The following is a 72,089-nucleotide window of genomic DNA, read 5'->3' as shown; positions in this document are numbered from 1 at the left end:
ACTCCGAGAAAAACAAACATTGAGCTTTACCACGGAGTTCATTTAGTATTTGACCCAGCTTTCCTAATGCTTCAGGGTCCTGTAGCACTAATCAGATTTGATAACAATATCATTCAGTACAAGAAAGCTAATATGGTTGGGGTTTCCCCAGATTTACATTAGGATCTTAATTCATTACTTATATTATCTTTGACTAGATCCAATGCTACTAGAGAAATTTCAACAACACTTTGACAACTATGTGCCAATTTAATTTCCGTGTGAATATACTTGATATGATATATGTATGTAGTTTTAGTGTGAATTTCATATTCCTAGAGGTAGAGATCTCCACACATGGGGTGGTATCATTCATGTAATGAATTGCAGAACCATTTGTTAAATTGCATTTTTCATGCATCTTTCATTGAGTCACATGCGCTGACCACTTATCTTTTTCTGTCAGGATTATTTCTAATACTGCAAACCTCAGAGCTCACTCATATGTTGTTTTTTTTTAAACACAAAAATATTTCCCCCCCCTCCAAATGTAATACCCCCAAATTGGGTCCACATTGGATGTTTGGACCTGGACTAACAACAGATTTAAGATCAGATATCTGGCCATCCATTATGGTAAAACGGTTGCTTTATGTGAGCAAAAAGCTGGGAATCTGTCCCTTCCATTGCCATAGATCCCATATTTCTAGATCTTCTATGTAAATAACAAGATAGTGAACCTTACAAATGCAACATCTGGTGTAGAAAAGCCACTTTCGATCATTTGTAGAGGTTTCTAAATTGTATTGCTTATAATTTCTCTCCCTTAGAATCTGCACATTTGGACTCATGGTATCAAAGGGGATGGGGCTAAAGACACTATAATTTATAACTCTCTAAAATAGTTTTTATGTAAATTATAATGAGGTGTTGCTCTAACTCTGATCTATGTGTGAATATCTCATTTACCTCCTTGGTAAATCCACAATGGGTGAATTACGTAGTCCTCAGGCAGACTGAACAAGATTAAAATTGGGCCTGTGACACTGGCAAACGAGGTGCCACCTCATACCAAGGTTCCCATGTCTCAGCTGAACACTGACAGGTACATAGCTGGATCAGTCTTGTTCACTCTGTTAATATTGTTAAAATAGGTATTAGAATTATAAGAATGTGTTTAGACTTTATGGAATGCTTGTGAGTTGCTGCATGCATTAATCTCACTTATAATATCTGTATCCCACGTCATAAGGTAATATTTGAGTGTTTGCGTTGTAACTGTGTAAAGCATTAGACAGGAGAGAGAAACTGAGTATTGCAAAATGCTGACCTCCAACAGAAGGGGCTATGTGGTATTATGGTCTACAGCTGACAGACTAGAGTGGAACGTTAAAAAGGACAAAAGACTTTGTTGTTTACTCTTCCCCTGCACCATGAAGATAAGTCTTGCAAGTGAATTCCTCCCATCAGCTGAGTTTGAAGCTCAAAACAGATGGGGATAAGGGAATAAAAACCCCTATCAAGGAAGAACTATACAGTAGAACCTTGCAGTTATGAACACCAGGGCTACAAACTGACCGGTCAACCACACACCTCAGTTGGAACCAGAAATATGCTATCAAGCAGCCACAGAGACAAAACGAAAAGCAAATACAGTACAGTACTGTGTTAAACATAAACTATTAAAAAAATAAAGGGAAAGTTTATAAAAAGATTTAACGAGGTAAGGAAATGTTTCTGTATTAGTTTCATTTCAACTGAGATGGTTACTAGGCAGAAGAAAAATGCTGCTTTTAAAGTTTCAAAGCTGTATAAGGCCTGGTCTACACTAGGCGTTTAAATCGGTTTTAGGAGCGTAAAACCGATTTAACGCCAAAACCGTCCACACTAGGAGGCACCTTATATCGATTTTAATGGCTCTTTAAACCGGTTTCTGTACTCCTCCCTAACGAGAGGAGTAACGCTAGTATCGGTATTAACATATCGGATTAGGGTTAGTGTGGACGCTGATCGACGGTATTGGCCTCCGGGAGCTATCCCACAGTGCACCAGTGACCGCTCTGGACCGCAATCTGAACTCGGATGCAGTGGTCAGGTAAACAGGAAAAGCCCCGCGAACTTTTGAATATTTCCTGTTTGCCCAGCGTGGAGCTCCGATCAGCACGGGTGGCGATGCAGTCCGAAATCAAAATAAAAAAAAGAGCTCCCGCATGGACCCATGCGGATGTGATCGCTGTAAGGGCAGGCAAATCGTTCTATCCGTTCTATCAGCGCTCCGTTACAGAAGATGAAATTCAGAATCCTTTTTTAAAAATCTCCAGACAGACGCCATAGCAGGGGACTCAGCGCACTGCAGCGTGACAAGCGTAACGGAAAGCCAAAGAATCAAATGGATGCGCATGGACTGGAGGACTGAAGCTATCCCACAGTTCCTGCAGCCTCCTAAAATTATTTGCATTCTTGGCTGAGCTCCAAATTGCTTCTAGGGTCAAACACAGTGCCCGCGGGTCAGGGCATAGCTTGGCAATCTACTCACCCACCCCCCACCCACCCCCAGAAGCGAAAGGTAAAACAATCCTCTGACTCTTTTACATGTCACCCTATCTTTACTGAATGCTGCAGATAGATGCGATAGTGCAGCACTCAACACCAACATCCTTGCTCCCCCCCCCGCCATGGGCGGCTGATGGTACAAAAGGATGGAAATCCATCTTCATCATCAGCATAAGCTGATCGTACAAAATGATGGAAATCCATCCTCATCATCAGCCTCAGCTGATGGTACAAAAGGACTGGTAACCGTCCTCTCGTCATCAGCCTATTGGCCCTAATTTTTTCTGGTGGATGGATGGTGCAATATGGCTGGTAACCATCCTCATCATAGCAACAGGGGCTGAGCTCCATCAGCCCCCACCCTTCATGTGTAAAGAAAAAGATTCAGTTGCCCCTGGACTAGCAGTGGGATGCTGGGCTTCTCTCCTACACACTGCTTAATGTCCTGTCTGGACTATCATAGCAGCTGGAGGCTGCCTTCCACTCATTTCTCACTAACAAGTCAGTGTGTCTTTATTCCTGCATTCTTTATTAATTCATCACACAAGTGGGGGGACAATGCTACGGTAGCCAAGAAAGGCTGGGGGAAGAACGGAATCAACAGGTGGGGTTGTTACAGGAGCACCCCCTGTGAATAGCATACAGATAATAATTTCTGCGGGCTCTGACACAGAGCAGGTGGTTCTCTAGCACACTTGCCTATATTAGGCAGCACTGATTCTATTTTTAGATACCAAAAAGGAGGGATTGACTCAGGGAGTCATTCCCAATTTTTGCTTTTGCGCCCCTGGCTGATCGGCCAGGGGCACTTATGACAGCAGCCAATGGTACAAAACGATGGAAGGTGCAATATGGCTTAGTAACCACTCTTGGCTTTTGCGCCCCTGGCTGATTGACCAGGGGCACTAGCAGCAAATGGTACAAAAGGACTGGTAGCCATGATCATCCTCAGTTCCAATTTATGGAAGGGTTTGGATGGTGCAATATGGCTAGTAACCATCTCTGCTGTCATGCAAAAGCAAAAGCATGCTTCTGTGTAGCGCTGCTGAATCGCCTCTGTGAGCGGCATCTAGTACACATACGGTGAGAGTCACAAACGGCAAAAAAAGCTCCATGATTGCCATGCTATGGCATCTGCCAGGGCAATCCAGGGGGAAAAAAGGCGCGAAATGCTTGTCTGCCGTTGCTTTCCCAGACGAAGGAGTGACTGACGACATTTACCCAGAACCACCCGCGACAATGATTTTTGCCCCATCAGGCACTGGGATCTCAACCCGGAAGTTCCAAGGGGCGGGGGAGGCTGCGGGAACTATGGGATAGCTAGGGAATAGCTACCCACAGTGCAACGCTCCAGAAATCGACGCTAGCCACGGACCATGGACGCACACCACCGATTTAATGTGCTTAGTATGGCCGCGCTCCACCCGATTTTATAAATTCTGTTTTACAAAACCGGTTTATGCAAATTCAGAATAATCCCGTAGTGTAGACGTACCCTAAGTCAATGTTCAGTTGTAAACTTTTGAAAGAACAACCATAACATTTTGTTCAGAGTTACGAACATGGCAGAGTTATGAACAACCTCCATTCCCAAGGTGTTTGTAACGCTGAGGTTCCACTGTATCTTTATGCTACTTGGACTCTAGGGAGCAAGGATTCCGAGGCATAAGCAAAAGATTCCAAATTCTTAGCCTGGGTTAGCCCTAAAGGACATATAGAGTTTGCATATTATAGAAGCTTCTGTTACTTTTTGAAATTTAAGATTGGAACTCATTTTCGTGTATATATGTTTACCTGCTTTAACCTTGTAAATAACTCTCATTGCCTTTTCCTAGTTAATAAATCTTTAGATAATTAATTATAGGATTGGCTACAAGACTTGTCTCTTGTGTGGGGTCTGAAGTGCAATTGACCCATGATAAATGACTGGTACCTTGGGATTGTGAGTAACCTAAATATTGCTGTGATCCTTGATGTCAGGGGCTATCTATCACAAAGGTAGGCTTACCTAGATGGCAAGACAGATTGGAGTATCCAAAGGGACTGTCTGTGACTGCATGTTAAGGCTGTTATAGTGCTGAGAAGTTTCTATTTGATAACTGATTAGTGAAATCTAAGGGCAAGTCTACACCATGAAATTAAGTCAGTCTAAGTTATGTCGACGTAGAGCCACCACAGGACTGGCACTGGCCCTAAGGTCAATTGAGTTTGAGACCCCTGCTCTTGAGTCACTGCAGGACAGCTTGACATAGTCCTCTTTAAAAATTAGACTGAACTCCCTGATTTAATTAAATGAAGGAGAGTATGAATTTGTACTAAATTAACAAGTCTCTTCTGTTTCAATACTTTAGTGGAAGAAGCCAATGTAGCCATACACTTACAGGCCAAAAAATTCATAGGTTCGTCACTATCTGTTATAATGTCTTTTCTCTGCTCTAAAATCATTCAGAAGTTGATGGGGAAAAGACAACAGCATCTAAGCCAGTGGCTCTCCAACTTTTTTACTGGTGACCCCTTTCACTTAGCAAACCTCTGAGTGTGACTCCCTTTATAAATTAAAAAACACTTTTTAATATGTTAAGGCTAAACATTAATCTTCAGACTATGGAGCCATGTTGAAAATCTCCTTTAGTCCCAGAATGCAGTGAAAGTTCTGTGGCAGTGCTCTGACCTTGCTCCCATGGGTCCTGCGCTTCTAGGCGGTTGATGCTAGCCTCAGTGGCTAGCTGTGACCCTCCACGTAGCCCTTCTCTCTTTAGGGCCAGGGTTACAGTCTACTGAGCCCTTTTCATCATAGGCTGCAAGGAGGTTGGTGAGAGAACTCCCACAGTCTCTGTTCAGCCTCCTGTCCTGACAGGGACCTGACTTCCCCTTCCAGGAGATGTTCCTGTAGTGGTGGGTTGGGGAGAACCCAGGCCCTCTACTCCGGGTTCCGGCCCAGGGACCCTAATGGTAGCAGTTGTTGGCAGCCAACCTTTCACTGCCAGAGTTGCTACATTTCCCTGGGCCTCTTCCCCACAGCTCTCCTGCTTCTCCCTTCTTCACCCTTACCTTCGGGCTCCCTTAACGTTGGTTTGAGGGTGTCTTCAGTAACCAGCTCTTCAGCTGCACTTCCTCTCCTCTGGCTCCCTGGCTCTCCTGCCTGACTGGAGTGAGCCCTTTTTATAGTATCAGCAGGGCCTTAATTAGAGTCAGGTGGTCACATTAACTGAATGGCCTCACCTGACTCTTTACAGGTTAATTAGAGTCAGGTGTTCTCATTAGCCTGGAGCAGCCCCTGCTCTGGTCAGTCAGGGAACAGAAAACTGTTAATCCAGTGGCCAGTATATCTGCCTTCTGCTATTCTGCTGTACCCAACTGGCCTGGGTCTATCACAGTTCTCAGTTAGAGCTGTGCAGAGGACAGAAATTCTGCTCTGTGAAGGATTTTGAAATCTGACATTTCCAATTTGAATGAAACCTGAAAGCAGTAGAATTCTCCATGAAATAACCTTAAAATAAATACATATTTTTACAATGGATCAGTTGAAGCATTTAATTTAGATTTCATATATATATATATATGGTACTATAATGTAATACAACATTTTAAAAATTAAAACATGAAAAGTAATTTCAAAACTGAAATGTTTCATTCTGAAAATGTCAAAATGAAACATGGCCGAATTCCCCCCAGCCCCACTCAGTTTTCTCCTAAACAAAATATTCGCAAAATCACCTCAGTTTTTTGAAGCATTTTGATTTCAACAGAACTGCATTTTCTAGTGGAAAATTGTTTCATCAAAGTTTTACCAACCAGCCAGACAGTATGCAGACTTGAAAAGTTATCTTTTTTCTTAATACGCCTCAATATTGTCTGTCATGATTGATAACAGAGTGAAATATACTTGATAGGATCTGGTAAACTACTCTTTCCACATTGCCCTTTTGCCCCAATGACAGCTATAAAAGCTTTACTGGCATCCATTTCCTGCAGAAATCACTTGCGAACCTACAATGATTCCTCTACTTCAGATATATTTTATTTTGATCAAACAAAATTAGAATGTGCAAATAAATGGAAATGTAATATGACACCACTTAAAAGCAGTTTTAGAGAGAAAGCATGATCTAGTGGGTAGGACATTGGACTTGTGAGTCAAAAGAGGTGGGGTCTGTTCCATCTCTGCCACTGATCTGCTGTGTGAAGGTGGCCAAGTCACTTCACCTCTATTCTTTCCTCCCACCATTTTCCTGTCTTGTCTAATCACACCGTAAGCTCTTTGGGATAGAGACTCTCCTACTATGTGTCTGTAAAGCATCTAGCACCATGGGGCCCTGATCTCAGTTGAGTCCTCTAAGTGCTACAGTAAGTTGTCATAATAAAAGTCTTAACTGGTCTTATTAATAAATGTCATGCTTCTTTATATTGTAAAGTGGAATTACTTACTTTGTCACAAAGGGTACGTCTACACTACAAGACTATTTCGAATCTACTTAACTCGAATTTGTGGAATCGACCTTATGAAGTCGAATTTGTGTATCCACACTAAATACACTAATTCGACTGTCTGAGTCCACAGTAACGGGGCCAGCGTCGACTTTGGAAGCGGTGCACTGTGGGAAGCTATCCCACAGTTCCCGCAGTCCCCGCTGCCCATTGGAATGCTGGGTAGAGCCCCCAATGCCTGCTGGGGGAAAAAATGTGTCGAGGGTGGTTTTGGGTAACTGTCATCATTCAACCGTCACTCCCGCCCTCTCTCCTTGAAAGCGCCGGCGGGAAATCTGTTCGCGCTCTTCTCTGGTCGGTTACAGCTCGGATGCCACAGCACTGCGAGCATGGAGCCCGCTGCGATCATCGCTGCACTTATGGCCGTTGTCAACTCCTCGCACCTTATCGTCCACCTCTTCCACAGTCAGCTGCTGAGAAATCGGGCGAGGAGGCTCCGGCAGCGCGGTGAGGACAGGAAGTTACAGAGTGGCGCAGACCTCTCACAAAGCAGGGTACGCCGCGCAGTGGAGATCATGGTGGCAATGGGTCAAGTTCATGGTGTGGAATGGCGATTCTGGGCCCGGGAAACAAGCACGGACTGGTGGGACCGCATAGTGCTGCAGGTCTGGGATGAATCACAGTGGCTGCGAAACTTCAGGATGCGTAAGGGCACTTTCCTTGAACTCTGTGACTTGCTGTCCCCTGCCCTGAAGCGCCAGGACACCTGGATGCGAGCAGCCCTGACTGTGCAGAAGCGAGTGGCCATAGCCCTCTGGAAACTTGCAACACCAGACAGCTACCGGTCAATAGCGAACCACTTTGGCGTGGGCAAATCTACCGTAGGGCTTGCTGTGATTCAAGTAGCCCACGCAATCGTTGAGCAACTGCTCTCAAAGGTAGTGACTCTAGGAAACGTACAGGTCGTCAGAGATGGCTTCGCCATGATGGGATTCCCAAACTGCGGTGGGGCTATAGATGGGACTCACATCCCTATCCTGGCACCAGCCCACCAGGCCAGCCATTACATTAACCGAAAGGGCTACTTTTCTATGGTGCTGCAAGCACTGGTGGACCATAGGGGACGTTTTACCAACATCTACATCGGGTGGCCGGGCAAGGTTCATGACGCGCGTGTGTTCAGGAACTCTGGTCTGTTTAAACGCCTCCAGGCAGGTATTTTCTTCCCGGACCACAAAATAACGGTTGGGGATGTGCAGATTCCTACAGTGATCCTCGGGGACCCAGCCTACCCGCTAATGCCCTGGCTCATGAAGCCCTATATAGGCGCCTTGGACAGTGAGAAGGAGCTCTTCAACTACCGGCTGAGCAAGTGCAGAATGGTGGTGGAGTGTGCTTTCGGACGTCTCAAGGGGAGATGGAGGAGCTTACTGACTCGCTCGGACCTCAGTGAAAAAAATGTCCCCGTTGTTATTGCTGCTTGCTGTGTGCTCCACAATCTCTGTGAGAGCAAGGGGGAGACCTTTATGGCGGGATGGGAGGTTGAGGCAAATCGCCTGGCTGCTGATTACGCTCAGCCAGACAGCCGTGCCGATAGAAGATCCCAGCGGGAAGCGCTGTGCATCTGGGAGGCTTTGAAAGCTAGGTTCCTCGGAGAGCAGGGTAACCTATGACTGTCCACTTGATTTACCGAGAAGCTGAACCTGAGCCTGTTTCAGTGACTGTTGACTTCGATCACGGTTACATACCCCGTTCTCCAGGTTTCCCCCCTTCCAACACACGTTTTAAAATAAATTTAATGGAACACTGATTATTAACAAAGTTTTCTTTAATTATGAATTCCTGTTCTAGGGTTGAAACATGGACGCAGACTGTGGTGGGTACGGTGTGCACTGATGTACAGACCGCTTCTACACTAGAGGAATGACAGGCTCCTGCTCCTACAGCGGTCTCTGGGGGGAGGACGGTTGCAGGTGGGTATGCAGGAAGGGGTGGGTTTGCAGGAAGGGGTGAGGGGTGCCGTCTTTGGGACGGAATTTGGATGCAGGCTCTGGGCTGGGGGTTGGGGCGTAGGAAGGGGTGAGGGGTGTGTGGGAAGGGTGAGTATGTGTCCGTGGATGAGGGCTCTTGCTGGGGCTCAGGGCATCGGAGAGGCTCGTGGCTAGGGTGGAAGGGCATGGTAAGGGCAGCCTGCCTTGCCATTTGTGGATGGCAGGCGCTAGGACCCTGGGGCAGCATACACCTCACAGACTGACCCGGGACAGCATACACCTCCCAGACTGACCCTGGTGCCTAGTGACTGCAGTCTGTGTGTGTCCTGCTGTTGATCCTGCCCCCAAGTCTGTACCCTGGTAATGGAGACTGTCCTATGCAATTAAAAAACCCCTCCCCCCCCTTCACACAAAGTCTTCTGACAAGAAAAACGTGACGGGAACAGTGAATAACAACAAACTACTTTTAATACTCAACTACACAGTGGGGGGATGAAACTTGGATTTTGGACTGGGTGATCCAGGAAGGGAAGCACTTCTCAAAATTTATGGCATGAGAGCTGTGTGGTACATGAGCGCTCTGCTGAGGTGCAGTGACAGTTTTCACGGCCCCTAGCGCCCCTCCTTCTTGTTATTTTGGGTGAGGGGGGGACAGGACTTTGTGGCGGGGGATGGCGGTTGCAGATACAGTGCAGGGGGGCTCTCTCCTCCTGCCTGCGGTCCTGCAGAACATCTACAAGGCACCGGAGCGTGTCCGTTTGCTCCCTCATTAGCCCAAGCAGCGTTTGAGTCGCCTGCTGGTCTTCCTGCCACCACCTGTCCTCCCGTTCGCTGTGTGAGCGCTGGTGCTGACATAGGGTCTCCCTCCACTGTCTCTGCTCGGCCGCCTCGGCTCTGGAGCAGGCCATCAGTTCCGAGAACATGTCATCCCTAGTCTTTTTCTTTCGCCGCCTAATCTGCGCCAGCCTCTGTGAGGGGGAAGCCGGGGCAGTTCGTGAAAGAGCCGCAGCTGTGTGATGGGAAAAAGGAAGTGATTTCCTTGAAAAGATACATGTTTGCGAACACTGAACACAGTCTACTCAGTTTCTGTGAACAAGACCATACAGTGCACTTAGTCTCACGAGCTCTCAGGACAAGTTCGAGATTTCGGAATACGCTTTCATTGGCTGCGGTCTTGCACAGGAGATCGGACAAGCGGGGCGGTACAGCTGAATCCGTGTAGCAGCCAGGCCTGGTAAGCCCTACACTATAGGCTGCTTAACGGTTAATGGATAGTTGTGCCCTCCCGCTGAAGGCAATCTGGAAAGCATAAAGTCTGACCCTGTTCCAGCCCCTCGCGGCTGTGCCCGGGAAAGATCACTGTATGCTTTTCCTCTGCGGCCTCCAACACGTGGCTGTTAAACGAAGGTCATTGCTATGCAAAGTAAAAGTCAAGCATTCACAATAGTAACAGTACACTAATTGCCCTAATTAGATGCAGCAGTCGCCGAACGAGATTACCCTGAGGCGGGTCACTCGGAGAGAGAGAGAGAGGATGCTGCTAGAATCCCTGCACAGACCAGGACCGTATGCTGCCATGCTGGTGGAGGCAATGATTCCGCTGTACGTTAGGATGGCCTGGCGCGGAAGAGTGTGCTTCCACGGAGCACCAAATAAGGCACCTCTCCCCAGGAACCTCCTGCGGAGGCTTTTCGAGCTCCTCTACGAGAGCTTCATGGAAGTGTCCCAAGAGGATTTCTGTTCCATCCCTATATGTGTGGACCTTCTTTTTATATAGTTTTATATGGAAAAGTTTTTATATAGTTTTTATACAGTTTTTATTCCTGTTTTTTAAAAAATAATTGTTTCCATGTTTATAGCACTTACCGACTGATCCTTCCCCTGATTCTGAGTCCGGGTTAACGGCCGGGGAGGGTTGGTAGGGGATCTCTGTGAGGGTGATGAAGAGATCCTGGCTGTCGGGGAAAGCGGTATTGTAAGCGCTGTCGCCTGCGTCGTCCTCCACAAACCCTTCCTCATCTTCCCCATCGGTGAACATCGCCGAGGAACTGCCCGTCGACACTATCCCATCCTCAGAGTCCACGGTCACTGGTGGGGCAGTGGTGGCAGACCCACCTAGAATGGCATGCAGTGCCTCGTAGAAGCGGCATGTCTGGGGCTGGGCTCCGGAGCGTCCGTTTGCCGCTCTGACTTTTTGGTAGCCTTGTCTCAGGTCCTTGATTTTCATGCGGCACTGCGTTGTATCCCGGCTGTATCCTCTGAGTGCCATGGCTTTGGAGACCTTCTCGTAGGTCTTTGCATTCCGTTTGTTGGAGCGCAGCTCCGAGAGCACAGACTCCTCGCCCCACACACCGATCAGATCCATGACTTCCCGGTCTGTCCATGCTGGGGACCTCTTTCTATTCTGGGATTGCATGGACTCCTCTGCTGGAGAGCTCTGCATCGTTGAAGGTGCTGCTGAGCTCGCCCCGATGTCCAACCAGGACATCAGATTCAAAGTGCCCAGACAGGAAAAGGAATTCGAATTTTCCTGGGTCGTTTCCTGTGTGGCTGGTCAGAGAATCCAAGCCTGGACTGCTGTCCAGAGCGTCAACAGAGTGGTGCACTGTGGGATAGCTCCCGGAGCTACTAAGTTCGATTTGCATCCACACATAGCCTAATTCAAGATAGCCATGTCGAATTTAGCGCTACTCCCCTCGTCGGGGTGGAGTACCGAATTCGAACTAAAGAGCCCTCTAGGTCGAATTAAACGGCTTCCTGGTGTGGACGGTTGAGCGGTTAATTCGAATTAACGCTGCTAAATTCGATTTAAAGTCCTAGTGTAGACCAGGCCAAAGATACAGCCCAAAGCAAGGATCAGCATATACCTGGGAACTAATTTTGGCTAAGGGAACTACAATTCTCTTTGCTCCCCTCCCCATCTTTCCCCTGGGGAGAAGTAATTTACTGATGACCTGTATCAGTAGCAAATTACTACCATCCTCATACTGGCTCTGCTGTGTTGGTCACTGAGGCAGTAGAGTCAAGGCTGTTCAGTTCCCTGCCCATTCCCCACCCACCTGCTCTGGGAAAAGAATAAGATGGGGTCTAGCTCTGCTTCCTGCTGCCCCAGACCCAAGGGACAGGTAGCCCATGAAGGGGTGTAGGCAGGGGTGAGCTGCAGCGGGTTCGCACGGGTTCGCGGGAACCCGTTGTTAAATTTAGCAGCCATTTTAGAACCGCTTGTTAAGGGCTGCTAAATTTAACAAAAGTTCCCGCCCACTCCTCTCCTGCTCCGCCCCCTTCTCCTCCCCCTCCCCTGCTTCCCACGAATCAGATGTTCGCAGGAAGCCTGAACAAGCAGCATGGAGGCAGCCAGCAGGTAAGCTGGGGCGCGGAGGGGGAGGGGAGGTGCGGCTGGCTGGCTCAGCAGCTCCCGGTCCCAGACCGCGGCTCCCTCCAGCCCAGCGCCGGCCCGGGGAGTCGGGCCCCGCGGCTGCCGCCGAGCGGCCGGGCCCCGGTGCCGGCCCGGCCCGGGGAGTCGGGCCCCGCGGCGCCGGTCGTGGTCCGGGCCGAGTGGACCCGGTCCCCAGGCAGTGTGATAAGGGGGCAGGGAGGGGGTGGGTTGTGGGGGGGTGGATAGGGGTCAGGGCAGTCAGAGGGCAGGGAACAGGGGGATTGAATGGGGGCAAGGGTCCCGGGGAGCAGTCAGGATAGAGCAGGGTTGGATGAGGTGGTGGGGGCACTCAGGGACAGAGAGAAGGGGTAGTTGTATGGGGTAGGGGTTCTGGGGGGCCATTGAGAATGAGAGGAGGGGTTGGGTGGGGCGGCAAGGGGCAGTCAGGGGACAGGGAAGGGGGGGATGGGTCAGGGGTCTCGGAGTGTGTGTGTTAAGGAACATGAGGGGTTGGATGGGGCACGACCCCCCCCCCACAGAGGGGGGGGGGAAGGAGGGAACCCGTTGTTAAAATTTTGGAGGGAGGAGGGAACCCGTTGTTAAAAATTTGGCAGCTCATCACTGGGTGTAGGTGGAATTCTTACTCCCCTGTAGGTGCATAGTCCATGTCATAACCTAGAGCGAAGAACGTAGCACAGGTGTGTTAGGATTACCACCTTCGAACGCGAGTCTTCTGAGACATTCAATTAATGTATTTTGTATTAATATTCCAAATAGCGTGTATTCATCCTCTCCAGATTCCCAAGTGTTTTAGAATCCTGTTAAAGAACAGCCACCCCTCACCAGGTCTGATTCTTCTCTTTTAAGAAGAACTAACTAGAACTGTGATGTTTATCTCAGTCTCTGAAAAGGATAGATTTCTGCAGATAGTATGAAAGCCCAATGGGCCCAAAATACAAGAATAAAAATGTATATCTTAGCTCTTATCAGACCAGTCACATCAGAAAAGAGTTTGGAATCTGTAATCAGAATTTCTTTTATTGGGAATTAAGGCTCCAGTATTTTTTACAGCTGAACCCCATGTTTTCTTTTGGGTTTTTTTTGTTGGTGACCATATTTGGGAGTCAACAAATTAAATATGTTGACTTGGGAGATGGTGTGACTTTTCTGTAAGGACATCAAAAGAAAATGAATAATGATGGGGTTGATGTTAACCTGTGTGATTCAAACACAGCCTAATCCAAAACCCACTGTAGTCAATTGATTTCAATGAGCTTGGATCTAGCCAATAATAATGCTGTATCTAATTCATGCTTCCTGAATATGAATAGTTTATTTCTTGGGAGAAAATTTGGATATATGTATAATTATTTCTGCTTGTAATTTTAAATTTAATTTCATATCCAGAAAAGTTGTATCATTTCAAGAGGAAATGTTGCCAGTTGTGTACCTGTAGTGTTTTTATTAATTAATGAAACATCATAAACTACCACCGTGTAGATTTGTTCCTAGTTTTCTTTTTATATATATGAACAGTCTTCACCTGAGATGTTAGAGACAAAGTCATTGTAATATGGCTATTTGAAACCAAGTTTGCCTTTCGATACACCTCTGTTTTGTCAAAATTGTGAATAAACACACACACACACACACACCTTCCCTCACCTTTTTATTACAAGAGAGGACATAGCTGGGGCCATGTTGATCAGCTAAAGACTTTCCTCTGTTCCCTGCTACCAAGAAGAATGCAAGGAGATGATTTATCTTTTCCATAAAAATCGCAGACAACGTTGTATGGAGCTCATGCCCTATGAAGAAAGCCTGCTGAAAGGTCTGTATCATTCAGCAGATGTGGGGAACAATCCTGAAAGTTTCTTGTCAGTTCAAAGTTTGTTGGACACTCTATAGCCCCTAAATTCACCAGGATTTCATGAAATAGTGCAGACCCAGTGGTAGCTTTTGGTACCTGATTGCAAAATTGGTCAGTGGAAAGGATACATCATGTTCTTGACATCACACACACTGCTTCTAGAAGATGGCCCATCCCCTTGCTGAGAGCTAGTTACACCAGAAAACTTTTTCTGAAACTCATCATGAATGTTATTTTAACGATGGTCACTATGGGACCAAATAGAGGGTGCACCGTTAGCACTATATAAAGATCAGCTCATTATATTAAGACCAAGTAGCGGTTGAGCATTGCAGTGTTGACTTTTTCTTAACTTCTGTTTCGGCTTCAACTTAAGAGCTATACATTTAGGAAACTTACAACTTATAGCCTTGTTTGCTGCACTATCCTTATTTCAATATCCCATCTTGGACTGAATCATGGCATAGTAATAAATGGAAGCAAGTGCTTATTATGTGCTTGAAAAACTGTATGAACTTATCCAAGAGTTTTACTCCTTCCAGTAACGCAACAGTTTGGCAGCACAGATCCTGTATGACATGCCACAGTCTCCAAAGAGCAAAGAAATACACCAGTCAATCTTTCCACTGAATTATATGTTGTGTGTTGTTTTTGGCTTAACCTACCCTCTTCACTTTTTCTTCAAACAATCTTCTTTCTTTTTATTTTCAGTGTCTCTTGTATATCTTACATATGGTTAACCATATGTACAGAGCCCCCCAGATCGGTGGCCAGGACCCGGGCAGTGTGAGTGCCACTGAAAATCAGCTCGCATGCCGCCTTTGGCACGTGTGTCATAGGTTGCCTACCCCTGCTCTGGACTATACTAATGGGAGCATTCTCACCAAGGGACTGAGGTCCTTCCAATGATTTGGAAGCAACCAGAGACTTGATTTAAGCCAGCAGTTTATTCCATCACTGCTACAAGCCCAAACCAAGAACTTTGCATTTATTGTATGTATTTGATTCCTTTAACCAATTTTAACTTTCTTTCTTTCTTTCTTTCTTTCTTTCTTTCTTTCTTTCTTTCTTTCTTTCTTTCAATAAACCTTTAGATTTTAGAGACTAAAGGGTTGGCATCAGCAAGCAAGATCTAAATTATATATTGACTTGAGTGTGTGTCTGGTCCTTTAGGATCAGAAGAACTTTTCATTTGATGAGACTGGTTGTAAAGAACCACTCATCTCTGAATCCAGTGGTTTTGATAGTGATAAAAGAACCGGAATGCCCAAGGAAACTGCTTTTATGACTTCTTGTTAGCCAGTGTGGTGAAACAGGAGTTTACTTTTGTGGCTGGTTTGGTATACCTTATGGGAGAATATCCACCATTTGGGGATTGTGTTTTCCCTATTTCTCAACAGTTTGTCCTGAATTTGGCATCCTCAGTTGTGACCCACTAAGGCACGGTTACACTGACATATTCATATTCCAGTTCCAGTCTTTCCCCCATCTACTGGTTATTAGGGTTATTTATTTCTATAACTTAGATAAACCGACTATAAATAGTTGTCCTGTTGTATTGAATAAGCATATTCTATTATAGTGTAAGTGAGCCGAAAGCAGCAAGTTTATCTATATCACTGTCTCAGAATCCCAAAAGAGGAAAATCAGATACCTGAATTACGAATAAGATTATTTCTACGGGCAAGATCATGCTCCCACTGACGTACCCAGGAGGTCAGTGGGAGCAGTAGTGAGTGTTATGAATGGATGGGGCCTCACTGCTGAGCAATGAGAGGAACTAACAGCCCACATGGGCGTCTTGGCAGTGCTGCGACTCGATTCTTTCCGTGGGTGGAGAGGGCAAGTCTGGAGCGCCTTGCAGTGGGGGGGTCACGGGTCCTTCGCATAATAGACCGGAACCAGTTTAAAGTTCTTCCATGCAGTGTAATTTACAGCCATCCCAACGCGCGGTGGGGGACATATCCCATGTACAGGCCTCCCCCCAGCTCACCGAGGGCTAGATTCTCTGATCCTGGCCCCTTTCCTCTGCAATTAGCCCCGTGGCTGCAACAGGCCTACGCGCAGCCAGCGATCTCCATGGGGCTCACCCAGTGGCAGAGGCTGGGCCTGAGCCCGCTACTCGGGTGGCTTTCCTGAGAAAGCACAGACGATTGTCCCTGGCTCATGGTTGGGCTCCAGGTGCTTATCCACCCCGTCTCCAAGTGCGGGGCCCGATCCTGCTCCCGTTGGAGCCGGTGGCAACACTCCCCGGGATTTCAGCGCCCTTAGCGGGAGCCAGCGTTTGTTATGTTGTTTGGCATCTATGATTTTCTAGGCTAGGAGGCCCCCGTCAGTTTCGACACAAGATGTTTTTTTATTATTATTATTATTCTCCTTAGAGTGAAATCGGCTGCAAAAGGATTTTCTTTTTTAACATCCGCCCATGTGGCAGCACTTTCCCACAGGCCAGCAGTCCCTACCCACAACGCGGCCTCTGGGCCACCAGCGGAGTGGCTGCGGCCCAGCGAGCTAGTCAGCACTCCTCTGGGGCATGGACAGTAGAGAAGCGACTCATTACCGCCGGCCTAAGCGCCTCCTACAGAGACCCAGCTCAAAACATACTGCGATCTCCCTTCCGAGCAGAAGAGCAGAGGCTGCACAGAGCCCCATAAAGGAGGCTTCCGTGTCACTAGTACTGTCCGACAAGCGGAACATCAGACTTCGGAGCAGGATAACATCGCAGCCACACGTGGCCTATTGAACCAGGTGGTTCAGAAAGCAGCCCTGCTCTCCAAAATATACTCCCCCACAGGGTCACCTGGCTGCTCACAACCTAGTTCAGACCTTTGAATACTGTGTTTTCTCATTATTGTTAACGGCTAAGGGACAGCCCTTTCCATACCCAGGTTTGCGTTGCTTTACACTTCCTGTTGCTCCCTATTTTGTAGCCAATCTTGCATAACAAACCCAGGACCCTCATGCACCTTGTGGGAACGTTCCTAGAGTCTAAACATCCATCGGTCAGGGACTGTAACATGGGCAGTACATGGTTCCTCGCGCCGGGAAGCCGCGAGGTCACCGTTGCTGTGTGGGGCAGGCTGCGCTGCATTTCCACTTCCATGCTTCTTGTGCAAACAAAGCAGGACGCTAGTTCCAGTGCTGCGCACAGACGGGGAGGCACTAATCACCAGTTTAAACTAGGGAATCTATACGTCACAATGGCTCTTTCCCGAAGTAAGCAAAGAAAAGATCCCGCGGCGCGATGACACGGTAAGAACTGGTTAACTGGAGAATTACTTGCCCAAGAGATATGTCCAATAAAAACGTGGCTTAGAGTAAAATCAAGCCAATATGGTTGATCCTAGCAGGGAAAGCCTCTACAACGTTAGGAAAGCGGAATATAGAAGAATTATTTTACTCGATAATCTGTTCTACTTTAAAGTACTTTTCGACCTTTAATATTGTCAGATGTTTACTCCCCATGTGCTTCTTATATATTTAGGGCAGCGGCAGTTCTAAACCTTTATTGTTAGGCATGGTCTCGAAAAGGTTTGTCTTGGAACTGGCAAAATGTGAGAGTTAGTGTGCTAGCTAGATTTGGGAAAGCACAGGGCAAAAATCCGGATTCGCTCAGCACACCACGAAATTCATTCGCCGTTAAGATAAATCTGAAAATAGGAACCAACACTTCAGGTAGAAAGTCCAACAGGTGAACAAGACACGCATGATTCCTGTTCAAATAATGCATCCTGCGCTTAAATGAGAATGTATGTGATTAGGTAAGAAGAATTTTGCATGCCATGTAATTTTTGATGTCTGAACCCATCTGTAGAATAACAGAAGCTTTCAGTGAGTCATTGGACAAGTTCAAACGACATCTGACATATGATTAGAAAATCAGCGTGAGAAGTAACGAATACAAGTAATTTCGTGAAGAGATTTAGCTTCCTCGTAAGTGCTATTATGTAACGATTATCTAATAATGGAAGAATGTAAACCAGTGTCCAAATTCCGTAGTTTATTCTAGAAACAAACACACACATCTAGCATATTACATTATTCATATATTATATATGTAGAAATTGCTGAATATATATAATGAAATAGCCAGTAAATTTTCTCTTTCGCACTTTCTCTTTCCATATATATGCAATATATAATTCCGTAGTGTGTGTGTAGTTGTTGATATTGTATGTACATATACAGTATAATATGTGTTTAGGTATATACATACGTATATATACAACATTCGCACACATCTTATAGGAGCATGTGTTAATAAATACAATATAATATATACAACGCGTTATATATGCATAAAAACATATAGATAAATACACACACTTCTAGGAACTATATATGGAAAAAATGAAATATCCAGTAAACTAAACACATGCAGATGTCACACAAAACATGAATAATGGTGATTTTATAAGTATAATTGTTGTAAAACAGATGGTGAATGTATTTGACTCCTGCTCATAATTTCCCAGTATTCCCAGCATTTCCCAGTATTCCCAGCCCGGCCCCACATGAGCTTTGAAGCAGTTTCCATGTCAGCACTGTATGTTTTCGAATTATGTTGGGATTTTATGGAAACAGCTGAAAATATCAGAGTCTGACGCATAAAGGACTTTCCCCTAACTGTGTCTTCTCCAAACAGAAAAAGCTCCATAAAATCTAACGCAACGGGCTAAATCCTCCGTTTCCTCAGGCGAATATCCCGCAGTGAAGGCAACGGGACAATGAGGAGCTGGGTTAGGAACAGTATATGCTCCCAAATTACATCAGATTCTACGACCTCTCTCTCTAAACAGTGGTAGATGTCTCAAAACTCCTGCCATGTATTAAATAGCTGTGCCAAGTGGTGAAATTCAGTAGATGTTTTCAAGGTACTAGAGGTCTGGGGTGAGGAGGAGGGGCTTTAAAAATAATTGCCTGCCCAGTTTGCTGCAAACTTAAAGTAAGAGGGCTCATCAAATATGAAAATGACAGTCTTGGTAAGTAAAGGAGCGATGATCTTAGACGTTGTTATTTCGCAACACAACTACCAATCTTTTTATGGTGTCCATAGGTTAGTTAACAAGGGGCATCTGGCCCTCTGGTCAATATCAGCAGCTTGCATTAAACCGCCTCGTGCACAACAGGGTTGTGCCAGTGGGTTATTCACGTGTGCACCCTGCATGGTGTCTGTTTACTTACCTAAAGCTCCAGGATCTTAGGTCTGAAGTCTCGTCTTGGTCTCTCTGAAAACTTGGCCCACCCAGTCCGAAGGAGAGAGGCGTGAAGGAACCAACACCTACCAGCGAACAGCAGCAAGTTCCCTTTCCCTGTAGTGGAAAAGACACCGATATATTTATGTCAAAGCGGCAGCTGAACGACACACACGCGCACTGCTGTCTGTACTGGATGGGGAATTCCACCCTCGCCGAATCGTGGAGCGCTCAATGTCAGGAGCGGTCGGTTTTTTTGCTAGGAGGGACATCGCCTCGCATCTCTCCGTTTAATAGATGTGCTTAAGCGCTCGGGGAGGCTGGCGCTGCTGGAAACCCAGCTGGCCCCGCTTTCCGCAGCACTGGGGCTTCCCACAAGCGCGCTTTGGCCAGGCAGCGGCAGCAGCCCCGCGCCTCGGGCCATGGCGAAGAGCTCACCTTGAACTACCCTCACAAGCTGAAGCAGGCGACCACGGCTAGGCAGCTCGGGTCGCTCGGAGCTCCGGGCTCCGCCACGTTGAATGGCTGCCATTTAAAATCGAGTCAAGGTTAAAAAATACAGAAACCAACCAGCACATGCATCGAAAGAAGCATGGCCCTGAGAGGTGGGGGAGAGGGATTAGCGCCGGCAGGCCACATCCCACCCCAGGCCATGCTCACAGGACTGTCCGGCCTTTCATTCCAGGTATGGGTCAGCCTACTGCCTCCTGATCCCCCCAGCAGCCAGGGTGGCTTGCGGCGGGACCTGTCCGGGGCAGACATGTTTGAAACAGACACGTCCTGTTGTATGGATAAAGGGGTTAGCATCTGAACCCACACTAGGATAAATAAAGGGGCGGGAGATCCTTCCTCTCCCCACCCCCTCCTGTTCAAATGAACGAGAGCAGGAGCTCTGAGCAATTCACAGCCATCCTGGGTTCAACCCGGAAAGAGGGGAAAAGCTGCTAAGAAATAACCCCCCCCCCCCAACTGATTCCGGGGGATCCCTCCGGAGTGAAAGAACCTGGAAGAGGACGGAGGAGGTTAAAGGGGGATGTTTCAAGGAGAGGGTCCTTGTTAACTTCCTCTCATCCACCAATTATTTATTATTCTTATTATTACAATACATGGGCGGGAATTGGTTGGCTGGGCTGCCCTCTGAGCCCAATCTAGCCAATGGGAGGTTCGGGATGCAGGCCTGACCATCCCTCTTACCCATGAGTGGGAGCCTGGCATTCCCGCTCTCTGCGTTTTGATTTGCTCCCTAATTGACCTAAATAAAACGCCTGTGAGTGACAAGGCTTCTCCAAGCCCCCAAGGCAGCGCGCACTCACACACACAGCCAGCCCAGACCCCAGCACCACTGAACTCACTGCAAGTAATTGCCCTGCTTTCCCCGGACTAATCTCATTTGCCCTGCTGCTCATCCAATCGGAGAGTTGCTCCTCGCTTGTAAAACGTTTAACTTGCATGACATTTTTATTTCGTGATTAGCGTTTTCGCGCAGAATCTGGCGCCTCGGATGGGCTCTCCCCCCCCACCACCACCACCTCTCCTAGCTGGCAGGAAATGATGGCAAACAGCGATCTGAAATGATTACTCCGGAAAAAAAATCCTTTTATATCGGGAGAGCATCCATCGGGTTCCGCAGAGAAAGGAGGCGTTTGCTCGTACAGAGCGAAAGATCCCTTTCGCCTTGGAAACTGACTAGCGATCTAGCCAGCGAGCATTCCCAGCCCCCACTGCTCTGACCCTGCGAGCTGGACCCATTATGCCGGACGAAGCCACCGACACCACCAATTCCGCCTCCGCCAGGGTCTCGTCTTTTTTTATCGAGAATTTGCTGGGGACCGAGGGGAAAGAGAGCCGAGGGGAGAGGACACAGGAGAGCACGGAGGATGGCCACAAAGAGACGCGATCGCACAGCGGAATAGCCGGCAGCCATTGCGCGCAGGTCTGCTGCCAAGTCTCTCCTTTTGGGTTCAGTTCACAGAGCTACCCTCTCAGGGAAAGTACAATGGAGTGGTACAGAAGAGCTCATGCTAGTTTTATAGGATGCACCAGTCCAGACAGTAAGTTTCCTTGCGGTTCTGTACTTGTTGTTTCTTGAGCAGCCCGCTGGGGTCCAAAATGCTCTTTACTCGGTTAGAGCAAAAGGCAGCTCTGTAGCCATCTCTGGGTGTACCTGTCTCCATGCAGAGAGAGAGGGAGCAGCTTTCAGTGCAGGCTGCACTGTGTATTTATGTGTCAGACCTATACTAGAGGACCAGAGGGGTTTTAGTTCCCAGATAATGTCATGTACATTTCTCCCCTGCATTGGAATTTTTGCACAATCACCCTAAGAAATGGATTTCCAATGGGAGTCTACACTCTTCCCTCAGGCACAAAAAGAGAGAATGGAATGAATGGCAAAATAGCACTCGGAAGCAAGAGATCCAACTCCACTCTTCTTAACATCCCTTCTCTCGCACTGGCTCATTGTTTCTAACCAGATCTGCCCAGAAAAATTCTCAGAAAAATTATAAATTATCATTCAAATGTCAATCCCCTCCCCTCACTACACACACACACGCGCGCGTTGAGCGTCAATCCTGTGGGCTGGTTTCAAAAAAATCCATATTTAAAAAAATAGAATAATCTGGAGCAGAAATTAAATAGCGATTATTCTGTAAAAGGAATCCCCTAGTACCTAAGGCCTGCACCGTCGTGTTTTGAATGTGCCAAATAGCATTGGAGCAGACATTTAAATTCTAGTGCAGAAACTAACATCTGAAAAAGTTTGCAGGCTGGAGTCAGCTGTTCTGCTGAAAAAAAAACTGTTACTTAGCACACGCCTCTGGACTACAGAGGAGAAGGTTATATGCTAGGGTTTCCATGACTGTGACTTACGTGAAAGATGTGTTTGTACATCCTAGCAGGTCCCTTTTTTACCAAAGGTGTGTTATTTCCTACATGGCCAGGCTCTTGTTTCAAAATTACACCTGGAAGCAACCAACGTAAACCCTTTTCTTTTCTGTAAACAGATCTTAAAAAACCAACCAAACAAAAACCTGAAGCCATTGGATAGTCTAAGATTTTCATTCCAACCTGAACCATTTTTAGAAGGCAGCTTTAGGAGTTCCGTTATTACGTTCTGTCTAATGCATTCAGTTTCGAAATACGAAATAACCAGTCAAGCTCCAAACTGGGGGGGGGGGGGAATAGTCCTCTGCCTTAACGCATATTGAGCCCCCTTCATTTCTTTGATAGGAATATCTGTAATTTCAGCCAGTGATAGACATATCTGTAATTTCTTTTACTAAGGGTTACTGTTTGCATCATTTCTTAACCTAATGATTTTTAGTTGTGTAGCTGAGTGCTTATTGGTCTGGACAATGATCCTTTCTGAAGGGAAAATATTTATCCGTGTCATGTGCTGCGAAGGATGATTCCCTGTAATATTCATCTGGCGAAATAGGGGTGGACATGAAAACAGGAAGAAGAGGGAGCGCAAGAAATCAGCTGCGCTGTGACACCACATGCTCAACTCTCCGTGTTTGCTTTATTTGCTGCTGTGTGTCCCATCCCTCAGTGGTAATTAGAGTTCATTTGAATGTGCAAATCAGTGTGGGAATCTTTTAAATATATGAACATGATAAATATTCTATTATACTGTATGTACTACATAATTAATACCCGAGCGATGAGTCTGGAGAGCCAGGCACGGTGTGTGTGTGTGTGTGTGTGTGTGTGTGTGTGTGTGTGTGTGTGTCTGGCTACGGAAGAAACAACCCTTGTTCCTCTCTCTCTCCATCAGCCAGTGACCGAGACTCTCCCGAGATCTCCGAGGAGGCATCAGCGGGGAGGCCAGGGGGCTGCAGGAAACAGGCAGAGGAGCTGGGCTCGGCAGAGCGGAGAGAGGACTTTGCTTGCGGCAGCAACAGCAGGGAGGAGGATGACAAAGCCGAGGAGCCGGACTCCGCTGAGCAGAGAGCCGCGGGCCGCAAGAAGAAGACCCGCACGGTCTTCAGCCGGAGTCAGGTCTTCCAGCTGGAGTCCACCTTCGACATGAAGCGCTACTTGAGCAGCTCGGAGAGGGCCGGCCTGGCGGCCTCCTTGCACCTCACCGAGACCCAGGTGAAGATCTGGTTCCAGAACCGCAGGAATAAGTGGAAAAGACAACTGGCTGCGGATTTGGAAGCGGCCAACGTCTCCCACTCTGCTCAAAGGATAGTAAGGGTGCCCATTTTGTACCACGAAAACTCGCCTGCAAGTGCTTTAGGCTTCACCTTGCCTCACATGTCTCCCCCTCTGGTGGGGTTTTCTAACGCTGTCAGCTACCCCCTGGCCACCTTCCCTGCCGCCTCAGTCCCGTTTCTGAGATCGCAAATGACAGGACTCGTTTGAGAATCCATCTTTGCAAGGACCTTTTTCCCGGCTCTGCCCCACTTTCCCCCTCCTCCTTTTCAGCCCCATTTTCCTCCCTCTTCCTCCAAACTTCTCATTTCGACTTATACATTTCTTGATTTTATGCTTTTGAATTTAAAAACGTGCAATAAACATACTTTGGGGGGTAACTATAAACGCAGGAGAAGGAAAACAGTCAACACAGGGTCTGTCACCAGGATGTCTATGCCTGTCACGTGCCCAAAGAAAACACAGTTATGTGGAACAGAGTCTTTCCACACCACCTTGCAAATGATCCGTTTAAAAATCGCAGATTTAGACATCAGAAATAATAACCCCGACGGTTCGATTTGTTAAATAGACTTCCGGTTCCCTTGCCCTACGTGCTCTTTTTAGCGAATCCTAACGTGTAGTCTTTGCTGAGCATGAGAAGAATGTAAAGAACGTTACAAATTCTGCGATGACAATGGCACAATTTAATACATGGGGGGGAGGAAAGGGGGGACGGACACACACCTTCCTTTTGGGTTGAATCCTGCGATCTTACTGGGATGGAAGACGAATGAAGGTTGAGAAAGGGCTTCAGAATCTATCCCAGAATCGTCTTGCGACATTTCATTAAACTACAAGGTTTAGACGAAAGAGTCAAGTGTGTGGGAAGTTGGAAGGCTCTTTGGTTACAGTAAGTTGTAAGAAGGACATAGTCCACCAATTAGGCACACCCACATTAGCAGGTATAAGGAGTCTGGATCTGCCCTTCTTTGGTCACTCGGCTGTATTATCTTATCCTTTAAAAACCCATTACTTTTTAATTTTGATCTGGCTATTTCCAAGCATTTACCTGGCGCCCGCTACCCACTCCCCAGCAATTTCTCCACAATCTTGATATTGCCTGTTTAATAAGTAAAGATCATTTTTATTTTCCATATTTTAATGATCTTCTTTGTTAAAAAAATGTCGAAAGCGTATGATAAAATACCTGCTGACTAGTTCTAACAATGCATGGGTGTTTTTTTTTTAATTTAAAAAAAATCCGCAGAAAACCTTTCAGCTACTTCACTCAATAACAATTCTTATCAGAGGTACAATTCCTTCCCCTTTAGAACAGTCGGTTAAAAACATTTTAAAAATACTGTATTTTAACACCCGATGACGACCAAAGGGTCTGTTTACCACTTGTTTTGGTCTCCCGACGAATCTAAAGAAAACGCAGCGCAGCTTTACTGTTTCATACGGGAAGCTGAGATTCTCGCTAGTTTTGTGTAATTGATGAATCGTTGGCACGGGGCAATTAAAACAGATCAAATGGCCACAGCCTGGGAAATTGTAGCTTTAGTTACACAAGCTAAACTGTAATGTGATATTATATCAAGTATTATGCATGCCTAGACTATTTCCCCCTTTAAGAGCTGTTTTCTTTTCTTTCTTTTTTTCTCTCTCTCTCCACTGCTAAAATGAATACTGCATCAGTTATCGTTCCTGAAGGCTGGGATTCCAGGATTCCCGATTTTCTGGATTTAAAAAAGGGGTGGGAGGGAAAGACTTTGGTAAATTCAGTTTTGGGGAAAGGTCAAGCTTTGATCCTGTATATTATGGTGTAATCAGATGTAATTTAATCTACCAGCTCGGAGCACTATATGGCTGTGTAGGCAGCACAGATCCGGGGTGTGTTTTGGAGTATCTATGTGTGGCCTTTTCTTCTGTAAAGAAAGCGAGTGTTCACTCTTATTTATGACCTTAAATTATATTTCCGACAAGCTACTCTTATTTCTTGTTATGAGATCAAATAATAATGGAGAGTAGTCTATGATACAAAACCGGGAGGAATGCCTTGTTCTTGGCTATAACTTTTCGATAGTTTGCTCTGTCCAGCCTAAACCATAACCCTCTGAGCCATTTTCCCCAAATGAATTAAGAACACTAGCAGCATCAAGATGACAATCCGGTTCAGGAGACAATGCTAACTTTTCGTATTGTTCTTTTCCATTAGAGTTTAGCGAACTATTTATGGTAGCCCCTATTTCAATACTTGTGAACTCCCTTTATTAGCTCAAAGAGATCGTCACCAGTTTTCATTTGCGTGTCAGCTGAACACTTGTATGAAAATCTCCTGCCACGTTGGTGGGAATTAGGCTAAAATATTGTTCTCGGTTACAGAGGAGGGTAGCGGGGAGTTTGAGGCGATGAGATTTTGGAAGGCAGTCGATAATAAAAAAACTCCCGCCGTGAAGAACTCAAATCGGAATTGACATTGGCTATTTAGTGTGAAAAAGACATTACTGTTGTGGGGTGGGGGGAATTATTTATTGCCTATGCAACATGTGTTATAATTTCGCAATAGTTGCTTTGATTACGTTGGAGACACAGGTTTGGATGGAAGAAGAGAGGCAGCTAGCCAGGTGATTTCCCTCGTTATGTACAATTTCACCAATCGCTCAGTGTTCCCGACTGGACTAAATTATGATTCACAACAATCATATCAGGGTAGATTGTAATCCATCGAGCTACTTAACCACCTGCCACTGGCCACATGGCTTTTCTTTTCACTAATGTATGAGATGATGACTATACTTCTGATTCCACTCCGTATTCTTTTGTTGAAGGCAGGCCTACATGATCGATCCGATTTTTTAAAAAATGTGTTTTTGGCATTAGTTTGTTTTTTTTAAAAACGTGCTGATTACATCAATAAACAGATTTTTTTTCATACACTGTATTTGAAGCTATTCTCGTAGTAAAATATTAAAAGGTACAACACGTGAATTCGTATAAGGAAAAACTTGCTTACTTAGGCTTTATTTGCATATCTGGCCGTTGATTTGCATTACATTATTAAGAGTTTGTACTTGCAAGTAACACCACCACCACCCCTCTAGTTTCTTTACATTGGGAGATTTGTCACTGCAGTGGTTGACAAGAACAGGCTGCAGGGTTCAGAGAGACGCCTAGCATAAAACAATCATTAGAATTGTTTTTATTCTTCTTCACTGTCCATCGCTGTTTTAAATAGAAATTGATATTGCAAAACGTTTACCCCAGGAAAACTCCATGGATTTAAAGCGAACGTTTTCAAGTCTATACTTTAATTAAACAAGTATCGATTACAGGGTACGGCTGACACCTTGTAGTTCTTCATAGTGACTTCATTGACACACGATAAAGCTTGTATTTCTTTAGCAAGGGTTCTTCCTGACATATAGAGACATACGGTGCTACCTTGTAGCTCAAAGCAACCTCAAAAGAGCTTTAAAATAAATCCAGTTATACTACAGCTGTAACATTATTATGCAGTATAAATCCTTGGCTGCTGACAGTTACGTGATGAATAGTGCTACAACAGCTTGGCTAGGTGGCACTCCAGAGCCAAAGCTGCGCAGTACTTTGTCACGCTGAACACCGAGAAAACTCGAGTTTGCTGGATGTGGACAAAGAATCCGTAAAAAGTAAAACCCGCCTGAGCCGACCTCAGTGAACTAAATCCCCGCTACAACTGCCATAGATCTGACCATTAATTACACTTAAGCTGAAAATGATCAATAGCTCGAAAAGCATCTTGTTAAGCGATTAGTCCTGCAGCTACTATTGCTCACAGTCTTAAAATCTCTTATAACTTTTTATATGCCTGGCTATAAAATATTCATGCGAATCAATACTGGATAAATCTCATATGTGCGTTGGCTCTACCGTCGAACAATATATTTCGATTGATTTTTTTTCTTTTATGCTGCATTATCTTTGACTAGATTGTCTCCTTGCTCTCTGTAAACATGCCGGCCATGGGGGCTGCGTACATGATCCAGCTCCACATCGATTCGAGAAAGGCATTTCAAATGTACTTGGAATAGTGCGAGCCACTTGAAATTGGATACGGGAATCTTTATTTCGCTTGCCCTCCCATTCAAAATTAGTGTAACATGGTGCTCAGGGCGGACATATAAACGCGTTACTTCCCTCCATATAACAATTCTGGGCTCCTCCCCCTCCCCCCGCCTTCACTGAGAATGCATGTTAATTTCTGTATGAGGAGAACATATTGCGATTATGAAACTCCCATAGTGTATCTCCAGTGTTAAGCTTTTTTTTTCTTGTCAAATTGGTTGGAATGGGGGAGAGGGAGAGATGGTGTCTCCTATCAAACGTTAATTGATTTATTAGGGAACCCCCTATTCGATTTAAACTCATTCATCATCTTCTGGCTAGAAAGGATTCCAGAAAGGAGAATTAGTCGATGGCTTTGAACTTCCCGCAAAGTTGAAAAAAAATGCTTCGAATGGGGATTGAGATTTTTTAAAAAGAAGGGCCCGATTCTGCATTTCTTGGTCCCCAAAATGCCTATTAACTCGAATAGTTTGATGACACTTGGCGCCTCTCCTATAGTTTCGAAAACGTCCCATGGAATTATATATTTATATAGTAACTGTTGCGCTTTGATCATTGCATTCCCACGTTTATGGGACCCCCAAACAGATATTTTTGTGCACCCAATGAAACTAAGAATTCTAAACCTTTCGCCTTTGCTTTATTCCGTTCTCTTCTCCCTCTCTTCATAAAAGGGAACCTCGTGGTTGTCTTTCCTTTTCCAGAATATTTGTGATGTAGTGCATGTTCTGGGAAAGGAAAAAGTTTGCACCGGGGAGACACAAGAGATGATGCTGTGTCTGTAAGACATTGCAGATGGGGAAAGAGGTCTGTCTGTTGATCTCCATTTTTCTAGCTATAAAAGATTTGTGGATTTTGAAAGCAAGCTAAAGAAAAGACTCAGACTTGCGGTTGTAACCAAATTTCTATTTTACTATTGGAAAGAGCTCTCTTTAACTACCTAAAGTCACTCAGATCACATTCATAAATATTTCAAACAAAAAGCGTTGTTATTTACTTTCAAGTTTTTGACCCAATCTAACTACATGGCTCCATTTTGGGAATCTCACTCGAAGATGTGAAGAGAATCCCAGGTTTTTGGACTACGCATTGGATTTTATTGAGTTCTCATTTACAAATAACAGTGAACTTTTCCTTTCTTGGCCTATTTTACTGCAATTTATATATATAAACCAACTTAATCCCAAGGAGAAAAAAATGAAGACAGTTACTTCAGACAGGATATCTAGTTTCTAATGAAATTTGATTGTGAATACTTCTTAGATTTAGTGTAGGAGATTATGGTTGTGCCAGAGAAGTACAATGTATGTGAAGTGATTTTTGTAATGCTTTCCCAGGAAATTCCAGGATTTAGTTAAAATTATTAGCTACTGAAAATAATTACCAAATAGGAATTTGAGATATTTTATTTTAATGTGCAGAAAGTATTCACGTTCCCCTCTTCAAATACAGTCCATTTAAGAAATCGTTAGAGAGGTACAAACCTAAAGAGAGGCAGCTTTGACAATAAAATAAAATAAAAATAAAATATAGACGTAACCCCTCCCCCCCTCCCAAAATAAACACCCAACACTCCCAATATAACAAGTAGTTGCTTTGAATCGAAAAGATTGTACATCCTCTGGAGAAGAGCAACAATCTTCTGGGTAATAGAAATTGAATTGCTGAGATGAATCGTTTTTTGATGTAAAACAATAATGGTATAATAGGGAGTAACAGGAAACGCTGTATAAGTAAAAAGCTTGAGGGCTGACTCAGCCGCAGAAATCACAACTTCTGAAAGCTGATCCTTCAGGTTACTTCTTGTGCCCTGCTTACAGCTTGCAGAAAACGTGAGTTTAACCTAAATAACCATGGTGTACGTTTTAATCAACAATTCTACACAGGAAAATGTGCGCTAGATTTTCACATTATTGGTCTGGAAGAGCGTGTGACTATGGCAAGAGTAGCCACAGGTCCACCTAATTCCCCAAGTCCTAGACACCAATGTATAAGAAAATGTATCCAGACAAATACTTCAAGTGACCTTTCGCAACCCAGCTTTAGAAATAGTGTCTTGATAATCTAACTTTCTTCTATAGGCAGTTTCCTTGCAGAGAATTCACACACACACACAAAATTTGAAGTCAAAGTGGGATTTTGGTTTAAGGGCCGCAGGGTTTGTCCCTTAGCTTGGTATGCATCTAGCTTCTGGATTCAAAAGAGGATCCCATCCCTTTTGGAATTCCAAGGACCCATATTTCTTTTGTTGCCAGTGAGTCATTGGACTGCTTGCATGGGCAGCCGGGGCGGTCAGACACTGTGTTCAGCATGTCAATGGAATAAAATAGTTTCTGAACAGCAGCCAGCTTGGGATGTAAGGGAGAGGTAGGAATACAAACGTACACTGAAACGGTGCTATCATATTATTGTTCACCTTTGGTAGCTCAGAGCGGTAGCTGAACCTTCACTGATAATTCAGAGCAGGATCCTGCTCCCATTGAAATCAACGGTAAAACTCCCATTGACTTCAATGAGTGCAGGATCGGGCCCCTTATTGTGAGGTATACATACTCTTGTTATTTAGATACAACATTTCTAAAATAAAGCAAAAAACACATTGCCTCTTTGCTTTTCATTTAGCCTGGAGTTTATGAATGGTCAACAGGTCGTTAGATCATTATAATAAATAAATAATAATAGGAGATATACCAATCTCCTAGAGCTGGAAGGGACCTTAAAAGGTCATCAAGTCCAGCCCCCTGCCTTCACTAGCAGGACCAATTTTTGTCCCACATCCCTAAGTGGCCCCCTCAAGGATTGAACTCACAACTCTGGGTTTAGCAGGCCAATGCTCAAACCACTGAGCTATCCCTCCCCTGTATTTCTGTTTCCTTTGCTGACTTACTTCAAGGTTTAATCTTTACCTGAGTGTAAAATAGGTGACACTAGCTAAAAGTTATTTACCCTTCCTGAAATTCACCCAATTTCCTTCTTGCTTTCTGCTCTCTCTGTTTTCTTTCTTTAAATGAGATACTGAAATAATACTCAGAAGCTCAATATCCCCCCCCCCCCCCGCGAGTAAACTTTCTAGGGTAAACAGACCTAGCTGACTATAATGTCATTAGAAAATTCTTCTGCGGCAGGGAATGTGGCTGATAAATGAACATGAGGGCAAAAACAATCTAAAGTTGAATCAAAGTGGGGAGAGTTCTCGCGAGGCGAAGTTTTTTTCACTCATATTGAAATTCACTGATTATCCCCCACCCCTTCTCTTCTTAAAATTTCTTACCACAAATAAAACTACTATCTTCTCTCCACTCCTCCGTCCCCTCTCTCTCTCATTTGAAGATGCTATTTTCTTTAACGGTTCATCTCCCGTTCTTCCCACCAAACTGCACAGGAGATGTCGAATCAGATGCAAGGAGAATAAGGCAGGTTAACAGGAGATTGGCACTTTGCGCCTGGTGGAAAATGTACAGTGTTCCGGCAGACGAAAGTATTAAAATCTTGTGTCTATTTATAAAGTGAAGTTAATTGCTATGAAAATGTCTTAACCCCGCTCTTTCTAAGAACCATCGCAGCCTTTGAAGATGAAGGAGGTTTTAAGATGCCCTTAATTTAGCTTATGGTACCTATGGCACCTGGGAATTGAAGAACCTGTCCGCAGTTCTATTATCAGCCCTTATTCAGGGGGTTCGAATTTGCACTCAGCAGCTTGTCGTGGTTGAAACACCGAGTATCAGAGCAGAAGGGCCTCTTTAAACACTCAGCCAATTATGGAGAAATGCAAAAAAAAAAAAAAAAAAAAAGTAGGCTGACTTTCAAGGGACACATTCTCTTGAACAATTTAGGCAGCGGTTAAAAGCTGCAATGTTGAAGGGCCCTGTTGTGGAAAAATCCTTACGGAATAATAAACAGGCCCTTTCCCCAAACACCCGCCCTCCTACCCTTCCACTGCACACCACTCCCCACAGCCCTCCACAGCCCACAAAACATCCACCCACAACACGTCTTCCCTCCACAACACACCCACACCCCTCCACAATACACCCATCAATCCTTCCACAATTCCCCCTCCACAACACAACACACGCTACCTTCACAACACACAAACACCCCCTCGCTTTCACAGCATACATACACACACCTCTGCCCTCCCCACACCGCGGGCACTCCTCCGCCACCCCACACACACAAAGCCCTCCGCAACCCACACATTCACACATAAATGGTGCAAAATAGTGAAGTTTAAGTATGAATGGGTTATCGATCTGGAATATGAAATCGCTAATCTCAACCACTAACATCTCCAGATGTCCTTATGAATGAGAAAATATGCTGTATGCATTAATATCCTCCTAAAGTATACAGAAGGGCACAATCACAGTCTAAATCTCTTATAAGTCACATATCAAACACCTTATTACATGAGACTTTTGCTTTTTGTCCTTAAAAATAGACTCTCTCAATCTGCAGATATCTCTGAGGACGTTTTGGTAAATTGAAGCCCCCAACCGCCTTGGGCAGCAAATGAGAAGGTCTCTGTGGTTGCACTTTCCACTCAAGAATATGTGGAGAAATCTTATATATTAGGCCTGATGTTTTACAGGTGTAAGGGGGAAGGAGACTCATGAGAAGAGGAGAATCACTCCAGTTACTTCAAAGGCGCTATTCCTGATTTACTTCTGTGGGAGGTAAATCAGGCCAACTCTCCCCCCCCTTATTTCCCTGCATCTCATCTCTCTGGTATGTATTAAAATAATAAGTTTATATTGATTGTGCATACGGGCTCCGATCGTAGATCTGGGCTCCACTGTGCTACAGACAAATGCCAAAAACTAGTTTACATTTACTGAGACTGAATATTCTGACAGTGTTTGGTGGCTATGGGTATTTTGCTTTCTCTTCTCCCCTCTCACCTTCTCCCCTTTGCCCCCTGCTCTTCTCACTTAAATTCTTGCCCCTTTATTTTCATTTGACACCCTGATCTCCATCCCATTCTCTGCATAAATTCCTCCTATACCTCTTCTTCCTCTGCATCCATTCTATCTTGTTTTCTTTATTAACCACCTTCCCTGCTTCACTCTCTGTGGCTACCCTATCCCCTATCTGAACTCTTTAATTCCCCCCATCTTTCCCCTGCCTGCCTTGTATATCTTTCTTTCACTTAGACTCTCCCCACATAGCCTTTTGTCTTTCTCTATGACATTCCCATAACTTTGCCATCCGCTGTATCCTTCCTGTACCACCCTTCCTCCTTCTGATTTACTCTACCCATGTCACCTGCCTTCACTATCTGTCTCCTCTACCTTCCCTGAGCCCCATTCCTGGCTGCTGTTGCTGCTTCTGCTTCCTCTTTGTATTACAGTAGCACTTAGGAACCCTACTCAAGGACCAGGATATAGACACTGTAGAAAGAGAAACCAAAAAACCTGCCTCTGCCACAAGGAACTTACAATTTAAAACAAGAGACCACAGATGAATACAGTCAGACGGGGAGAGGGGGAGGGGAGTACAAGGCAACAATGGGATCGGTGATATTGGTCAGCATGATAAGCATCTGACCAGTATCTGCTTATCACACCAGCAACCATTGTCAAGTATTTTTGTAGCCATCATGGACAAGGAGAGTTTTAAGTGTGTGTGTGTGTGTGTGTGTGTGTGTGTGTGTGTGTGTGTGTGTGAGAAAGGAGGATAACTTTAATTTTGTGGATTGTTTACAGGGAGCTGCTCCCAAGCATTACCAGCAGCATGGGAGCAAATATGAAGATAATTGTTTGAAATTGTAACAAATGGACAAAGGGGGCTGGCAACACAGGTTGGATGTAGGAGCTGATAACTCAAGAGTAAATGAGAGATGAAAGGACAGACATCGGCCTTGTAAGAGAATACAAGTAGCTTAATTCTGATGTGATAGAGAAGGGGGTGCTAGTGGTAGAGGGATTCAAAGAGAGGGATGACATGATCAAAGATGTTGGCCAGGAAAATATCTTTGTGCAGCATTCTTAGGGCTAGTCTACGCTTACCTGCCGGGTCGACGCGGTGAGTTCGACTTCTCGGAGTTCGAACTATCGCATCTAATCTGGACGCGATAGTTCGAACTCCCTGCCCACTCCGGTCGACTCCGGTACTCCACCACTGCAAATGGCGGTGGCGGAGTCGACCTTGGAGCCGCGGACTTTGATCCCGCGGGGTCTGGACGGGTAAGTAGTTCGAACTAGGGTACTTCGAGTTCAGCTACGCTATTCACGTAGCTGAACTTGCGTACCCTAGTTCGACCCCCGCCCTTAGTGTAGACCTGCCCTGAGTGGATATGAATGGGGCAAAGAAAGTTACATTGCCCACCTGCCTTACAGTGGGGCAAGGCCAAAGAGAAGGATGAGATCTGTAATGGTGAAAGCCTGGACAGGTGTTTTAGCCATGTGGATGGATAGGAAAGGTGCTGTCTTACAGATGTTATGCAGAAAAAATCCAAGAGGGTTAGATGAAAGACAGATCCTAGTCCAAGATGTTCTCCACGTCCATTGAAAGTAGGGCTTCATGTGCAGCAAAGCAGATTTAGGTTAGATCAGGGTTCTCAAACTGGGGATTGTGACCCCTCAGAAGGTTGTGAGATTATTACATGGGGGGGGTCACCAGCTGTCAGCCTCCACCCCAAAACTCCCCTTCACTTCCAGCATGTATAATAGTACTAAATGTAAAAAAGTGTTTTTAATTTATAAGGGGAGGGGGAGGTCACACTCAGAGGCTGGCTGTGTGAAAGGGGTCACCAATACAAAACTTTGAGAACTACTGGGTTAGATAATGGGAAACACTTTCTAATGATAAGTTATAACGCCAAGCTTACAATTTCACCACCCACTTCAAAGGCAAGGTCAGGATATTTCCCTGCCTCTGGTAGATTTCACCCATCCCTGCATATTGCTCATCCACGGTTGCCAGAAATGGCTGGTCACAGCAGTAAGTAAAAATGTCCCAGCAGAGCCCATTGACGGGCTCCACCCTCACACCCATTGCACGGGCCCTCTTCGCCTCCCTCCCAATCGCTCATCTCCCTCACGACTCCTTCAGGATGCTTCTCGGTCTCCCTCCCTTTCCCCCTCCTGGTCCCGCCCTCAGACCCCCCCCCCTTGTTTCCCTTTGATCCTCCCCTTTCCCACTGTCTCACTCCTGACCTGACTCCCTTCTTTTTTCTCCTCCTCCACCTCCCCTTCCCTCAGCCCTATCTTGTCTGGGGATTGGTCCTGCTTTGAGCAGGGGGTTGGACTAGATGATCTCCTGAGGTCCCTTCCAACCCTGGCGATAGTCTATGATTCTATGGTTCCATTCTCCCCCAGTCTCCTCCTTCCTTTCTCTCTCCCTCCAGCCATTCCTCTCTCTGCTCTCGCCCCCTTTCTGTCTCCCTGCCTCTCTCCTGCTTTCTCCCGTCTCGCTCCCCACATTTCTCCCCCTCCCTCTCCTCTCCCGTTGCCGGCCCCGCCCTCCGTCCCCTCGCAGCCAATCACAGCGCCTCCTGCCTGGCAGCCGCCCGGCCTGCCCAGGGTTGAGCGCCGCCGCGGCTCCGGCCAGGCCCGCGGGATGGTGCGGCCGGCGGGGAGTCGGAGGCGCAGAGACAGGCAGGAGCCGGGCAGCCGCGCGTCCCGCTCCGTCCCCCATGGCAGGGCTGCGGCTGGGCTGCGAGAGCCGCCGGAGGGTGAGCGCGGGCGCCGAGCCGCCCCCCGCCTGCCTGGCGTTCGCCATTGACAGCATCTTGCAGCGCAAGGCTCGCGGCGGCGCGGACTCGGCCAGGAGCCCCAGGCTGCGGCAGGAGCCGGGCAGAGCCCGCGGCTCCCGGCTGGACCCGGCGGAGCAGGAGGAGGGGCCTTGGGAACGGCAGCCCCGTGCACGCTGCAGAAACCCGGGTATAGAAACTGGAGCCTCCGGCTGTATCTTTGACATGCACCGCTAGACACGGCGCACACACACACACTCGCACACACAACCCCCACCCCGCCTGCTGCACACATCACCACACACACACAACCCCCACCCCGCCTGCTGCACACATCCCCACACACACAACCCCCACCCCGCCTGCTGCACACAGCACCACACAAACACACACACAACCCTCACCCCGCCTACTGCACACAGCACCACACAAACACACACACAACCCCCACCCCGCCTGCTGCACACATCCCCACACACACAACCCCCACCCCGCCTGCTGCACACAGCACCACACAAACACACACACAACCCCCACCCTGCCTGCTGCACACAGCACCACACACACACACACAACCCCCACCCCGCCTGCTGCACACATCACCACACACACAACCCCCACCCCGCCTGCTGCACACAGCACCACACACACACACACACAACCCCCACCCCGCCTGCTGCACACATCACCACACACACAACCCCCACCCCGCCTGCTGCACACAGCACCACACACACACACACACACAACCCCCACCCCGCCTGCTGCACACATCACCACACACACAACCCCCACCCCGCCTGCTGCACACATCACCACACACACACACAACCCCCACCCCTCCTGCTGCACACATCACCACACACACAACCCCCACCCCGCCTGCTGCACACAGCACCACACAAACACACACACAACCCTCACCCCGCCTACTGCACACAGCACCACACAAACACACACACAACCCCCACCCCGCCTGCTGCACACAGCACCACACAGACACACACCCAACCCCCACCCCGCCTGCTGCACACAGCACCACACAACCACACACACAACCACCACCCCGCCTGCTGCACACATCACCACACAAACACACTCAACCCCCACCCCGCCTGCTGCACACAGCACCACACACACACACACACAACCCCCACCCCGCCTGCTGCACACAGCACCACACAGACACACACACACAACCCCCACCCCGCCTGCTGCACACAGCACCACACAGACACACACTCAACCCCCACCTCGCCTACTGCACACAGCACCACACAGACACACACTCAACCCCCACCCCGCCTGCTGCACACAGCACCACACACACACACACACAACCCCCACCCCGCCTACTGCACACAGCACCACACAGACACACACACAACCCCCACCCCGCCTGCTGCACACATCACCACACAAACACACTCAACCCCCACCCCGCCTGCTGCACACAGCACCACACAGACACACACACAACCCTCACCCCGCCTGCTGCACACAGCACCACACAGACACACACTCAACCCCCACCCCGCCTGCTGCACACAGCACCACACAGACACACACACAACCCCCACCCCGCCTACTGCACACAGCACCACACAAACACACACTCAATCCCCACCCCGCCTACTGCACACAGCACCACACACACACTCAACCCTCACCCCGCCTACTGCACACAGCACCACACAAACACACACTCAATCCCCACCCTGCCTACTGCACGCAGCACCACACAAACACACATGACACTGCACCTCCACCACCCACTTCCTGCGCACACACCACCACACACTGCACCTCCACCCCGCCTATTGCACACACCACCACATTGCACACAAGCACACACACTGCACCTCCACCCCGCCTATTGCACACACAACCACACTGCACACAAGCACACAAACTGCACCTCCACCCCACCTACTGCGCACATCACCACACACTGCACCTCCACCCCACCTACTGCGCACAGCACCACACACTGCACCTCCACCCCACCTACTGCACACACCACCACACACTGTACAACCAAACACACTGCACCCCCATCCCAACTACTGCGCACACACCACCACCTACTGCGCCCCCCCATACTGAATGTCTCCACCTACTACACCCCACACACACTGCACCCCCCTACATACTGCACACACCCATACTGCACCACCACACTGCATGCCCCCGCCTACTGCACACTCCTACTTCATACACTGCACACCCCCAGCTCCACCCATCACCTACTGCATCCACAACCCTGAACACACTGCACACACCCCTGCACGCTGCCACGCAATGCACATATCCCTACTGCATCTGCATGCCACCCCTACACAAACTGCGCACACATCATCCCTACACACCCTTGCTGCATACCACACCTATACACACAGACACACAACCCGCACCTACTGCATTATCCACATTGCACACACTCGCCTACACAAATACACTGCGCGCACACTGTACATTCACCCGACTCACAGCATTCATATTGCACGGTGCATTCATGTACAGCCAGGGGCTTGGATACCATGGGGACGAGTGTGGGCTGGGTGGCTAAATAGATCCCTCCCTCACACTGCACACACCTGGTTCTCCTGTTACACTTTGCCATGGTGATGAATGCGGGAAGATCACTCTCCCTCCCACGTCCCCCCAGTCTTTCAGGCTGTTTATACCGGGTACCCTACCCCACTCCCGCCGCCTTGTGACCCTGCCCTAAACCCTGGGGCACCTAATTTCTTTTCTGCGGCTCCCCATCCCTTGGGGTGCCCCTGCATCCGTCATCGGAAGCTCTTCGCCCCCTCTCCTTCCTCGGGGGTCCCCCTGGGGGTTGCTGCTAGACCCCCCGCACACTGCTAGACTCGCCCTCAGCAGTTCCCGGCAGCTCCTGGGCTGGGCCACCCGCTGCCCACCGGGCTCCCTGCCGGAGGCGCTGGGGTGCGGGGCGCGGGCTATTGCTGCGGCGGGGAGGGCTGATGTTGTGCTTTGCCACTGCAGGAAAGGAGACCCGCCGGATGGCAGCGGGCCCGGCTGCAGGACGGGGCCTCAGGCCCGGCGGTGAAGCAGGCGGAGGAGCGGGCTCCCCCCTGTCTGAGGCATTGCCCCGCGGCCCCGACCCCTCGCACCGGGAAGGAGGAGCCGCCGGGGCCCACGGGAGCTGCAGCAAGCTACTGGCCGGGGCCGGCAAGAAGAAGACCCGCACCATCTTCTCCAAGAGCCAGGTCTTCCAGCTGGAGGCCGCCTTCGACAGGAAGCGCTACCTGAGCAGCGCCGAGCGCGCCTGCCTGGCCCGCGCCCTGCAGCTCTCCGAGACCCAGGTGAAGATCTGGTTCCAGAACCGCAGGAATAAGCTCAAGAGACAAATGTCTGCGGACCTGGAGGGCCCCGCTCCGGGCCAGGCAGAGCCGCCTGGGGAATTGCCACCCCAGGGGAGGGCAGCTGCGGCTTCGCTCGCCTTCCCGACCCTGTACAAAGACAGCACTTTCCTCCGTCGCTGCTTACTGCCGCTGTCCTTCCCCCTGCTCTATCCGGGCAGCACCGTCCCTTACCTGTGCTTCCCAAGTCCGGGCAAATATTTCAGCCTTGTGGAGGGGGATGTCTAACCTCCCCCGCACCTTTCCGCCCTCCGCGTCTGCAGCCGGACGGCCTTGTTCCAGTGAGCGGCTGATGAAGTCTGCACCTCCCTTCAGTGTCATCTATATGCACAGCATGTCAGTAGGATCCCTTCACCCCGCTCTCTGGTGCGTCTTCCTGCATTGGTTTCAACCCGTAACTTATTAAAAGGACGCGACAAAAACAAGGTCCTATGCAAAGCTCCTGCTTTTAACCAGGGATCCCTTTAACTTGGAACCCTGCACGTTCCCAGTATCCGTCTTTCTCACACACCGTGCATCTGCGAAGCGGGTGGATAACCCCCTTGCTCTAGCAACACTTAATAAAAGAGAAACGCTGTCGTTTGATTAGGTCAAATGTTATCCAAAGACATGCAAACGCTCCTACTACTATACGAATACAAATATAAGCCCAAGCAACGATTAGCGGTGGCTGATCACCAGCTGCCTTTCTCTTTCAGTTGAAAGGCTAATTTGTCTCTAAAATATTGTTAAAGCTTCAAGGGGTATTTTTACAAAGGTCTTGTTTACAATTCCCATTTTTCTTGTTAGTAGAGATACAGTTGTTGAGAACCAAAGAAAATGGGACATGAATTCTGGAGACCATTCGTTTGCTATATAGATGGATGTCTCAGTAGCAAATGCCATGTCCCGCATCACACTGGAATCTCTCTCTCATGTGGTTGAGGCTGTGAGTACAATAAACCTCTACGCCTGTCCTAAAGTACTAGGCCTGGTTACATTCTTCTATACCTGAGAATTCTACTACCGTAAATTCTCGAAAACTAGGTATTTCCTGGCACTATTAAGTTGCTGACATTTTGACTAAATTCTGATTCTTGGGGTTTGAAACTGGCCCTTCCAACGTCTCCAAGAAAAATCAAGCCCCCTGTCACATTTTTGTATTAAGCCCTCAGAAATGTGCGGTATTTTTATCTGCTATACTAGACTAACGAAACAATATTTTTTATAGATTTCTAAACAGAATGGTCATATATTGGTTTCAAGCTTCTACTATATAAAAGGGTGGAAAATAAATCGTTTCTATCAGAAACATAAAGTGCATGCCTGTTCAATACAGTTAATGATAAGCAGTGTAAAAATGTTTCTTAGCGCATGTCTGATGGATTTTTTTTTAAATAAAGGTTTGAGAAAATACGTTTGTGGTATTATTCAAATTCACTTCTTCCTCTGCACTAAATGCCATCAGTGATTCAGGACTTTGCCCTTTATAAAGACTGTATGGTTTGATAATTGAACTTTTTATTAAATTTTTGGGGAAATTAGACGGCAACTATTATTAGATCTATATTTTAGTTACAAACCTCAGCCAGGCAAAGAACTTAAATATGTGCTCAGTTATGGCAAATAGCACCGAAAGGAAAATGTTTAAAAGCCAGAAAGACAGTTTTGCAAACCTGTTGAAATGAACATTCAAAGATAAGAGGGAAACAGCTGGGTGAAATTGACAAGTGCATCGTGATGCTGCGGCTGTTGCCAAATGAAGTGCAGAAGAAAACTTTTTCTTTCTTTTTTTTATTTTTATTTTTAGCAAAGCGCCGTCTTTTCTTCCTTTTTCTCATCATTCCTCTCTGGTCAGTTAGTAAATGCGCGAGATAAGTGTCTGCGTAATGACGTGCCCCAGCCCGAGTGTGAAATGTAAGCAGTGGGTTGTGCTGAAAGAACCTGACGCAAGAAAGAAGGGAGGGTTAAGCTTGTAATTGGAAGAAAGTCCCGTGTGGAACTTTTTTGTTCAAACCAAGAAATTCTATTAAAAGAAATATCGTTTGGTGTAATGCAGCGCCAAAGAAGTTGCTAAGTAAACACTTGATCAAATGAATGCTTGACCGCAGGATCACAGCTTTGCTTAGTGGCTATGGAGCTAAGCCATGTTTCTGGCTTGATAAAATGGGAACATTGTTTGACCCTTCAAACTGTATTGCCAATCTTGAATTCTCTCACAGACGCCAAGTCCTGGAAGGCCTCTATCTCCGATCATTATAATAGGAATAAACCACGATCCAAGAACTAAGACTACACTGTAAATAGTGATTTATATATTATTAAACATAACGCATACGAACCCGTTCTGTTGATTGTATCTTCCTTGTTTCTTTACACTGCACCAAAAGTTTTCTCGCTCTACGTTCACAGTTCAATTGCGGGGCACAACAATTATGGCTGGGGCTTCAAGGGACCACCCTCTTTTTTCATTCACTGTCTATGTATTTGGTTGAATAAATTAAGGATTTTTTTTGTACTGTCAAATCCCCCCATATCTAAAGAGATTTGGCGATGGGTGTTTAGAGAAGTGATTATCCTTTATTTATAAGGATAATTTGATACTCTCTCTCTCTGTATATGTATATGTGACAGATGATCTATTCAGGGTGAGAAGCCCGTGTGGGGAATATCTCAGCTTTTCAATTGTTAATTTAATACCTAGGCAAAATACAGCATTTATTACTATGGAATTACTATGGTACGAAGTGGCAGCTTAATAGGACTCTACCATCCTTTTCAGAGGTCACAGCAATGGTATTTTCATCAGATGTAAAGGGTATAAATGGAAGTAAATTTGAGTTTAATAACTTCACCCATTCATACTATTGATACAACAAATGTCTCTGAAACAGATAAAGGCAATACATTAAACCATCCTTTCAGATAATTAAGACCCATTTATTCCAAGGTTATTATTAAACCAGTTATTGTGCAAGGGTCGGATTCTACTCCCTATTACACCGGTGTGAATCTCGAATAACTACTGTTTTCAGTGGACTTACTCTGGATTCACATCAGTAACTGAATACAAATCTCACCCAATATTATTAAAGGAATATATTTTATATATAAAAAGGAGATTTAACACAGATTTTACCTTCAGTAAAATGTAGGTCCTATGTTAGGTCCAAAATTGTGCAGCTTTCTTATGAGTTTATTCCAAAGTTACTGAATATCCATAAAGAGCTAGTACTGGGATCAATAGTTGACTAAAACACCTAAGCAGTTGAAATAAATAGTATTTTTCATAAGTATTATTCAAGCTATAACTGCAGTTATTTGGATCAATGGAAAAATACTGTTACATATAATATGCTATTGAATATAATACACCCAGTCCTCCACTTGCAAGGTGTTTTTCTACATTAAATTATTTTAATTAAAAGATAACCAAGTATAGGATAGAACAAATGGTGTGATTTGCAAATAAACATCTAACTTTTTAAAATTTACACTGAATGCTTCCTTCTGATTTTAAACTAACTATATTTGTAAGTGATAATGGCTAGTTACCCTCTGTTAAGGAAGTGGCTATTCTTTTAAAATATAAGGAAAATCTGTAAGTAAAGGAAGAAAAAGTTACCCTCATCACTGACATAAAAGCTACCCCAATCAATAACCTGATCCACATTCAACAGAGAGAAGCTAGAATACTACAACGTTAAAGAAACCAATCTCTCAAGCATTCCAATGCCAGATCCCATAGCAAGATTGGGTCCTAAGGAAGGAGTCTCCATTATTGTTGTTGGTGATTTGAAAATCCAGAAAAAATTTCAGAGTTTTACTATTTTGGATAATTAGCTACTATTCTAGATGAGAGAGGAAATCCCCTTCCTGCACAATATTAAATAAATGAGGTTTATCTATTGGGAGACGTCCAGGAAAATTAATCCAAATTAACTAAAGGTGTGAGTTGGAAGTGGATTAGTTAAACTGCATTAAACCTCTGCATGAATACCTTCCTTCAGAATTAAAGTGGCTTTAATTCAGTTTATCTTAAATCACTCCCAAAGTGAATTAAATTAAACCAAATAAAGGCCATTTAAATAACAGCATCCATACAGGGATTTAAGGTGATTCAATTAATCCACTTCATACCTTTAGTTAATTCAGATTACTTTTCCTGGATGTCCCCATGTAGACAAACCCTAAAAACAAAAACAAACAAACAAAAATCCCCCCAACATATCACAGTTGACTAGTGGCTGCAACTGGGATATGAAAGTTTGCTGCTAAAGTTTATCACACACAAAGGAATGACCCCAGGGTCTTAGTTGATGTGTCAGTTTCAAATCTGTGGTTGGAAGAGATCATTTGCTTCCACAGAGAGGTAGTACAGCAGCACAGCCACAGCACTGCAGCGCTACCACGGTAGTGTGGATCCTTGCTACAGCACAGAAAGGGATTTTCCATCGCTGTAGCAAATCCACCTGCTCCAGAGAGTAGTTAGGATGATGGAAGAATTCTCCCATCAGCTTAGCAGAGTCTACAAGGGGGGTTACATCTACCTATTGGCACGGGATGGGACGTTTTTCACAGCCCTGAGCTACGTCGCTAGGACAACCTATGTTTTAGCTGCAGACCAGGCCCAAGGGAATTCTTTATAATACACTTCCCTGTAACAAAAACTACAGGTACATTTTGCACTACTGCTTATTATTTGTATTAGGATAGTACCTAGAGACCCTAAATGAGACTGGACTCCATTGTACTAGGTGCCTTAAATACACATAATAAGCAAAAGTCCCTGCCCAGAAAATCTTACAATCTATAGACAAGTTTTATGTTGTGTTGCTGTAGCCGTGTCAGTCCTAGGATATTAGAGAGATAAGGTGGGTGAGGTAATATCTTTTATTGGACCAACTTCTATTGGTGAGAGAGACAAGCTTTTGAGCTTACACAGAGCAGACCTCACGTTGGTGTAAACTGAGAGTAAATCTGCTGCATTACATTGGTTTAAAATGGGTATAAATGAGATCAGCACCAGGTCTATTGATTTTTAGTAGCAATTTTTCCTGTTCAGGGGACTTCAGGATGGGCCCAGAGTCTTAAGGCAAAGAGAATGAGGAAATATTTATTTTGGATTGGACTGGATGGACAGTGGCCTTATCTGGCCACCGAAGGGAGTGAATAAAGACTTCTCCACCCCACCTCCCATAGTCTAAGGGCTGTCCCAAACTAGTAGAAGGGCTGTCCCAAACTGCAGACGCCACACTCAAGAGCAGCTGGCTGCTTCTCAGAGCTCCTGGGCATGCAGAAGCTATGCCCCCACTACCTGTATGGGATGCAGTTTACTAGCCCCTGTGTAGCTGGCCAGCTCCACAGACCAGCACAGAGTCATGGCCCTATCTCCTCTTTACCCATCCTTGCCCCAGGGTTGAGCAGTCCCTGCACTCCTCTGGGTGCAGATGATGCAATTCTACCTGACCGTACATGAGCAATGTTAGAAAGGGAAGGTGCTCACGCCCTTCCCCACTGCTATGCATGCTTGTAAGGGCTGGGCAGAATGTGGCCTAAAGTGAGAGCAATGGGGACAAGAGAGAGGAGACAAGAGGCATTAAATGCATAAGGTCGGATCTGGATCTCATTCCTGTGTGCAAATCTAGTTAGGTGACCCCTGAGTATGACTAAAAAGAGACTGGCAAGTTGTGATTGTTGTGATTCCTGCTACACAGGCTATGACCTATGGAGAGAGCTAGTCTATGCTAAAAATCCTGTTATTTCTGGCCTCCTCTTCCCTTCACCTCCCTTGCTTTCTTTGTTTCATCCGTCAGTTGTGTCATGGCTTTAGGTTGCAAGATATTTTGGGCAAGGACTGTTCCTATGCATTTGTACAACGACTGGCCCAATGGGGCCCTGACCTGCATGAGGACTCTCTGTGCTACAACAACACTTCTATAAATAACTTCATGTTCTTCAGTGGGGTTACTGCATAAATAAGATTATAATCTGGCTCATACTCACATCAGCCGAAGTGAGAGGAGAATCCATTTCCTACTTTCAAGGTAAACACCAGTGCACATCCAGCTAAATTTAATCAGGCTTAAGGTAAATTAAACAAATTCAGTACTGGGTTAATGCAGGAGGTGTTCAGACAAGGCCATAGTTTACGTAAACCTTTATATAAAACATTGATCGGCAGTCACATTTAATACTGGGCCAGGGCCTTTGGTGGGGCAAATCAGCAGAGCTTTGTAGCACATATTGCACAGTTTTGGTCATTTCATCTCAAAAAGGATATAACAGGGACAGAAAAGGTGCAGGAAAGGGCAACCAAAATGATTGTGGCCTAGAAAGACTTTCTAATGGAGAGAGATTAAAAAAAATTAGGGGCCTTTTTCTGATTTCATTTATACTGGTGTAAATCCAGAGTAAATCTATGGGTGTCAATGGCGTTACTCTACATTTATACTGATGTAACTGAGAGTATAATCTGACCCAATGCCTTTGACAGATGATAGTTTTAAGATTCATTTCCCAGACTTTCAGCCATGGTGATTCATTCTCTCCCTCCCCACGTTTTTTAACCAAGCCTTTTGGAGGGGTGGCGGAAAAGGGTTTTTTCCCAGAGCTCAGTGCAGGTCTGCATGCATGCAGGGGGTCTCACTGCATGGATCAGTTTGCAGAACCGAGTCCTTACTGTTTTTCTTATGTTTAATATACATAATCTAATAATAAGTCACAGCAGTTTTGATGTGAAACAACAACTGTATTGTGTAGCATAGTATTGATCGGATCTACTATTTGATAATCACTGTAAACAGAAACTGCTTAAAATAGAAACATGATCATCTTACATTATACAAAAATAATCTACAGTACTACAAGGGAGTTTATCTTGGGGGCCACTCGTTATGCCCACAGGGGACTGCTATTCCAAAAATGTCTCATAACAATAAGCTGTGGTCTACAGGAATATAGTTGACATATGTTATCTTCCCATGCAATTTTCCATGCCATATCACACTGGCCATGGTAACAGGACATAGGAAAATGTGGCAACTGGAGATGACAATGCACTCTGGCATGCAGCAATGTGATCACATAATCTTTTGATAACATGGAAAATAATGTGTGTCACCACTGTATTCCCAACCAATCAATAACATGGATATCGTTCTTAATACAAAATTCAATGCAGCTCACTAAGTGTTATCAGCAATTTTGACAAAAATGGAACATGAAAGGAAGTCAGATGCACTAATAAAAAACATACGAAGGCTTCAGCACAAACCCCCAGCTGTATCACAAAATCAAGTGAGGTTGGACTTACTGTTGTATTGGTGCAACGGAGAATAAACAATTGGAGAGACCTTGCAAATGTAGAATTCCAGTAAATATTGATTCAGAGTAACTGCAGAATCCTAGGAAGTGCAAAGCCAGGGAACAAGGCAGAGAGGCCACACACGGGAAAGGCCGAAAACATGGCCCAATACTGCAGGCTGAGCACCCTCAGCTCCCACTGACTTTAAAGTTCAGGATGATTGGCAGGACTGGGCCAAGGGAGAAATAGCACCTTTGTTATCACCTATTTTCTCTTTCGCTATATTTTTTAGTACTCCCCTAACTGGAACTCATTTGGGGCACTGCTGTGACCTGTGGTACATGCCCATATAGGGGATTAAGCAGGCAAAAGGAACCATGTAGCTCACTTGTGTGCGCCACCTGCATCATGTGTTACAAAGAGAAGGGGAGAGTAACCTCTGTGGGGAGGGGAGCCCAGTCCCCTGCTGGTGTGGAAAGTGGATGGAGTCCTAACTTTGCGCTCCGAACATGCTGGCCAGTGCAGCTGAGCCAGCCTGGAACGGGGGAGTGTCGGCTTCTCTTACTTGGGGCTTGCAGCAAAGCCACAGCGTAGCTCTTGAGTAAGATTAGGGTCAGGATCAGTCCTTGATTAGGAATAAGACCCACACTCACTCCAGTTGAGACAAGCAATATCTACCCAAACAGGAGCAGCACTTCTACTGCACTCAACCATGTCCAGCCGCACCTCTAACCAGGAACAGCACATGAAGTGATTATGGAAACCCCTTCTTACCCAGCAGATCTGCCTTGTGTGGGTACTCAGCGCTGTATCTGCTGGCATCAGTGAGAAAACTAAAGTTTGTACTGCTTCATACACTAGTTAGCCCTGCAGAGCTGACTCAGCTAAGACAGAGTGAGCTGGAGTGTATAATCTAGTGGTTCAGACACTGGATTGGGGCTTCAGAGATCTAAATTCAGTTCCTAGCTCTATCTGCTGGGTGACCTTGGACAAATCATTTCTATCCACATGCCTCAGTTTCCCCATCTGTGAAACAGGAATAATGATAGTGACCTCGTTGGTACAGCACTTTGAGATCTAAAGATAAAAGTGCTGTTTAAGAGCTAAGTTTTATTATTGTGTATTACGAGGGGAAATTGTTTACTAAATTCCAGCTAGCTACACTCAGATAAACCCATTGAAGAGAATGGGTTCCAAAGGTGTCATTGATCGCATAATCACTAGATGAAATTACCAAAAGGTAGGTGTACAACTGATTGAAAGACCATACTCAAAGAACAGTTATCAATGGTTTGCTTTCAAACTGGGAGGGCATATATAGTGGGGTCCCACAGGGGTCAGGACTGGGTCCAGTACTATTCAATATTTGAATTAATGACTTACATAATGGAGTGGAAAATATGCTTATAAAGTTTGCAGATGACACCAAGCTGGGAGGGGTTGCAAACACTTTGGAGTGCAGGATTAGAATTTAAAATGATCTTGACAAATTGGAGGACTGCTCTGAATTCTACAAGATGAAATTCAATAAAGATAAGTGCAAAGTACTATACTTAGGAAGGAAAAAAAAATCAAAGGCATCACTACAAAAAAGGGAATGACTGGATAGGGGGTTGTACTGCTGAAAAGAATCTAGATGTTATAGTGGATCATAAATTGAATATGAGTCAACAATGTGATGCAGTTGCTCAAAAGGCTAATATCATTCTGGGGTGTATTGACAGCAGTGTTGTAAGGTATATGAGGTAACTGTCCCACACTGCTCGGCCCTTCTGAGGCCTCAGCTGGAGTAATGTGTCTAATTTAGATTAATTGCATGAATAAATAATTTACTATGCAGGGCCTTGTCAGGTGATTTATGTATATATTTTTAAAAGAATGTTTTATGAGGTACCAAGAACATTTTGGGGCACTGAAAAATGATTAACAATAGGAATAAAGTCGATATAACAGTCTCTGCAATCACACACACACAATTTATATAATGGTTTCTGTCTTGTGTACCATCATCTATCCATCATCATCATCATCTTCACACATAATGTGTGAGAGACAATTTGGAGCTGTTATGGTATATCATCATGCAACTTGAATGTTTGCTTAGGGAGTCATTAATGTGCAAATTATAGCTGCAATATACTCTAACTGCACTATAGATGTTATGTGGTAGGATGTCCATGTGTATTTAAAGAGCATTTAATTTGTGGATTTGTAACTAAATATTTGAATTCAGTCTCTGATATCAAATAGTCATTGCATGTGCTATACATCTACTTTTCTAAGATCCTGATCCTCAAATGTACAATGTGTGTGAGGACCCCTGCTCCTCCATTGACTTCAATGAGGCTCTGTGCAAGTGTCAGTGAGTTGTAAATTGCAGGATCAGTGCCAAGATATAATGAACGAGAACATGGCCATATCATTTTAAAAATAAATATATTAAAGTTGTGCGCTTACAGCCTACAGTGTGCTACCTACAAAATTCCACTTTTAAAATGAAGCCAGCCCTTAATATTCAGGAGTTCATAAAGGTAGCAGAAAGCCGAACGGGTTCAATGTATTTTAATAATGTTTCCATGCTGACCCTTTGTTAGATAAAATTTCAGTCTCAAATGAATGTATTTTCCTGAAAATAAGAAGTATAGATTGGGAGTACAAAATAGTTTAAAAAATAAAATTAAAAATAACTCTGTTATATAAAATATGTTATTATCCTTTATTAATTATTTCAAAAATGGAAGCCAAATCTTGCACTTACTCAATATTTTAATGATTGTCTGCTTAAAAAGAGACACAGTAACTACAGCTATCACTGTCAAAACTAACAGATGGTTGATGTATTTAGGACATCAGTCTCCTTTATCATGTCACTCAACTCTGATCTAAATCAATAGAGAAAAGTCCCTAATATGTCTACTTGTCCCTTTATTGTGTAATCTTTTGCCCTGGGTCAGATGTCAGGATCAATGGATTCTCATGTTTTCTGTTGGACTCATTAACTTCACAATATGTGACAAATCTGAAACGTTACAAATGCAAAACGGTATCACTTTTAGGGAAATGTATAAATCTTTCCCCAATTTGATGCGGTTTTGGAAATGCTGACATTTTAAAATCATGGCTTTGCAATATTAATCTTTTTTCCCTTCCTTCTCTGAAGTAGTATTGTCAGATTTGATGATATCACTACATCTTTAACAAACAAGCCTGGAAAATGAAGAGCACATATAACAAACCCAACGGGGCCCAATTCAAAGCTAACTGAAGTCACTAGAAAGACTGCCCTGGATTTCAATGAGTTTTGGATCAGACCACTTCTGAGGGTACGTCTACACTTACCTGCCGGTTCGATGCGGAGAGTTCGACTTTTCGGAGTTCGAACTATCGCGTCTAATCTAGACGCGATAGTTCGAACTCCGGAAGCGCCGCGGTCGACTCCGGTACTCCACCTCGGCAAAAGGAGTTGGCGGAGTCGACGGGGGAGCCGCGGAGTTCGACCCCGCCGCGTCTGGATGGGTGAGTTGTTCGAATTAGGGTACTTCGAATTCAGCTACGCTATTCACGTAGCTGAATTTGCGTAACCTAATTCGACCCCCGTTCTTAGTGTAGACCTGCCCTGAGAGAGGGTCTGATGCTGCTCCTAGTAAAGGCAGTGGCACAACACTGGTTGAGTTCAATGGGAAGAGGATTGTCCCATGTTGTACAAGTGAGGTGTGTTATGACCTAAGACACTGGAAAACTGAAATAACATTTGGTAGAAAACTTGAAGTCCATACATCTTTCTGGAATATGTTGAAGATTCTTTACATGGAATCAGGTTTCAGCGTGGTAGCCGTGTTAGTCTGTATCAGCAAAAACAACGAGGAGTCCTTGTGGCACCTTAGAGACTAACATTTTTATTTGGGCATAAGCTTTTTTGGGCTAGAACCCACTTCATCAGACGCATGCAGTGTAAAATACAGGAGCAGGAATAAATACATGAAAGGATGGGAGTTGCCTTACCAAGTGTGAGGTCAGTCTAATGAGACAATTCACTTAACAGCAAGATACCAAGGATCTCAAATAAATTTGTTAGTCTCTAAGGTGCCACAAGGACTCCTAGTTGTTTTTACATGGTATGTAACTGATTTTCCATGATACTGTTTTTGCTTCTTGCTACAAGGCCCATAGAAATAAACTGATCATTTTGGCAGATTATTTTAAAGTTTTTTTCTTTACTAAAGTGCAAAAGTGGTAGTGTATAGAATTAAATATAAAATTCACAATACAAGTAGCAGTTACAGAATCCCTAGTATTCTTCCAGTATAATAGGGATGACACAGCTAGAATGTTTCAACAAATTCGATGACTCAGCTTCTTAACTGATGTCAATCAGCGTAGGTTCATTGACTTCACAAAGTCAAAGTAACAGAAAGATTTAAAGCTCAGTGAAATGGGGATGGTGTCATCCCCTTGAATAAAATGTTAGTACTACAGGAGTTGCTCTAAGATAAGTTGTAGTGTGTGTGCAATTCCAATCCAACGTTCAACATAAGTGATATTTGCACCTGACACCATAATTTACTAGGTTACAAGGGAACAAATCTATAATTTCAATTATTCTTCTCCTGGGTGATTAAGTCCAACCCACTGTATCATGCAGGATATTTCCCTATGTTTTTCCAACTACTTATCTAATCTATTATTGAATAGTTGTAGTGATGGTGCCTCAATTACCTCCATTACATCTCTCCCACTGCCTAATCACTCTGTCTGATAAGAAAATTTTCCTAATGAGTGGCTCAGATCGTTTAATGTTTGGTTTTAGGCCATTGCCCCTGGTTTGATCACTTTCAGACTGCATGAACGTGCTTCTTCCTACTCGGGTGAAATTTACAATGTTATCATGACCCGTTTTTCATCTCTTTAATCCTCAGGCTTCATCAGCTGAGCTCCCCCTCAAACTCTGTATGCACTTGGTTCTTTGGTGATGTTTTTCAGAATGTAGGGACCAAAACTGCGAGCAATATTCATGATCTTATAACCAGCCTGTGTAAAATGTCAATATTACAAGAGACTGCTCTATGCCTATTACTTTTTATTACAATGACTTTGCATTGCAAGACAATACCTATTGTAATCTCTTATTTTGCTCACTATAAAGCATTTTATGTTTATTCCCCTCCCCCATATTTTATTTACATTAGATAGAAAGTTATCACACTTATAGCACCATAGTATCTGAGCCTCCTTTAATATATCAATAACCTCACATTTTCTACTTGCAAATGAGCACGGTTTTGAGACCTTACAAAGCTATGGCTCTGTATATACAGAATGGCATCTTATCCCTTTATCAGGTAGCACCTCCCTCAACAGACTTGCCCACTGCACTGTATATGATGGGTGAGTGTAGAAGGTAGGGCAGGACTATCATTTGTGATGTGTTTGTACAGTGCCCAGCACAAGGGGGCCAATCTTGGTTGTCATCTTTAGGACTCTCCCGCAATATAAAAAGTTTAAATTGGCCAGAGAACCACAGGGAAACACAACAGCCTTCCCACCCTGGATCCGAGTAGTGCTTTGGTGTCATGGGTCCCAGCTGCAGAGCTCTGTGTCCAGGAAAGAGCAGAGTCAGGATGTGACCTAATAAAAATGAGCAAAAAGATAAGTGTTTTGCAACAAGATTGTAGCCTCTCTTTGAGGACCTCAATCCATTTCACAAATGTTAGCCGAGTCATTTAAGAGTTCTGGAGCTAGAACTATGTGTGTCAGACAGGCCTGGTCTACAGTAGAAAATAAAGTTGGCTTAGCTGTGTAGCTCGGGGTGTGAAAAACCCACACCCCTGAGCAGTGTAATTAAGTTGACCTAACCTGCAGCATAGACAGTGCTAGATGAATGGAAGAATTCATTCTTGATGCCTTTGGAAACATGGCTGGGGGTGGGGAGGAGGAGAAGAGAAGGAGGGGGAGGGAAGAGGACTCAGATGCTTCCAGTCCTTGCTACATCTCTAGAAAAGGTGTAGTTTGTGCTCCTCATGTGGCTGGCAGCCTGGTGATTGCTGATGCATAGGATTGCTGATGCATAGGTGTAACACTGGCCTGTAGTGACACAAGAGTGTGAACAACAGCCTCAGTGCAGACTGTTAGGAAACAGGGCCCAAACCCTAAAATTGGTTGTGAGTTCTATACTAAGGCCTGGTCTACACTAGGAAATGAGGTTGGTATAACTACGCCACTCAGTGGTATGAAAAATCCACCCCCCTGAGCGACACAGTTAAATCGACCTGACCCCCAGTGTAGAGAGGGAGGTAGATTACCTATGCCAACAGGAGCAGCCCTCCCATCTGCGTCGGTGGCGTCTTCACAGAAGCACTACAGCAGCAGAGCTGCAGAAGTGCCTCTGTAGCGGTTTGTGTGTAGACAAGCCCTCAATTTCACCAAACCAATTATCAGCCCTCCTCTCAAATAACACCACTGAATAAGGACTCACTCCTGGAAGGAGCTGAGCACTCTGGCCTTGGCACTGTGCTGCTCTTAAGTACATGCTTAACTTTAATTTTCGCATTGTCCTATTCATTTCATCAGTAGGACCTTGAAGGATCTAACAGTGCATCCCGATGTTACTGTACATCACACACTCACTTACTACAAAGAGATGTTGGGTTGGAGAAAATCCAAAAATTAAACATTCACAGATCTGGAAACTCATTTCTGCCAACAGTATATGTGTTCAATTATAATATGTTTATAAGAATTACATTAGAAACATTCTATAATCATATACGAGATATATTGATTTCACAGCTGTAATTTCATCCTGGTGACCAATGATGGAGATGAAATTAACAGATTTAAAAACCAATAAGGACTAGAGATAGGCCAAATTGCAAAATTCAGATCTTTAAGAAACCTGCCTTCCTCCATACCTCAAGTTTGGTGACGTTCAAATCTGGGGTTTTAGTTTGGTTTATTGTAGAGCTAAAGGCCAGGTGTAAAACTGAGTTTTATACAGATTTGTATGTCTCTCTCTCACACTCATACACATTCCCAAAATTGAAGGGGTGATTGGCTCCAAAGTGTTGGTTCAGAATTAGCTCTAATGAAGACGTGCTCAAATCAATATTGATTTTAATTATTTTTTGGATCCATTCCATGGATTTGCTCCAAAACAAGAAGGTTGAGGAGCAGTGCAACATTCTATGTGTAAATGTAACAAAGAGCTGGAGATGACCAGCCAGAATTAGCACCAAATATCCCAGTTTTGTGCACTTTGACAGAGTTGCACACTGCTCTGTGGAGCATGAAATAAGAAGTCTGAAGTGTGGCTGTAGGTCTATTAACATTATGTAAAGTTCTCCATACTTTTTTCTAGTTGTCTGGAGACGGAGTGAGAATTCATGTTGTTTTTACTCATGCCTCATGTCATCCTACTAAAGAATTAGCAGTCACACACACACTTTTATAAATAGTTGAGGTAATACAAGCTGTGTAAAGTTCTCAAGCAGAAATTATGAGTATTGGAGAGATTATATAAAACCTCTTTTGAAACAATTAGTAATTTAATTTGTAAATATCAGATTGATTACTGGCTGAATTGAATGTAATTTGTAGATTCTGAAAAAACAGCATATTGCAATCTGAAATCAGATCTCTTAAGTAATTAAGGGCTTGATCCTGCAAGCTACTCAGACCCACAATTCCCATTGGAATCCATACAAAAAAAAGTTTTCAAGATCAGGCCCTTCTCCTCCTGTGAAGCAAATAAAGACATTAAAAAAACTTATCAGTAGTAAAGTACAAATTGTACCAGGAAGAAGGTAAAGAATTGGAACTCTGAGAAACAAAGTAAAATATCCACCATTTTTGGAAGGACCTGCAAAAACATGAATAATAGAATGAGAATTTAAGGGAGTGGAAAGCAACATTGTAATTACAGGATCTAGAGACTAAGGAATGGCAGCTTTGTTTTCTAAATGTAGCCAATATGGAGAATTTTTTTGTTGCTAAATCAAAACATACTTCAGAATAACAGACAACGCATATTGTTATGGAGACAATCCCAGTAATTGTACAGATAAATTAACAGTGATCAAAATGAGCACAAAAACCACCATACGGGTTGACTTTGGTACAAAAAGTGTGGAACGTGTCATGGCTGAAAGTCTGGGAAATGGATCTTAAACTTGGGCCTCTTCCAAAGGCAGTAGACTAGACTCTGCACTCAACAACATCACTGTAAGGCAGGAATAAGTCCAGTGAAGCCGACAGAATTGTTCTAGAGTTACACCAGTTTATGTCCTATCAGGATCTGGGTCAACAGAATTACATATGATTCAAACCAGCTCATCTTCATCAACCATTCTTTCTGGATTCAGTTAAATTTCACGAGCACAAATTAAGTGACAAAATGGAAAGAATCAGGTGCCCTTACTCCTGGGAGTTGTATCATTGCTTTCATTATTCCTCACAGGAGTAATGACTATGAGTTGGAGTAATGACTATGATTTATAGTCAGAGTTGAGAGTCTGGACTCCAAATTCTGATCTCAATGACAATGGTGTAAATATGGAGTCAGTGTAATAATTTCAGTGGAGTGACTCTGCATTTACACACTTGATGAAATGCGGCACAAAGTATTGGGGTAAAAATCTTGTTCTGGTATGTTTCTCCTCTAGTCTCCATCTTGTTCTGTAAAAACAACAAGTAGGACTCCATTTTGGATGACCTCCTTCATGGAAAGCTTTCTGCCCCTCCCTTTGCCTTTTTCAAATTAGAGCGGGAAAGGCAGGGAGTGGTTAGAACACATGATGACTGCATAGTCTGCCTACCAACAGCAGACTATATAGGTGACAGCCTCACTGCTGCTCAGGCTGTCCATCCTAGAGGCAGCCAGTCTCTCCCACGTTACCAGCCTGTGGAAGGAGTCCAGCTAGGTCAGAATTATAGTGTATGGTATCAGGTTCCATCAGGCATCATACATTGCATGCACCTGTTTCCATTTCCACCTGCCAGTCCTCATACTACCATTCAGGACAATGCATGGAGAACGGAAGACAGAAGGAAGAAAAGAGAAGCCACTTATCTGGTGATCATCGTGTCCTGTTCCAGCATTCCAGTGTGTTCCAGTGTTCGTGTGGTCCAGCAGCTCCAGTCTTCATTGGCTCTGTCCAGGATTCCAGAACCATCCTGGTCATGGTCGGGGTTCGTTCTGTGAGACAGTCGGGGTCCATCCCTGAGACAAATGGGGTTTGTGCCTAGGAGAAGGAGAGAGTTGGTGCTGTAGTTTCCTTTTATTGTCTTTCCGTTATCCCAGTGTATCAGGTTTGTGGGCTCCAGACTTCAAGTCCATTTCCATCTACTATTAACAATTGTGCCATTTGTTATTACTAGTGCCATTTGTATTTACCTATGCTCTGTTATTATTTGTAACAAGAGTTCTGCTTTTAAGACCATGTTGGTCTAATAAATCTTCTGTATTTGCATCTTAGCCTGTTAGTTTCATTTTTTATCACCCCGGTGACAGATACAGGAGTGGGGAAGGGCCTGAAGAGGCCCCTGAAGGTAAAAATCTTAAAAACGGTTTCAGGTTAACAAAAGTTGTTATCATACCTAACTTTTATCCAATGCTTTTCATTCATAGATCTCAAAACAAAGGCCAGTGTCATTATCTCCATTTTACAGACAAGGGAACTGAGGCACAGTGAGGTGAAGTGATTTGCCCAAGGTCAAGCAGCAGGCCAGTGGCAAAGCCAGCACTAACATCCAGCTCTTCTAAGTTACTGTCCAGTGCTCTACCCATTAGGCCACTCTGTGCTAGCCTTATGAGCCATACTCATGTACTGTTTTTATGAATGTCCCCAGATAAAAAATTTTTTTTGCACTTGCATAAAGAAGTAGCAAATGCTCGTTACATGAGCATCGACTGGATTTGTCTCAACTTATCAATCTTTTATTGATCATTTAGAATTGTCTGTGAAAATATTCACTAATACTTGGAGATTACCTCTCGTATCTCTCAATCTAAACAGATTTACTGAAGGACTGCAGCTATCTTGACCTTAACATTTCAACAAAGATAACATGGCAAGGCATGTATTTAAAGCTGCTGCAGAAGAAAAGGGTAATACAAAAAAAAATTCAGAGAAATGTTCACTCATATAGGACTAGATTACAAACAAAAGAAATAGAGTGGTCAGATCCTGAGCTACTTTTGCTGCTCCTTTGCTGCACAAAGAAGCCTTAAAGCTGATATAACCGACTGCCAGGCGATTCCTCTAGTATGGCAAAAGGGTGTGGCATGAATGCTTCTGTACTCTACTAATCCCCAGCTGTTAGAACAGCCCCTTTGGAATGGTTGCACCTGGTCATAACATAAATCAGCCCTGGGGCTGCTCTGAATTGCACCAGGGACTGAACTGGCCTCCAGCCAGCCTCTGAATTGTGGGACTGAAGTGGCACACAGACCTCTTTGTACCTTGCTTCAGTCCCACACTGAGCAGAGTTTGGCTAGATCTAAAGTTCTAGCCCTGTGTATGCTATAGTTCAAATTAATCTCAGATCTGATAACTTTATATAACTAAACTCCATCACATTAGCCAACATTTGCTTAATTTATTCATAAACATGCCTATACATATTCTTTTCTATAATTTGTCCGTATGGAAAAAATCCTCAGTAAAACAGAGAAAAACAGCATGGTTATTGTCCTGGGAGCAAATAAAAAAATAGAATTAAATTACAACTGAAATTTCAGTGATAATGTATGTAGGAAGCTTCCCTAATCCAAGCTAATCTTGTTCCTTGTTCATACCTAGTATAAAAACCTGAACAATTTTTGACAAGATCCAGAGTTTTGTCAGTTGTTAAGAATTAATTGAAAAAATTACTAGGGCACAGCAGCTATTTCAAAGGGACTGACCCAGAACCAATTAGAATTTTGTAACAATTGACCATTCACCACAAAACTGTTATCATGAGCTTTGGCCTCTGAAGTGTGCGTTGGGGGTGGGGAAGAATCAGATTAAAGAAACTTCAATTTTTCTTCCCTTAAGTAAAATATTGTTAGTAGCAGCTTACTCAACAAAATGATCAATTTATCTGAGTTTTAAAGGCTAAGTTCAACATGCAGGAACTGCAATACAGAGTATAATAGATGATTATCCCCTGGGTTTAGATGATACACAATATAGGTTACCATCTTGAAAAAACAGGTCAGACACAGGAACATTCTTTATCAAATTGCTGTTGACAGCCCAAACAAGAGATTGAAGAATACCACAAAAAGGTTCTTTCATCTAAAGACAACAGAGTTTATAATTGGTCATTCTTTCCTCCTTTATATTCTCCTTCTCAGCAAAAAACACTTCCTCATGCAGCTTCTTGAGCACAGGCAGCATATGAGGGTGGAATACTGTACACGGAGAAATGGACTTCCTTTTAATGTTTGAGCTTTGAGGAGGGGGGTAAGCAACAGCCCTAAATGTAAAAATGAATAAGGGAAAAGGTAGCAGTTAATACCTTTGTTAATTGAACGATCTGCTGAATGTGGCTTTCCCATTCAAATATCACAAACCTATCATTGCTACGGAAAAGAATCTCACAAGACATCAGGAATTTCTTACAAAACATTTCTCTTAATTGTATAATTTGTAATACACTCTGTATAAATATACATGTATGTGTGAAATGCAAATAAATTATAGATACAGAGAGAGAGGTGCGGGGCATCGAATGTTGTTTTTTCATAGACTCATAGAATTAAGGCCAGAAGGAACCATTAGATTGAGTCTGCCCTTCTGGATGTCACAGGCCATTACATTTCACCCACTTACTCCTGAGCCCAGTAAGTTGTGTTTGGCTAAAGCACAACTTTCAGAAAGGCATCCAGGCTTGGTCTGAAGACTTCAAGAGATGGAGAATCCGCCGCTTTAATTGATAGTTTGTTCCAATGATTAATTACCCTTATTAAAAAATTGAGTTCCCTGAGTTCTGAATTCTCTGTCTGTAAAAATCCAAAAGAACATGATTAAGGCTCCAGTCCTGCAAACATGCTTAGCTTGACCATCTGAGTAGTCCCACTGAAATCAATATGAAAGTGAAATCAATGGGACCACTCATGTGAGTCATGTTAAGCACGTGAATAAGTGTTTGCAGATTTGGGGCCTAAGATGAGAAATACTGGCAGATTTTATGGGTTTAAAACAGTTTTACAATCAAGATCCATATAGATTAAAACAACCTGAAGAACAATTTATCTTCATGTCAGACAAAGGAGACTAATCTGCAACACAAGTAAGAATGTCTTTTGTTATATTACCCAGGCTCAAGGAACACGCATACACTAGTCTAACTATCACATTTCCTTAATAGCAGTCTCTGTTTAATATTTCCTTAATCATAGGCTTAATTAAATCCTTACTTTTACTAATCTAAGACATTATGGAACTGCGTAAAGATCAGAGCTACACACAGCAGCTTGCAAAGAATTAAAACTTCACATAAAAAGAACTCCTCTTCCTGGGGGTGGGGGAAAGAGAGAAAATAGTCACAAGCTCTCTGCATTGGAAATCAAGCTCAACAAATGGAATATGCTCTTGAGCCACCTATCAAGGGACTGATAAAATTGATGGTAAAAATCGGAGAAAAATCAGATATGTTCTCAATGCTGTAAATCAGCATAGTTCTATTAAAATAAATGGAGCTCCACTGATTTGCCCCTACAGAGGATCTGGCCCTCATTTTGCAGTCTTAACACAGGCTGGAAGATGGCGTTAGGGCTCTTTTGCTCACTCACCTTGTCTGCAGGCGTATCCATTATGAAATAGGAGTTTCATCATAATTCCTCTCCATAATGTGCTCAGTCCTTGAGCCATGATACCAGCTCTCATGTCTCTAGCTCAGTCACTGGCAGTGACTGGTGAACTTCAAGAGTCTCAACTCATATGAGCCCTGGAATATTTGTCTGATACCCCAGAGAGTATCTGAACCCTTGAAGAATCCCATTACCTACATTCGCCCGTCCTTCCTCACCTATTCTTATAATAACCCAACCAGATCCGTTCATATTCCCACTGCCCTACTCTGATTTTTCTGTGATATCCAGCTTCTCATTTACCTCAACCCCATTAGATCCCTTCTGTGCAACCTGTCAGACAAAAATTTAGGACAAGCACTCTTCTTTAGCACCACATAATGAAGGGCCCAGTTCAATGCAGAGTTATCAATCCATCTGTTACAATAAAGCCTGTTACTTTTACCTTGAAATCCCCCAACTAGTGTGTGCATATTACCCTATGCTGTCTGGGGCAGGGGAAGCTGAGCAGTTGCCTCCACCTAAATTCTTCATTTGGAAAAAATCTACCAAAGTTGCATGCAGTCACCCTAAGGTACATTTGTTTAATCCATTTTTAGTACCTGTCTGATTAAGTAGGTGCCCCAATGGCACAGTTATAATTTCTCCTCTTCTCTGCATCTTTCCCAGGATGGCAACTGGTGGTATTTTGTTGTAGGTTAGCTTATAAAAGCCACTCATTTGCCAACATGATGTGCAGGTTTGCCATGGCTCACTGATAAAAGTTTCACACAGCTGAATTTTGTCACAATCTATATATCTAAATGCATCACTGTACTATTTTTATTTGAACGACTATTTCCTGGTATACATAGATAGAGGCACCAACCAAGATGGGGGCCCCATTGTGTTATTCACTGTACATACATGTGGTAAGAGACAGATCCTGCCCCCCTAAGCTAAACAACCTAAGGAGACTAGACCAGGGGTTCCCAAACATTTTGCAGGTATTGCCTCTTTTTAATTATTTCCTGCCAGGACCCCAGACAGCATGGAGGACACCATTTTGAAGAGCAAAATGCCATCCTCTGTCCAGTGTGACTTCATGCATATGGTGCATGCGAGGTCACACTGTAGAGGAAAATGGCATCCTCCATACACTGTGCCTCACATACACTGCACATGCAAAGTCATGCTGTGAGGAGCAAAATGACACCCTCTGCACAGTAGGGATCACCACGACCCCATCTGCTGATGGCACAACCCCATTTGAGGTCATGGCCCAGAGTTTAGGAGCCTCTGGACGAGACAGATAAAAAATGTATTGTTCTCTCATTCTACAGCTGAGGAAACACAGGGACATTAAATGATTTGTCTCGGGTCACATGTGAAATCTCTGACAGAGCCAGGAATTGAATGCAGCTCTTCCAAATAATGGGTCAATGCTTTACCCACGGGACCATCCTTTCTCTTACACAGACTTTTAGTTTGTGTATGTTTTCTGTCTTCCTGGAAGACTCAGAAGTATATTCCTTCTTTTGCACTTCCCACTCTTCTTCACATACCTTTAACATTATCAGGATGCTGATATATTATAAGCATTGCAGAGGTCCTTACGGCAGTCATTGTATTTTTCAGTATGTCTGTACATTCCCTGCCCTAAAGAGTTTGCAATCTAGAGAATCAGGTTGTGTGTGGAGATACTGGGGGTATGAAGGATCACCAATAATACTGTTAATTTATGCACAGCAGAAAAAGTACACCTCCCCTTCTTTAGTTCTCATTACCTCCCCAGCAGCTCTTCTTGGCAACAGTTTGTTTACTGGAGGAGGAAGAGTCAGGCTAGTTCTAAGTATATTCAAAAGAACAACTATTTTCTATCAGGTTTGCCAGCCAAAAATGACACTTAACCAATCTTCATCAAGTTCTCTTTTGATGCAGAGTCTCCCACCCGGAACACTGGCTGTAACAGTAATAGTAGAAGAAAATGTAACCTATTCAGATTATGCTGATGAAATTCTAGGATCTACAAAGTATGTGAGAGTGCGATACAGCCGTGTGGCTGCCATCACTGTTTTTCCCTCTTGTAATGCTCCTTTTTTTATTGCAATTAAGGCTGATTTTATATGGTCCAGGAATTTGTGACTGTAGCAGGGTGGTCCCCTGCTCCTGCCCTTCGGGTCTTGGAACAGCCCTGGAAGAGGGCTGAGGCTGGGGCAAGAAGCCTGGGCTAATTGGGGAAAGTAGGCTCAGCTGTGGCCAAGCCCCAATCAGGCCCAGCTGGCCCCTATAAGAGGCTGTGAGCCAGAAGCCCAAACAGTCTCCCTCTGCCTTTAGAGGGATAAGGCCCTGGCTGCAGGGAGCTAGAGACAGGGTACCTGAGTGGAGCAGTGCTCGGGAAAGGCAGAGGAGTTGGGGAGCTCCAGCCTGGAAAGCCCCAGGCTGTGACCTAGCACAAGGCAACAGGTACTGGGGGTTGCAGAGGGCAGCCCAGGGGTAGGCCAAGGCAGCAGGTCCAAACTCAACCTTGCCAGTGATGAGTAGGCTGATACTACAGTCTGCCCCAGGGCGTGGGGTCTAGATGATGACTGGCTGTAGCCTGATACTGAGGCAAGGTGGGGATAGTGAGTGGGGGTTCCCTGGGGAGGGGAGACCCAAAGAGAAAGGGGTTACTGCCAGGGGGCAGCAACCCAAATAAAGGGGCACCGGGGTCCTGGGAGGGACACGGGGCCAGAGGACAGGTGGATCACTGGCCTGCAGAGGGTGCGCTGGAGAGCTAATTCCCAGAACAGACCAGCAGGAGGTGCCGCAGAGGTGAGTCCGCTCCTCTACAGTGACAGACAGCATCTTTCCCCAGTGCCTCTGCCCCCATCTCTCTCCTTCTTCAGTTTTGTATTATGGACTAAAGATACTAGATGTGGTTTTACAGCAAAGGGTTTTGGGTTTTTTTTGACATTGACACAATTATAACCAAGAGAATAAATTCAAGCTAATTATTTGTCCCAAAGGATTTTTCTTCTCATGGAATACCTAGAAGCAGATCGTAGTTTCTTGGAATAAATTCATTATTTGAAATTATTCAGTACATTTTTGCACATGGTATTGTAACTCTGTGGATTGATCACAAATAGTTATTTATGAGTAATTGTAGGAGCTGCACTGATTAGCTGTGATTGGTAAGATAAGTCACATTATATTGTTTCCGTCTATGACTGGAAGACTGTTCATCTTGCAGACTTAATCTGTGAATACTTGTTTAGGCAGATTGAGAATTTGGCTTCTGTGCATATTGGAGCTTTAACATTCCTTTCCCATGAACATTTATGCTAATAAAACTCAAAGGTGCAGATATTCCCAGAAAGTTGTACCAAATGGTACATACATGAATTTGTTAAAATATGAGAAAAGTCAATAGGATCACTTGAGATTTACACTGGTGTGAGTGAGATCTGACTCTGGGTGAAATCTGACACAAAATTGCTGCTGCTAGTGAGGCTAGAATCTAGCCTTTAATCACTTGAAGATATTCCCCATCATGAATTTGAGCAATTTCAGTCCCAAACCGAAGAGCTAGAGAGGATGTGGAAAGAGAATAGCAGACAAGTCCAACGACCAGCTGGCCTAGCAGTCAGGTCATGGCCTTTTGGTTTCTGCCAGCCTAGTCATCCCAGAGTGGGCCCCAGCTGCAACCTCAGTCACCCACACATTCTCCAATTGCTCCCCTAGAGGTTCTGTCATTACAGAGGAACAGGGCAGGAGGAGGGGGGAGGGAGGGGCAAGATGTGGGTAAGCCTGGGTCCCCCTTCTTCTGGGTCCCAACTCAGGGCCCTATAGGTTTAATCAAAGCTTCTAGCCCAGTTATTGAGCTCCCCCAAATTATGGTTTCCCCCAGGTCACTTCTTGTTCCTACCACTCTGGAGCTCCTCAGTTTGGAGCATGGTAACTGGCTTAGCAGACTCTCCTTGGTCTCTTAGTATACTGTTCAAACAATCTCCTCTAAGACTTTCAGTTCCCCAGGAGGGAGGGAGGAAAGCCAAGTCTCTTCACAAAGCTGTTGCCTTCGGACACAGGCCTCACAGCCCAATGCGACACATAGCTTCTTCCCTTTCCTGGCCTACCATTGTCCTTTTAAACTGTTCCTCCACTGGGAACATGCCCTGCACCTGTTAAAAGGAAAGGCTTCCCTAACCCAGGATTGGGCTACTCTCAGCCCTAGTTCCACGTGAGGGCCTGTAGACTGCATCACAAGAGGGGAAAAAAGGAGAAAAAAACAACAGACCCCCCCCAAATGGACATAAATAATGCACACAGATCAGCATTCTGATCATCCTGGCACCTGGTGTATTATCTTAATAAATACCAAAATATACAGAGCAAATAATGCCCTCCCCACAAAAAGATGAAAAGTTACAGCACTCTTATTTATGGGCCTCGTCTCCTCTCCATGCTCCTCAATTCAGCAAGGAGATGAGCACTCAAGTGAGGTACCCTCAACCCCCCAACTGACTTCAGTGAGGCCATTCAGAATCTCAGAAGAGTGCTCAAGCCTGGTGAGATCAAGCTCTGTTTGTGGCTATAACTCTCATCACCATCACTAGGAGTAATGTCAGTGTATGGAAAGGAGAATAAACTGCAGATGAAAGAACAAGTTTGGATAAACTGAAGAACTGACTCAAACCTTTTTCCAAACTAGAACTGAACTACGTGATGGCTTGTTACTTACTTGCTGTCATGAAAGAAGGTGTGATTCAGGGGCTAGAATCAGCCACTAGGAATTGATCCAGCGGGGGTCGATTTATTGCATCTAGTCTAGACGCGATAAATCGACCCCTGAGCGCTCTCCCACCGACTCCTGTACTTGGCGAGAGGCGCAGGTGGAGTTGATGGGGGAGTGGCAGCAGTCGACTCACCGCGGTGAGGACATCACAGTAAGTAGATCCAAGTACGTCGACTTCAGCTGTTATTCACGTAGCTGAAGTTGCGTAACTTAGATCGATCCACTTCTCCCCCACAGTGTAGACCAGGCCTAAGATTGGGAAAGTCAGTTAATTGCTCTGTGCCTCAGTTTAGCCAGCTTAAAATTTGATCTGTATCACACAGTAATGTTCTGAAGCCTCAGTCATCTGTTGGAAAGAAGACTCAAAAAGAGCTTGGAGGCCTCTCACCTCCTACCTTTCTGACTCCAGATGACACCCAAAGTGGAAAGTTTTATTATTGGTATTGCAGCAGAGGCCATAGCTCTGTGATATCTCCGTGCAGTGCCAAGCACAACAAAGAGACAGTTCCTACCCGGAAGAGTTTAAGGTGAGACAAGTTGGGTCTGACAGACAGGTAGGGGAGGGGCACAAGGTAAAAATCAGATTTTGAAATACTGTGCAAATGGGATTAGGGAGGGGTGAGTGGAAGCAGGAAATATCCAAAATCTTAAAAAAGAAACCTACTCTGATGGCAATTACAGCCCAGTCTTGTAGAGTTGGATGAGTGTTTAGAGGAAATTATGTGCGTTTCAGCTGGGATTTCTGCAGAAGGAAAGTGTTGAAACTAAAAGGCATTTTTCCCTCTGACAATCATTTGCCTCAGTCAAGGAAATTGTGACTGAGAGTTAGTATTTGATTAATGTGTGCCAAACTAGTGCACAAAGATGTTAAAATCCCATAGAAGCAGTTTGACAAACGTGTTCAGCCACCGACTCCAGCTCTCTGTTTTCCTGTTATGTGTTTTTGAGTTAAGATTGCTGCAGTGTGTGTTGGAGCAGGATCGGTCTTTTTGTGCTGTGTTTGTATGGCACACTGGGGCCCTGGAGCTCCTAGGTGCTATTACAATATTATTATTATTATTATTAATTTGTGTGGGGAAATGTTCATAAAGAAGAGATTCAAGCAATTACGGTGAGTCGAGCTACCATCCAAGGATTTTCTGAGGAACAGGAGAACAACAGGAGAGCTGCAAAGAGATCCAATGGGAAACTTGGAACACTATAGATAGCTGTAGAAGAAGCAATCTCAGAATAAAACATCAGCAGACTAGTAAAAGCAAGCCATTTGTCTATGCATATTTCTAGTTTCAAATAACAGGAATCCAACCCATGGTTTTATTTTTATACGCAAACCGAAAAGAGATTCCATAGGGACTATGAGGTCAGTGGAAGTTTTGTCTGAGTGGAATCTGTAAAAGGACTTTGACTTTGAGAGCTGGTGGTATAACTGCTGTTCTGCTTGGACAGTTCTTTAGTGGGACCTTTTTCTCACTTATACAAGTATCGCTCCAAGACACTCAACTCCACGCCATTCAGGACAGTTATTTAGCAGTAATCTGAAATAAACATCTATTGCTATGCTGTAGATACCACAACTACCCTAAATATGTATTGTTTGGAGCTACAGAGGCCTTCCATGCTGCATATGATTTTAATTACAACTGATACTTAATAGGCAATCTATATATTAGTAGCCTATATAGTCCTGCTCAATAATTTTTCTTCAAAACTATTTTTTTATAGTGACTGGTTAAAAGGATATACAAACATTGTAATCTGATTTTTTTTTTAAAGGAGAAATAGAATTAGGAAACTTTTTCATACAGCAAATGGGAGTTTCATAGGCTAATTATCCTGTGCAGCACAGACTTGCCCTCATATGCCTTCACTGTGTTTTGATCAGCAGTCAAAACGTTCCTTAAGTCAGTTTTTCTGTTAATTCCTGAGTTATGTAGGTGCTGCCTGCCAGTTTCAGCTATAATAACATTTTCTAGTTAGTTGGTAAATGTTCAGGCCAAGCGGAGGTCAAGCACAGATAAAGGCCATGGAAAATAAGCAATTGCATGAGTCATGTGATATTACTTGCCTCCTTTTTCCTGAATGCCCTGGAGTTATGATGGGGTTTGACTAAGAGACTAATGTACTGTAGGTGCTGTGCAAGCAAAACTTAAGGAAGCCAAACATATCTTCTTAGTACAGTAGCACCAGCTAGTACCATTATGTTTGGAGTTTGTCACTCTTTTCTTTATAAAGCATTAAAGTTTGTGGGATGAAACTGGAGTGAGGATTTCCTCTCTCCCCCTCCCCCACCCAAGCATTTAATTCATAATGTAGACTAAGCCCTTATGGTATTTAAAAAATATTTTGAGTTAATTGAGATCTTCATGGAAAAGAGCCAAGTCAGGTCCTTTTAATTCCTCGCTCCTTGTTTGAATCCATGTGTGTGAATGGTTCTCGAGGGCTGGATTCTGTCACCTTTCCTCATGCTGAGTAACATTCTGCTCTTCTGTTGGAATCAGTGGGGCCTCTCCTGGTGGCAGAACTAAACACCCTTAGCTTTGTAATATAGCTCAGAGGAGTCCAGCCTCAAGGGCAACTCTGTTAAAGACATTTGTATTTGAATGTGAATTTAAAATGTGCTTCTTGGCGATTTTTTCCAATGGAAGTGTTTGAACCAGGGTTGTTGCTTACTCAGCTACCTCCACTACCACCTTGAAGCTCTGAGTGAGAGGGGAAGGAGGGGACAGTAGCTCTGGCTGCTCCATTCCTTGCTTCCTGGCCTGTGTGGGTATGTTTACATGGGAATAAAAGCCCACAAAAGACATTGCCACGGCTGGCCTGGGTCAGCTGACTTGGGCTTGCAGGGCTCAGGCTGCTGGGCTAAAAATTGCAGTATAGGTGTTTGGGCTTGGGCTGGTCCCAGAGTTCGTCTCCAGCCAAGCCCAAATGTCTACAGTGCAATTTAACAGCCCCGCAGCCCTAGCCCCACGAGCCTGAGTCAGTTGACCCAGGCCAGCTGTGGGTGTTTAAATGCTCTGTAGATGTACCCAGGAAGCCCAGGGAAAGCAGTACAGGAGTTTGACTGGGTCTTCCTGAGTCTTGGCAATTATTTGCTATTTGTACTATGGTAATGCTTAGGAGACCTAGGCTAGTTGAGGAGCAGATCCCCATAGTGTCAGGTGCTGTACAAAGACAGTCTGTACCCCAAAGAGTTTACACTCTAAGCTAGTGGACAATTTACAGTACAAATAATTAAAATATAGACTGTGGGCTCTTAGCCATTTTGAACTATCATATTTATGTCTCAGGCACTAAAGATTAGATACCACAGCCATGAGCACACTTTCCTTGGGCCCAGCCTCATGCAGTGCCAAGTGCTCTGAACGTCCATGGACCTCTGTGGGCTTTAAGGGTGTTCAGCACCTTGCAGGAGTCACTCAGCACTCTGCAGGATCAGACCCATTGTGAGACGAGAATAAGAGAGCATTTGAAGCCAAACGTGCAGATCAGCATCATCTAAGGAGAAATGTCATTGATTTCAGTAGTGTTACCAAGTGTCAGCAAGAGGAGAATCAGGTCCATACTCTATTCTCTGTCTAGGCCTTAGAAAGTGACCGAGGTTGCTGAATCAGCCCGAGGCTCAGAAGAAACAGGAAGGAATTGTGGTGGTAGAGGAAGATGTTAGGAGAAGATCAGGAAGGTAGCTCTGTAAAGTCTAAGGAAGATTTAAGCACCCTGGGGGTGCTGAGCAAAGACAAAAGCAATGTGGGAGAGCTAAGTAATATGGGAGCAGAATTAGGGAAGTCAGAGAGATTACAGGATGGTGGGAGCAGAGAGGAAATCCTCAAATTCAATCATCTAAGCTTATTAATGGGCTACATTTTCATCATCCCTCCAACATGTTTTTTGCTTCTCTTACTGTTTAACTTTAGATGGTTTATGGGAAGTGTGGGGACAGGGGACTGTCCACCCCTTATTACTTTAGGGGTGGCTGGAAGGTATGGTCACTTCACCCTGCTTCTTCAGACTGGGAGTCTGCCAGTCCCATCACCTAATGCCTGTCTGTTGCGGAGTAAACAATTTGCTTCCCTTACTCTTGCAGCAGCAGATCCCCAAACTTTTGTCCAACTCTTTAGTGCTCACCCATTTACTTTAACTCTGGAAATCCCAGACTGTATTGAAGGCCTCTCTCTAGAATGAGGTGTTTGAAAAATAGAATCACAGCCTCTGTGATTTTTGAAGAGCTCAGGGGGAAAAAAAAGTGTTTTTGTAAATATCCTCTATGATCCCAAATATTGGACAGACACTGACCAGGACAGCGACATCCATGTGTACACCAGTGGAGGAACACAGTCACCTGCATTTGTTTTTTAAAGGCAGCTCAAGGCTGTTTTTGCAATTAAAATGAGCCTTAAAGCTCATTATGCAGGGAAACAGACAAAGCATCGGGAGAGTGTGAAAGGAATGATTTTGTTTTGAAGGTGGGTAGCAATGAAAGTTTTACAGAAACAGCTCCAATTTATTGTTCCTGCTTTGGGCAAGAATGGTGGTTTTGGGATTAAGGGAGAAGATTGGGATACAGGAGACCTATATTATGCCACAGATTTCCAGGGCTGAAGCCTGACCACTTATCTTACAAGTGCAATTGGCATTTGCAAAATGTGCAGCTACAGAATGAATTGCAGGTAAATATCAGAGTAGTGGAGCCTTTAACTTCTTATTTAGTGCCCACAAATAGGTAGTTAAGGGGAAAATACTAAGATTTATGCCACCAGTTTAGTTGGAATGAAAAATGTGGGGGCAAATTGCATCAGCCAAAAGGTAGGCTTCCCTTTTGAAAGCACGTTCCTTTGCTTGGTGTCCTTATCAGTGAAATGGAAGTAAAAATACTATCTGCCAAAGGATGTTGGGAAAATAAATGTGTTAATGTTTGTAAAATTATTTGATATCCTTGGATTGAAGATGCTAGAGAAGTGCATAGCATTATTGCTATTGTTTGTATTTAACAGAGAGAGTTATTTCTTTTGGTATTACTGTTGCATTGTATATACCAAAAGAACTTCAGAAGAAGATACAGCTGATTTCTCAGTATTTTCCCTCAATAATATTCACTTTATTAGACAAATTTTCTTTCTGCCTCCTTCAGTACCCACTTGTCAGTCTAACATGACATATGCAGTTGTGCAGCGTCTGACAAAACACTGTACAGTGAAACATAGATGGTAAATTCTGAAATGGACCATATACAAAATAGAATTGTGATTGCTATTGAATGCGAACTGCTAGGTTTATTACCATTATTCAGTCTCCTAAAGTTTTGACAGATTGATCAAACTAATGAACACAGAAGTGACAGACGTATTGGTTCACTAATATTAGGTTACCAATCTTTTCCTTAAACCCCCATTAACGCTTTTTCTTTTGCCTGCTAATGCTAGGATAACAGATAGCAGCCAGACTTTCTGGCTCTACCCATGTGCAAAACTTCTAAACATTGGACCTTTTTTGTCTCCCACTGCACTTTGCTATAAAACCACAAGGTTAACACGACCTTCTGGCCCATTCCATTTTGTGTCTTGTTTGGAGTCAAGCTTTGTTAGGGACAAAAATCTATGTAATATTCCATCTGATCAAAGTACTTCAGACGGAGAAGACATGCCATCTGTATTCATTTAGAGATATCTAAGACTATAGAGCATTATAGTGGTATTTTGTACATACTATTGATTGGCTTCATTTGTAGCTATTATAGACACCGGACACTGTTCACTTTTAAACCTAAGCATCAGATTTCCCATTTGCAATCTCTAGACACTTTATTTTCTTTTTCTTCTCTGCCCCACCCCCTTTCTTCAGCTCCATGAGCTATACAGTAGCTTTAAAAGACATCATTCAATCAAGCATCTTTAGAAAATAGTTTAGCATGCAGCATATTGCATTTTCTTCTGGCAGTCTCCTGAATAACTGCAATTCTTGTAAAGTGCTCTGAGACTCTGTATAGCTGAAAGGTGTTAGATAAATGCAAATGTCCTTCAGTCCTCAGAGACTAGACTTCCTGCATTTTGTCTATTATTATCATCATCTATACTATCCTAGTTCCTAGGAGTCCTAGTCAGACCAGGACTCCTATTGTACTAGGTTCAGTACAAACACATAACAGAAAGACAGTCTTTGCCCCTAAAAGCTTACAGTCTAAGTCTGTGTGTGTATATGTAGATATATATTTGTGTGTGTGTCTGTGTCTATGAGTGTCACCAAGAAGCATCTTAACTGCACCTAAGAGAGGAGTTCTGGCCAGTAGAAAGATATTTTGGAATGAAAAGGGACCGATATATATTGCACTCAGTTTATTGTAAGGTGCCTGGTAAGTAAGATTTTAGATGTGAAACGGTTGAAATTGCCATAGATTGGCATTTTAGGCACATCGGCAAGGGATCATTATTTAAGTTAAACAGTTTCCTTGGCTAAATGTGGTAGGGATGAAAAAAATTCTATAGAAATTACTTTTAAAAGCTATAGAATTGAGCAGAGAATTATGTCCCTAATATAAAATCTATGGATTTTTTTTAAAATCTAATCTATATAATAGTTATTCTGTATTTCATTTTATGGGACATATCTGTAAGGGCTAATCATAACATTTAGGCCCTGATTCAGCAAAGTACTAAAGCATGTGCTCAGTTATAAGCACATGATAAAATTCATCTCTATTCAGCCAGGCACTTAAGCATGTATTTGATTTTAAGCATGTGCTTAAGTCCCATTGAGTTTAATGCTTAACAAATAATTCAGCAAGCAACAAAAATCGTTGTGCGTCAGTACAAAAGTAGTAAGGCCTATACACAGGGAAAGCAAGGCAGACTAAGCACTAGGCTGAGCAGTCAACACTGAATGCAAGTAAGTCTCAAGCTTCATATGTACCTGTTCTTATTCTCTAGGTATCAGGGTAACAGAAGGGCAGCATGAAGGCAGAGAATGGGCATGTATAAGGAGCTAGAGGACCTCAGCTATGATCCTCACTATCATATATTAATTAGTTATTATGTATTTGTTCTGACAGCTGGTAGTGATGATGTAGCTTTGGAGGCATGTAGAATGGACTTCCATCTTGAATAGTCCCTCGCAAATCTTCTTCCTTCAACTAGAGTCATGGGAAGGGTTAGTTTTTTAAAAAAATACTTCAGAATCTCAGCCTCATTCATGACTGGACTCATGCTCTACTTCCTTTGACCTCAGCTCTATAAACCTTCTATAAAAAGTCTTCTGCACATTGGCTATGAACCCACCATTAGAATTGTCTTGTTCTCAACTGGTGCAAGACTGCATCTTCCATGGATGGCTCATATCTCCTCGTTTGTGGCAAACTCAAACCAGTGGGTGTTAAGAATATGCAATAACTTTTGACTTTAGTGTCCTCTCCCCAGCTGTTTTTATCTGCCACGTTTCTGCTCCATATAACAGAGTTATCATTACTGCTGCATTGAACACTCATATAGAAATTTTCACACAAGTATCCAGCCACCCAAACAGAAGCCTCTGAAAATGCTGATGCAAGCTTGATCCAATGTGTGACATCTTCAGACTTAGGAACCTCCTGATGTCAACCCACTACCCAGCAAGATAAAACTCTTCAGTCCTTCAGAGTCAATGCCATCTACATGCAGCATCAGCAGGTCATTTGTTTCTGTTTTATAGGAGGCATGCATCTCTTTGGTTTGCAATTTATGCTCTGTGGAATGTTTCAGAAAAATGACTAAGCAACAAAAGGAAGTTAACATCACATTTATAGACTTTGCAGCTGCTTTTGACTCAGTGCATTGATCAGCCTTGTGTACACTGGTACATCAGTATGGGGTGTCTAAGGACTTCAGTGTACCTAGTGGAGGAAATGTAGCAATGTATGGTTAGCTGTGTAACTAAGGGAAGAATCAAGTCCCTTGTGTCTGAAATTGAGGAATATGATGAGAAACTACACACAAGGGAAAATGTTATATAGTGTAAAGGATATTTTTTAAAAGTTTCTGCAATCAGTGGACATGCAGGGAAGAATTAGTGTATGATCCTAGTAATTTCATAAGGAATTTCATAAGGAAAAAACTAAAAGTACCCACAAAGACTTAAACAATAGGACATTGTGCTATTGATCCACCTGTAAGACTACTTCCACCTAGTGGTGGTAAAGACCCATAAAAACAAAGAAAATCACCATCATCTGCTGTATAATACTATTTCCATAATGACCACTCTGCTGCTTGTTGATGGTACTTGAGAAATCATTAAAAAAGATCCACCTCAAATCCCAAACTAAAAAGTGAAACGAAGATACCTAAAAACTTATAGTTTCAGGCTAGCGAGCAACTATTCCACTCAGCTAAAAATTAAAAGGAAAGTGTGACCATTACCTACAAGTAAGAAATCCCCAGTACAATACTGAAAAGTTCATGGTCCAGACCCTCTGCTAATGTAAATTGGTTTTACATTACCTCAGCTAAGGATCTGGCCCATTGTGAGTGTGGAGATGTATAACCAAAAACGAGGAGTTCAAATCACAAAGATGTTAA

At 44.4% G+C, this 72,089-nt stretch overlaps 2 protein-coding genes across 2 annotated transcripts; both read left to right on the top strand.

Annotated features, from left to right (window-relative positions):
- Positions 1 to 20,699: 20,699 nt before the first annotated feature.
- LOC123370793 (homeobox protein HMX1-like) lies at positions 20,700 to 23,898 on the top strand. Its single transcript, XM_045017590.1, has 2 exons — positions 20,700 to 21,443; positions 23,168 to 23,898. Exons 1-2 carry the CDS (start codon positions 21,143 to 21,145, stop codon positions 23,755 to 23,757), a joined length of 891 nt encoding a protein of 296 aa, XP_044873525.1. The 5' UTR covers positions 20,700 to 21,142; the 3' UTR covers positions 23,758 to 23,898.
- Positions 23,899 to 35,159: 11,261 nt separating this feature from the next.
- Positions 35,160 to 41,001, top strand: LOC123370800 (homeobox protein HMX2-like). The gene is made up of 2 exons (XM_045017603.1): positions 35,160 to 35,519; positions 38,339 to 41,001. Exons 1-2 carry the CDS (start codon positions 35,273 to 35,275, stop codon positions 38,941 to 38,943), a joined length of 852 nt encoding a protein of 283 aa, XP_044873538.1. The 5' UTR covers positions 35,160 to 35,272; the 3' UTR covers positions 38,944 to 41,001.
- Positions 41,002 to 72,089: the final 31,088 nt, after the last annotated feature.

Source organism: Mauremys mutica, chromosome 5, assembly GCF_020497125.1.
Source record: "Mauremys mutica isolate MM-2020 ecotype Southern chromosome 5, ASM2049712v1, whole genome shotgun sequence".
In the NCBI taxonomy this organism is placed as follows: Eukaryota; Metazoa; Chordata; order Testudines; family Geoemydidae; genus Mauremys; species Mauremys mutica.
The sequence above is the reverse complement of the archived record's forward strand: the minus strand, read 5'-3'. Positions and strand labels throughout refer to the sequence as shown.

What these genes read in the sequence shown, in the direction of transcription:
- LOC123370793 (XM_045017590.1), top strand. Translation starts at nt 21,143, where the DNA reads ATGCCGGACGAAGCCACCGACACCACCAATTCCGCCTCCGCCAGGGTC. An exon ending in AGGATGCACCAGTCCAGACA is followed by an intron (nt 21,444 to 23,167) that starts GTAAGTTTCCTT and finishes TCTCTCCATCAG; the next exon opens with CCAGTGACCGAGACTCTCCC.
- LOC123370800 (XM_045017603.1), top strand. Translation starts at nt 35,273, where the DNA reads ATGGCAGGGCTGCGGCTGGGCTGCGAGAGCCGCCGGAGGGTGAGCGCG. An exon ending in TGCACGCTGCAGAAACCCGG is followed by an intron (nt 35,520 to 38,338) that starts GTATAGAAACTG and finishes TTGCCACTGCAG; the next exon opens with GAAAGGAGACCCGCCGGATG.